Source organism: Lolium perenne, chromosome 6 (assembly GCF_019359855.2).
Source record: "Lolium perenne isolate Kyuss_39 chromosome 6, Kyuss_2.0, whole genome shotgun sequence".
Taxonomy (NCBI): domain Eukaryota; kingdom Viridiplantae; phylum Streptophyta; class Magnoliopsida; order Poales; family Poaceae; genus Lolium; species Lolium perenne.
Window position 1 is genome coordinate 240,512,288 of NC_067249.2, and position 72,089 is coordinate 240,584,376.

Here is a 72,089-nt window from a genome sequence, read left to right on the forward strand (position 1 = left end):
TCACGAGATGCTTCGAAACGACGAGTTTTAGTAACGGTGCATATTAAGGATGGTCACTTCATGGATATGCGAATATCGTTAGTGCCCCAATAGTTGGAGGATTGTGACGCCTTGCGTCTTCAACCTTCGTACATTCCCATAAAACTTATGAGTTCATGTAGTCTCACCAAATTATATTCTATCATCTTGTAATAAGGTCTTAGATATCACATATATCTCATACCTTGATTATTTCTGAAAACTAAATTTCCAGCTCCTTACTTTTCAAACAGATTTGAACTTCAAGTTTCACGGAGACAAGATAACTTTAGGTACTAATTGAAACCATAGCTCTTTGAATCAACAATGTGAGGTTTACTAAAAGTTTGCAATAGGACTTAATCAATTCTTGATTCTTTAACAATACGGTACCAATCCGTAAAGTTTCTTGTCAGATTTTAACAGTATTTCTATCTCAATAACAAGACTAGCGCATAGTAGAAAACGGATGCCAATTCTACAAATCAATTCAAAATACTACTCAGACTATGTTTATGATAATTAGTTCATGTTTTAATCTAATTACTAATGAACTCCCACTTAATACAACATCCCTCATAGTTGTTAAGTGGTACACGATCCAAATCCACTACACCAAAACCGATCATCACGTGAGATGATGTAGCTTCAATGGTGAACATCAACATGTTGATCATATCATCCATATGACTCGTGTTCAACCTTTCGGTTTCCGTTGTCCCGAGGCCATGTCTGTACATGCTAGGCTCGTCAAGCAAACCCAAGTATTCCGCGTGTGCAACATGGCTTACACCCGTTGTATGTGAATCGTTGAATCTATCACATCCGATCATCACGAGATGCTTCGAAATGACGAACTATTACAACGGTGCATACGAGGGGAGAACACTTTATTATCTTGATATTAATGTGAGGGATCATCTTATAATGCTACCGTCGCGTTCTAAGCAAAATAAGATGCATAAAGGATTAACATCACATGCAATTCATATGTGATATGATATGGCCCTTTTGTCTTTGCGCCTTCGATCTACATCTCCAAAGCACGTACATGATCTCCATCATCAACGGGCATGATCTCCATCATCGTCGGCGTAGCGTCAAGGTTCATGGCGCCGTCTTCATGGTTGTTCACCTCATGTAGCAACTATTACAACTACTTTGAAATACTACTCAACATGAAAATTAAAGACAACCATAAGGCTCCTGCCGGTTGCCACAATACAATAATGATCATCTCATACATATTCATCATCACATCATGGCCATATCACATCACCAAACCCTGCAAAAACAAGTTAGACGTCTCTAATTTGGTTTGCATATTTTACGTGGTTTAGGGTTTTCGAGAGAGATCTAATCTACCTACGAACATGAACCACAACGTTGATACTAATGTTTTCAATAGAAGAGTAAATTGAATCTTCACTATAGTAGGAGAGACAGACACCCGCAAAGCCTCTTATGCAATACAAGTTGCATGTCGAACGAGGAACAAGTCTCATGAACGCGGTCATGTAAAGTTAGTCCGAGCCGCTTCATCCCACTATGCCACAAAGATGCAAAGTACTCAAACTAAAGATAACAAGAGCATCAACGCCCACAAAACCATTGTGTTCTACTCGTGCAACCATCTATGCATAGACACGGCTCTGATACCACTGTAGGATAACGTTGCATAGAAAACAAAAATTTTCCTATCGCGAACACGCAATCCAAGCCAAGATGCAATCTAGAAGACGGTAGCAACGAGGGGATGATCAAGACTAACCCTTGAAGAGATTCCAAAGCCTATAAGAGTAGGCTCTTATTGCTGCGGTAGACGATCACTTGCCGCTTGCAAAAGCGCGTAGAAGATCTTGATCACGATCGCTTAGGCGCCACGAACGGGCAGCACCTCCGTACTCGGTCACACGTTCGGTAGATGATGAAGACGACGTCCACCTCCCCGTTCCCGCGGGCAGCGGAAGTAGTAGCTCCTCTTGAATCCGACAGCACGACGGCGTGGTGTCGGTGGTGGTGGAGAAATCCGGCGGAGCTTCGCTTAAGCGTGCGGGATGTGGTGGAGGAGAGAGACCGCTAGGGTTTGGGGAGAGAGGGGGTTGGGCGCCGGCCCTCTAAGGGAGTGCGGCCAAGGCTGAGGCTTGAAGTGTTCAGCCCCCTCTCTATGCCCCTCATTATATAGGTGGAAGCCCCAAGAGTTCTAGTCCAAGTCTTCGAATAAGACCCCAACACTAAAACCTCCCATATGTGGGAAACCTACTCAAGGAGGGAGTCCCACCCAAGGTGGGATTCCCACCTTTCCTTGAGGTGGGTTGGCCGGCCACCCTAGGGGAGTCCACCTTGGACTCCTCCCCTTTAGGGTTGGCTGGTCATGCAAGTGGAGTCTCTTTGGGACTCCACTTTCCAAAATGCCATTCTTCCGGACTTTTCTAGAACCTTCTAGAACCTGCCATAAATGCACCGGATCATTTCCAAACTTGGAATATGACTTCCTATATATGAATCTTATTCTCCGGACCATTCCGGAACTCCTCGTGATGTTCGGGATCTCATCCGGACTCCGAACAAATATTCGAACTCCATTCCATATTCAAGTTCTACCATTTCAACATCCAACTTTAAGTGTGTCACCCTACGGTTCGTGAACTATGCGGACATGGTTGAGTACTCACTCTGGCCAATAACCAATAGCGGGATCTGGAGATCCATAATGGCTCCCACATATTCAACGATGACTTCAGTGATCGAATGAACCATTCACATACGATACCAATTCCCTTTGTCACGCGATATTTTACTTGTCCGAGGTTTGATCATCGGTATCACTCTATACCTTGTTCAACCTCGTCTCCTGACAAGTACTCTTTACTCGTACCGTGGTATGTGGTCTCTTATGAACTTATTCATATGCTTGCAAGACATTAGACGACATTCCACCGAGAGGGCCCAGAGTATATCTATCCGTCATCGGGATGGACAAATCCCACTGTTGATCCATATGCCTCAACTCATACTTTCCGGATACTTAATCCCACCTTTATAGCCACCCATTTACGCAGTAGTGTTTGGTGTAATCAAAGTACCTTTCCGGTATAAGTGATTTACATGATCTCATGGTCATAAGGACTAGGTAACTATGTATCGAAAGCTTATAGCAAATAACTTAATGACGAGATCTTATGCTACGCTTAATTGGGTGTGTCCATTACATCATTCATATAATGATATAACCTTGTTATTAATAACATCCAATGTTCATGATTATGAAACTAATCATCCATTAATCAACAAGCTAGTTTAAGAGGCATACTAGGGACTTCTTGTTTGTCTACATATCACACATGTACTAATGTTTCGGTTAATACAATTATAGCATGATATATAAACATTTATCATAAACATAAAGATATAAATAATAACCACTTTATTATTGCCTCTAGGGCATATCTCCTTCATTTAACCCCTAAACCACCTTTCTTTTTCGACCGACAAACTCTGGTCCATTTGACCATATAGTATCCTCTTTTCTGTTTCTTTCCATGCCAGAAAAAGCGACGTCTATGTTTGTCCAATTTTTCTACGAAAGTTTTATTCAAAAGGAACATGGCCATGATATAAGAAGGAAGGTTCGATAAACAAGAATCAACTAGAGTTAGTCTACCTCCAGAAGAGGAAGATCCACCAATCCAAGCATCAAGATTTTTAGTAAACTTGCCATCAATGAAATTAAGATCCGAATTTTTTAGACATCGGAAAGAAACCGGGACACCTAGATATTTCATAGGTAAATTTCCTATCTGGCACCCAAACATGTCGGCATAGAAGTTGGCAATATCATTATCACCACCAACAAGGAAAATTTTGCTTTTTTGATAGTTTATTTTGAGCCCCGACATTAGTTCAAACAAATAGAGCAAAATCTTCAAATTGATGACCTTATCAGGTTCATGAGAAAGACAAAGGACCGTGTCGTCAGCATATTGCATAATGGCCACTCCTTTATCGACAAGATCAGGGGCCAAACCAGTAAGGAGATTATTGTTTTGAGCCTCAAGCACCATTTTAGTAAGGCATTGTGCCGCGGAGTTAAAAAGAAAAGGAGAAAGGGGGTCACCTTGGCGAACCCCTTTCGAGCTTTGTAAATATGGTCCAATCACATTGTTGATTTTTACCGAAACCGTGTCATTTTGGAGGATTTTCTCAACTTTGTTACACCAGAAATATCCAAAGCCCATGGCTTGTTGGCTGTCTAGGAGAAAATCCCAATTGACTTTGTCACAAGCTTTTTCAAAATCAAGTTTTAGGACAACACCAATATGTTTTTTCACATTGGCATGATGCAAAAGCTCATGAAGTGACATAATCCCATCAACTATGGTTCTATTTTTCATAAAAGTAATTTGATGCCGGCTAACAATTTTAGGGAGGAAAGGTTCCACCCTAATAGTGAGGACTTTGGTAAGAAGCTTGTATATGCATCTAAGGAGACATATTGGTCTATATTGACTAATTTTATTAGCCTCAGAAATTTTGGGTAGAAGGGTGATGATGCCATAGTTTAGGCGCTGCACATCAAGAGAACCATCATGAAAAGCATAGAAAAGGCGGAAATTCAATTCGGCTCCCGGGTGCGTATGCTCCCTCTACCAAAAAATCATATTTCAAAGTGTCGAAAAAATTAGACAAAAATTCTACATGTACATCTCCATAATATATGTGCGTTCCTCAAGATTCACAAAAAACCAACATTTTTTGTGGTCTATGTAAAAAAGAGAAAATTTATCTTGTGAAAAGCATTATTTTTGCACTGAAATTTGTCTTTTTTACACATATCACATAATAAGTCGATTTTTTTATGAAACGACTTTGTGAGCGTGTAGCGCGTGAAGATGTACGTACAAATTTTCGTTTCAATTTTTCTGAAGTTCAAAATCCGTGTAAGATGCATTTCAAAATAGTCGGAGCATATGCACCCATGTTCCAAAACACCACTCATTTTTTACGACATCCCAACAATGTTGATAAAACTCTATGGGAATATTATCTGGCCCAGGAACTTTGTTTCTTTTCATCGAGAACAACGATCCTTCACTTCTTCAACCGTGAAGGGGCTGCTAATAATCTCATTATCATTATCAACCAATTTCTCATGTGGCAACCACATAGAATGATTAATAGGAAAAAGATTTCCAGGAGCAGGTCCGAACAAGTTTTTATAATAGGAAGTGACATGATCAATGAGTTTTTCAGCCCCTTCTATGACTATTCCATTGTCATCGAGGGAATTCATCGAATTTTTTCTTTTGCGACCATTGGCCACTCGATGGAAGTAACTTGTATTTAAGTCTCCCTCAAGCAACCATTTTTCATGAGATTTTTGATACCACAACAACACTTCTTCCTTATAAATTTCCATAAGCTCAACCATGATCAAAGTTTTTCTAATATTTAAATCACTTGGCAATTCCAAGGTTTCTTCTAGTTCTTCAATATAGGCTAATTCCACTTTTAAATCATTTTTCCTTTTCTTAGTGTGGCCATATTGATTTGAACCCCAACCTTTAAAGAATTTTTTTAAAACGTTTCAGCTTGATGTTAACAACATCAATGGGATCATCACTATAAACCCTTTAATTTGTTCCAAATCTCAGTAACCAGGGGTAGGAATTCAGCATGTTTGAACCAGGAAATGTCAAACCTGAATTCTCTCGACTTATTGGCAACATGAGATTGAGTGCCAGTATCAAGGAGTAAGGCATTGTGGTCCGAAATATCTCTGACCAACTTTCTAACCGAAACTAGAGGAAACATGTCCTCCCAATCAGGCGACATAAAAATATGATCTAATTTTTCTAAGGTTGGAGAAGCTTGCTTATTAGACCATGTGTATTGACCTCCATATATGCATAAAAATCTCATGAAGCCCTAGAGTGTGAATGACAGAATTGAAAATATCAATGGAATGTGAATGCACAAAATTCTTATTTTTCTCCCCACTATGTCTCACAATGTTAAAATCACCTCCAACGATATAGGGCATAAGAATATTATGATAGAAAGCGGAGAGTTCAGTAAGGAACTCCAATTTATACTCTTCATGAGGAGCTCCATAGACAACAACAAGAGCCCAATTGCACTTATGAATTTTGTCCCAAAGAACAAATTGAAGCATGTACTTGCCCAGCTTGACAGCATTAACTTCTAGAGCTTCATTTTTAACACCACATAGGATGCCACCAGATTTTCCGATGGAAGGGACCCACTTCCAAAAGAAATTGCTATTCGGGTCTAGCTTGCGAAAGAAGCTAAGGTCTACATATATTTGGATACGTGTTAGCAGTTAAAAAAAAGTAGCGAACATTGCCTTGAGCCCATGACAACAAACATGTTTTGTGTCATACATCACTGTACTTTCCAAGGTACACAATTATGCCTGGCAGCCATATACTATAGACACAACCAAGATGGTCAGAACACACGCAAAATGAGTTTTCGCAAGTACAAAATGATTATCAGTCCAACTCTTTTTAAACAGTAGGCTCAGAGGAGCCCGACTTTGAATTAACAAAGACATCAACCGACCAGAGATTACACAAGGCCACCCACCCACAACACAACACCACACACCACAACGGCCGAACGATACAAGGGAGCACCCCGAACAGCTTACAACTCAACACTACACGCAAGCACTGAAGAAACTTGCAAGATGAGGACTACCACGCTCTGGCACCAAGACATCAAGAACGGAAGACACGACGAGGCACTGCCATGAAGCAGGATGGAGATTGTGCTCGAGGAAGACACCCTGGTCTGCAAGCATCAGACACCCTCCTGCTCTCACGCCGAAGAGGGTCCCTACCCTCTCGCCTTGGCTCGAAGGTGTCGAACCATCGGACATGATATCAGCTCACCCGAGAGTTGGAGAGGAGTTGGACTCGAGCCCCGGGACAGCCCCAAACCACGACCCCCGAAGGAAGGGAGCACACCACATCCGCCAAACCATTGCCGGCCTTGGAGAACCTGAGAGAGGCAGGAAAGCCACCGGAAGCAGCTGCACAGGTCAAAGCTCCCGCCTTCAACTCTTCTCACCGAGCACCACACTCCCCAGGCGACGCCTCCAACAAGGACACGGCGTGCAGCACGTCGACGTCGCCCAATCCGCAAGATTTGGGGCATTTGCCTGGAAGGTAGGTTGGGGTGTAAACAGGGGACCTCAGCCACGCCTCCAAGGAGGAAGAACGGCGCCCAAAGGCGTCGCCGCCACTGGGCCGAGCCAGCCGACCTAGGGTTTCCCCTGGTCCCAAGCAAACCACCAACAGCCACCATGTTCGAGGACAGGGAGCAACCGCCGCCCTGAACCAAACCGGTGGAGGAGAGAGATCCGGACGGGGAGACACGCACCAGATTTGACGAGGAGGAGGACCTCCAAGCCGCAGCCGCCGCCCACCGCGGTTGCACCTCCCGAGAGGACAAGGCCGATGGCCAGAGCCACCCGCGACGTCGCCTGCCGCGAGCACGTTGTCGCCACGCTAGAAGGGCCGCCGCCCATATCCATGGCCCCAGCCAAAGCCACGACGGCAACACCCTAGCCGTCGACCACCAATGTCCAGCACCGGCGAGGCCGAGTCGAAGAGGAGGACGGGGGGAAGGAGGGCTGCCGAGCAGCCAGCGGCGGAGGCCATGCCCATCTCACACGGTACCTAGCCTCCGTGCCACCACGCCAGGGGAGCCCGCGCACAGATCCCCGCCGCCCCCTTCACCGGCTCTACGGGGCTTCGCCAGCAGCAGCCTGAACAGACGGCGAGGGGAGGGAGGGGAAGAGGCGGCGGGGGTTACGGTTCGCCCCCGCCCCCAGGTCGCCCAAAGGAGACGAAGCGAGGGGGTCATCAGTCCAACTCTCTAGTGGCACACACAAAGGCTTGCTACGTCGTTGGCTTCAAAGGAAACAAGACGGTAAACAAAATGAAAAAAAAAAGGGTTACAAAAAAGCATAATGATATACGCGAGGAATCATCTCCACAACTGTTGAGACAGGTGGTGAATCTCTTAAACTGAAGACTTATTTCTCAGATACATCCACGGAAGCTTTAATACTACCAAAGCGTAAAACGAAGGTTTTCACTCAAGCAAACAAACAAACTGATATTAGTAAGAAGGTAAACGTCATACTCCGTATATGCTACCAGCACAGCTTTCGTTCTGGTTGAGGCACCCCTCAATCCACTTTGGCCTAGTCCAACCAATTTGTTTATCTCAGCCACCAGAACTCCTAGAATCCACCTGTAGAGCAAGCAATATTTTTAGTCAAAGAAGCTTGTAGTATCAATTCTAGGGGAAAAACTGTGCAGTTGTTCTCAGAATTTCAGCTTGACTCAAAACAGTTAACACTAGCTACACCGTTGTGGAAAATACGAAAATTGCTCCAAAGTGAACCATCTCATCAAAATTACACAAAACAAACATTTGAAACAGAGAACGGCAATAGGTAATTTGTAGTGTAGTAGCATAGCTCCAACTTCTAATATATCAGTTTTTGGCTACATCTGATCTGCATAGAGGCTAGAAGATCAGGGGGCAGATGAGGGGCCCATTGAGTAGGATAGAATAAAAGTCTGGTTTCTACCTCATGAGCATGATTTATAGAAATGTACGAGCTACCTAGTCACTGATAAATCAAAATATTAAATTCTATCAAATTTGTATTACAAGGCTCAAGCAAGGGATCATACATCATCATTAACTAATACTTCCATTGGTCCGTAAATAAAGTTACCCTAGTAAAAGTTAAAAACATATTACTAGTGATGAAAGCAGTTTTATAATACATGTAGTAGCCAAGATAACTACATAAAGAAGATAATCAAATGCAAAGCATAGATGCACACACACTAAAACACAAGCAGGATGAGCTCACAGGCAAGCTTGCCAAACATGTTTGAGAAACTGAGCGCTAGCTCAGTGGCTGGAGTTCAAGTTGCTAAACAACCCAGGCACGTTCGAATCTGGTGCGCAGATTCCACTGGGGTTATATCAGCGTTAATTCGTTGAGAGGTCTCATCGAGGAGGGACTCTTCCCCCTTTGGTCAACGTTTTTGAACATGCTTCCTTGAAACACGGCAAATCAAAGAAACCCCAAGTTGAGTATGAATTAACGGAAGCAAGTCAATGTGCCTTCAACAGTTCAACCTTCATGACAGTCGACATATGCCTAGGGAAATTAGATAATGGACGGAAGTTGTGAAACTAAGCGATTAGTTTCTACAAGCAGACCGGTGCACATAGAATCAATCTCTGCGTCGAAATACAGAATGGAAAAAACTGCTCAACAACCCAGTTCTGCATCTCAATCACCACAATGTAACTCTGTAGACCCGTGGGTCAAGAAATATCAGCAGTCAACAAACTTGTACTATTCAGTTGGGAAAAGCCATTGAACTTATTCTCATGAATTTTGTATAGGACTCAAGAGTAAACATTATCTTTACACATTATTGTGCAAATTGTACCAAAAGCTCCATAGCTAAATAATCTGAGCATTATTAGGCAAACCCAACATTAGAAACAGAGAACAGCAAATAATTCGTAGTTCAGTGCCACACCTTTAACCTCTATTTTTAGCATTTTGTTTGTTACATCAGGCCTTAGTAGAAGCTATAAGAAAAATGGGTAAAAGACTAAAAGAGGGACTGGTGTCATGGAGTAGAAAAGAAGAGACATCTGGTTTCTAACTCATAGGCATACTTTTTGGAAATGTACGAGCTACTTTGTTACTAGAGAGGCCTAGGCAAGGATTATGAGTGGTGCGCGACTAGTCGATGACTGGTCAACCGATGACTGGTCAACGAGTCGTTACTTGAAGGTTGACTCGAAGTGTCAAGTCAACTCATGGGCCAAGTCGAGCAACCCAGTCAACTAGTCAAGCCTCATGAGTCGAGCGACCACAAAAATGACCCCACATGTCATAATTTTTTCAATATTAGTCTGCCTAGTTTTGTAAACCTATATCAAGCTGCCCAGTTTTCTCCCGTGAAACCAAATCAAGTCCTGACCCAGTCCTCTCCCTTAGCTGCCACCGCTGCCGTGAGCCTGCCGGTCGGCGGTACAAGCCCATGGCACCGCCACCTGTTCCTCCTGATCTTCTCCTCTGCTGTCTTCTGCTGCTCCAAGGCTCCTCCCCAGGATGCGGGTCTGCTCCTCTGCCGACGGCTGCTGCTCTTGCTGGTCTGTCTCTCCGCCGTCTACTGCTGCCCCCAGACTCCTTCACCAGCTTCTGCTGCTTGTATGCTTCACCGTTGCTGCTGGTTTTTACCTTTTGTAGGATGCTGGTTTACGGGGAAGAGTAAGGCCATGCCATTGTAGGAAATTGCACAGGTTTTCCCCACTCCTCAGTCCCCAGCCTTATATTGTATTACATATTAACATACTAGTTTTAGACTATCAGTAGTTATAAACAATGGTACTTTATACTATTGCTGGACTCAAGTCGACTGGTCAACATGAGTTGTGGCCAGTATCAGCTAAACAAAAAACAGGAGATTAGGCTCCAAATCCTGAACACGTGACAGAACGACATTCCAGCGAAAGACAAACAAAAACGACGAACTCGGTATTTAGATACATCCATAGATGTAGTTCGAGAAAAACAACTGAGTCTTGATACAAATTAGTAGTAAGTAGTAACAGCTGTCAAATTTACTGAATATTCCCAGAACAGTAATATTAGTTGTCAATTACTTGCGTATGCAGGACAGGATGCAAATAACACTAGAACTTGATAGCCCAAGTACCGCTTTTAATAAGTTAAATGACATGTAGCTACGAGTAAAAATAAAATAGAAATATATCCCTGAAACACAGTAAAGGGGAATGACCTACTAGCATGAAAACATTCTCATCTCTGAGCAGGCATCAACATATGCACACAAGGGGAATGACGAAGGGTCCTAAGTCATCAGTCATCGCAGAGACTAGAGAGAGAAGATCCCACAGTACCAGAAGTAACTTGGGAAGTATTAATGAGGAGGTAACCACAAGCAAGGAAGCTAGATGCAAGCGAGGGAAAATGAAGAGCACATCCAGTAAAGAGGGAGGGGTTAGAATAAAAAATCAGTAGATAGAAGAGACAGGCGATGACTGAAGGCATAAGAGGTTGTTGAGGAAAGGATGAGGAAGCAGGTTCTCGAGAAAAGATCCAAGACAAAGCCTACAGTGTCTTCTCTTGCAATTTGGTACTCGAGACATGGTAGTAAAGATAAGGAATTAATATATTTTTAAAGAGTATTTCAGATACCTCAATATACATGATACATGCAGAAGATAAGCATACCTGCTCAACCAGTAGATCAAATAGCATATCCCACCGGACAGTCATCTTAAGTACTGCGCACAAGGTCAGCTCCGTGGTGGCGCATATTTCTACAAGCATAAGAAGTGAAATAAACAATGTGTCATGCGGGGCAGAGTAGATGGCAGCCGCATGAAGGATAAGGAGAAGGAGCTCAAGGCTTGATCCTCAAGTTAGGCCCTGATTTCCATAGAAAATATAATATTTTTTCCGTTCCAAATTTATTGACGCAACTTTGTCTACATATGGATGTACTCCCTCCGTTCACAATTACTTAGCGTTCTGGGTTTAATCAAAGTCAAACTTTGTAAAATTTGACTAAATATTTACGAAAAATATCAACATTTACAATATAAAATCTATTCCATTAGAATCTTCACTTAGGTGTTTGTTTGGGCTTTTTTGGGTTTTTGGCTTTAGCCCAAACAAACACCCCCTAAATCTATTCCACAATGACTCATAGCTGCAATTTGTGAAAGACAACTCAGTTTTGATACAATAGTGATTAGGTAAGCAAAAGACAACTAGTGTCAAATTTTTTGTTATTATTTTTAGCCTACATAGAAGAACGCAAACTCCAGTATTTAAGTTTTCTTGGTACAAATGGACTTGTCACATGCAGGGAAGTCATACAAGTGGTAAATGAATAAATATTCATTTCCTTTTTTCCCAAGAGATTATTCAAAAAATTAAAACCAAGTTCTTATTATGGTTATGGATTTAAGATTATTAGTGATATCAACAGGCATAACAAATAATTAATGAAGGAAATATAACTAGGCTTAATTAAGCTTGCAGACATAGCTATTGAGCTACATATTTGAAATCTTAACTATTTCAAGCTAATTTTTCATGTAGTCAACTTCCAACTCTTGGGCCTCTCATCTTGAGAAACAATGAGACTGCAGCTATGCACAAACCCTACCATTAGACAGCTAGGCATTGTATTGTTCTATGTATATTCATATAATAAACTGATGCTGACAGTTTGCTAGTTCTGACTTAAATCAAAAAAATTACATAGACGAAGGTAACCGATTTTAGACCACTGTCTGTCTACGCCTGTCTACAGAATACAAAGTAAATCAGGATGAAAATCATTACATAGGCTTAACCCACACAAGTATCAGAGCAGTAAAAAGAACCCTGCAGATATCATCTCTATATGGTGAAGCGGTAATCAAGCAGCAAGAGAAACAAATTGTATGACACTACTTAATATTTTCGGCTTAACACGAAATGATGTGAATGTGATTTCATCAGCCAATTACCAGAAAAGTATAAATTTTGTATCTTCAGCGTAAGACATATTCTTACCTGCATCATAGACACTTTCGAATGGATGACACTGAGAAAAGGTCAAGGGTTTGGTTTCGAAAACCTTATTGAACTTCAGTGACTCAAGATGAATCATGACGAGACCGACAAACGTCCACATGAACACCGCGCTATTTTCCTCAGCAAACCCTAGCACGTACATGGCCCCTTTCTCCTGTGATTTCAGGGAAAGTAGCTTGTCCAGTTCAATAGTTCTTGCGAGCAACCATGAAGCAACACCACCACAATCAGTCTTCCTTTCCCATAACTGGGCAGTGCAGCTGGAGTCTGAGCCTGACAGGAAGAAGACACCCAGCCCGCCACCCTCAGCCCGCATAACCGTGAAGCAGTTGTCCTGCCCATGCATATCCACTGGCACCTGTATCACAGCTAGGCTCTGTTTCACCAAATCAAATTCGAGAATCCTATCCGAATTGCCCGCAAGCACCCAGTAGAGAGAATCTCCAGCCAGCACAGCATCATTCGTATTGACGAAGGTGGGGAAAATGCACCCAGTAGCCTTGTATGGCAGCGGCGTGGAGATAAGATCCCCCCACAAGCCGGTCTGCGACGAGTAAACGCAGGCGAGCGCACGTCTATGCTGGTTGTCACCATCTGCGACTACCACGACCACCTGGAACTGGAAGTGTCCGGCAGCACGAAGCACCGCCCCGTTGATCAGGGTACTATCTCCATATGTGGCAACTCCCGGGGGAATGGTGAAGCGGTGCTGGTCGCCGGTGACGGGGTCCCACACCAGGGCCTGGAGGCGGTTCCCAAGGGAGATGAGCACGAGACCGTGGCGGCACCCAAGGCACTTGAAGCACTCGCCCACGCCGGACGGCAGCGAGAAGCGTCCGGGGTGGACATGGTTGGGGGCCTCCAGTGTGGGCACGAAGGTCAGACCTTTAGATCCTTCGAAGAAACCGAGCAGTGGCGGGTTGCGGCAGTGGTGGAGGCGGAAGCGGCGGAAGAAGCCGGCGTCGGAGACAAGGCGTCGCCAGCGCTTGCAGACGGCGGAGGCGCGGGGGAGGGACGACGGCTGCGGGGAGAGGCGGACGAGGATCTCGCAGAGGAGGTCGTCGTCGTCCAGCGGACTGGCCACTAGCGAACGGGTGCCGCGGCGGCGGCTGGCCGGCGGCATCTTGCCCTCTTCACGGTTCATTGGGGGATTGCGGTTGCGTTGGTGGACCGTGAAGTCCACGTGAGGGGGAAAATTAGTTTCGTACCATTAAAAGATCCTGACTTTAGAAAACTACCACCCAAACATTGGGCTTTAGAAAAATACCACTGAAACCTTGCTCCGTTATTGATCTCTACCATCACCGTGAAGTCCACGTGAGTTGGGCCAAATTGACTGAACCAGATCCACACATCCAACTCAGGCAGCATCATCTGAAGAAAAAAGAAAAACAACTCAGGCAACAGAGCTAGGAGGGGATTTCGAAGACCACCTGCAATTGCGGCGTACCTCCCGGCGGCGCGCTTCCCCGGAGGCGGTATAGGCGGCTCGTACGGCAGTCCGGACTCTCCTCCATGGTGCGCCCTCCCTCCACCCTCTCTTCTCTCGTTCCCTCTTGTTTTTCTTGTTGTTCCATCTTCCATAGTGTAAATTTAGTCTTGGAGATTCTGTATTCATACGGGCAGAGATTCCATGAGCAGAGATTTGAAAGGGGATGAATGATGTTGAAGTTTCATACGGGCAATCTCCACTAATTCTCTTGTATTCTTCCGGTTTGTATGAATTTTTCTTCCCTTTATGCGTGGATAGAACTCTTATATTTTCCCTTAACTAGTTGAATGCCCGTGCGTTGCTACGGCTCTTAAGTTTATTAATCGTCACGTATGTAAATATTGCCTACAAATGTAGACATGTGAATATCGACACATTGGATGAAGACCGAACCACTTATGGGTCGTCCACGAAAAGACCTGCGGTGAACCCCAACCCTCCCAAACTCCTCCTCTTGCTTCCATCGCTGCCTTGCCGCCATTCTGCGTGCGCCGCTGGGCAAAGCACGAGCGGTGCTGGTAATGTCATCGCTTTTCCATGGCAACGATGCACTTTGGTGGAGGTCGGCGGGGCTTGGCGTGGAGATGGACGGCGTGCTGCAATAGGGGCGGCTTCTCATGGTAGAGGTGGCGATGGGAGGGGTTCGCGTCAGCTTTGGCCGGCGCTCTCCCGTGGCGGTAATGGTTGTCCGAGCTCGACCAGCATATATTGACGACGGCACTTGGCCTGAAGCGGCGGTTGTGTCCCTCTCCAGATTTGGTTGTGGAAGAACGGGGCAGCATGGTCAAGGATGACAGCAGGCTGAGCTGGCCAGCGATAGCGGGGCTCTTTCCCTCGGCTCAGGTCTAGGCCCACTTGGGCTTGAGTCAGGCTAGGCGGGGCTTGCTGTTCGCTGGTTTTAAGGGCTCTCAACAGGCTTGGGAGCCCATCCCTCCACCATGGCATGGTTGAGGTGATAGATCCGAGCCAGATGGGCATAGATCCGGTGACCTCCTAACAGCCCCATTCCGGTGTTGCGGATTTGACTTGCGGGTTCTTGCTCATTGTTGTTCCGTGATGTCCGGGGACCGGTGGTTGGCCCTGCCTTCCCCAGTTCACATGGACTTGCCGTAGTGGTGCCTACCTCATCGTGGGTGTGAGATCTTGATTGTCAGGGCGGCAACCCTTGAAGGTGAAATTGTGTATTACTTCTGATATTTAGTTAAAGAATGTGTTATTAAAAAATAGATAGAAAATCATCCTAGTGGCTTCCTTAGCCGAGGATGTTCACTGCAGAAATTGCCATCTCAGTTTAGACAACAATAATCATGATAGGATGTTCACTTGCAAAGCTAAGCTCGGGATATTGTTCTGTCTAATAGAGCCAGGTAATGGCGATGGTTCTCCCACATGCTATCAGTTTTACCGAGCAAGCAAATCATGAAGAAACCGAAAGATAAGGTTGCAAATTTAGTAAAAAACTCACAAAAACAAAGAAAACTGTCCAAACTGCTCTCTTCGGAAAATCAAACAATAACCCAAGTAGATAAATACTTTTGCTAAAACTTGCACACAAACACATTTATACATACCCAAATTCATTCCTTATTTAGAAATTGTTAAAAGGTTGACTTAAGTACGATATTTATGTCCAAGCACTATACTTTATACTAAAATATCTCTAAATTAACAGAACTTATAATTTTCAATAAAGTTTTATCATCCAGTTTACCGTTGTATGCCTTTTCCTGAACTCATGCCCCAATCTTAGATTCAGTAACATATATATTCATGAGATCAAAAAAGCAAGCCATAAGAAAACATATATCCCGCTCATTTTAATCACTTGCAGCCTACGTTTTGTTCTCAATGGGGGTCCGCTGATAGTGTAAGGATAATAACAAAATCTGAAATCCTTGCTTGAGAAACTGCTAGGCTTAATTACCTGATGCTCACCCGTATACTCACATTGGGTGCTACACGAATTCTATAGAATAACCACAAGGAAGAGAAATTACAATCAGAAACCACCGGTCAATTCTCCAGTTGTTTGCCAAAACTTTCAATAAAGCTATCATCGTATGATTGACAGTACATGCCTGGTTTACTGATTTCAAACTCTAACAGCTTCTGTGTACCTCGTGTGGAAGTAGCAATGCATGCCCTTTTGCCGCTCGTCGGTGATACGCACTGGTACAAAATATCGCAGCACATATGTACCTGACCACATGCAAACAATTCTCTGACCAAAACAAAATATTGTACTCCGTATGAAGGCGTTGATTTTGTTCAAATGCAGAGCATTGCGTACAGCCAACGTAATATCCCTAATTCAATAATTTGATTCTGAAGTGGTCAAACCTGAAAAAAGTGCGCTAAACCGTGGTCGAACTGCAGGGAAGAAGTGCAGCTGCGTGCGTCCGGCTAGAGACTGTCACCACACCGGCGTGAGCCTATCCCCGTGTTCCACAGGGGACGCGTAGGGCGGGCGGGGCGGGCGCGGGTGCCGGCGGTGCAGGGCGGCCTCCCTTGCAGGCTACGATGGCGATCTTGTAAGGGGGCGGGCGGCACCTGGATTTCTGCGGCAGCGAGCGGATGGTTCAATTCTACGCCCCGATTAGTACTGGTGATTACTTGCCATATTATGCCTAATTGAATATAGAGGAAGGAAATGTCATTATGGTTAATTAAATGAGAATAATTTGATTGATCCTGTCATATGCTGGAAGGAGTGGGAAAGATCGAACGAAGCAGAGACCTCAGATTGGATCGAACGGTTCAGATGCTCTGAATCTCCTTCACCAAACGTGTTGTATGACGTACGACCAACTCCAATATAATAGTAAAGATCCCCTAATACTCTCCCTGATTCATTTGTTTTTAGCTCCAATTCACGTGGAGTTCACGGTGATGGTACAAATCAATAACGGAGTAAGCTTTTAGTGGTACTAGTTGAATGCCCGTGCGTTGCTACGGAATAACAACCTTAAATATAGAAATATTTATCATAATATGTTACATGCTACTTGTAATTATGATGCGTCAAATATTGTATTAAATTGATCAATGGTTGTTCGAGACTCATAGACCGCTCCGTGTATACCTCATTTTCCCTTATCAGATATGTGTCATGTTTCTATGTTTTTTTAAGGTATAATAAAATGTTTTAATCTTAATGATAAGGTTCCTAAAACAAACAAGGTAGTTATTACTACCATTTCATCCATTTTTTTAAAGAGATAAATATATGAACCTGTAGAGTGCCTGCCGGGGAAAAAAAATATACCTTATATGAACCTGTAGAGTGCCCACCGGGGGAAAAAAATATACATGAGTGAACAACCTATCCTTCATGAAAACAAACGCAGCGGGACACGAGAAAATGGCACTCCCACTATGATCCATAATAAGTGTCATGGTTTTAGTTCAAATTTGAACTAAAACAAGTAAGACCACGATAGTTATCATGGAACAAAGAGAGTAGCATATTTGGGTTGCAATTGAATTTTACATGGATATGTTTATACCACATTAGTTGTGGTAAGAAAATAACCAACCCAATAGAAAAAGAGTAAATATGTAATCTGTTTTGGCATTCAAGAAAAAAATGCAAAAGGGTCTAGTTACCTCGATCAACACAAAGATACCAATATATAATTCTTGCAGTAAAAGTGGCGGAACAAAACATAATATAAATGGTTGGATCATTCATCATCACAATGGATACCTAAATACCAATTGATCTATATGAAAATGGGGACGAAGAATCATACTGCCACAGTGAAAGTGTTGTCAAGGAGCTTATACTGACAGAAACTGCTAACACGAACTACATGACAAGAAAACTATCAGTCCATAGTGATTTTGGATTTCGACTCCCACCGGCAGTGTGACAAGAATCACAAAATTTAGGCAATGAAACATGTTGTCTTTATGAAAACATACCGGGGAAAACTGGTAACTCGAGTTAGACAACAACAAACTATCAGTCCACACTTCGCAAAAAAGTGTGTCTGATTCCCACGAGACATCAAGCCACGAATTGTCTGCGGAGTCTGCAATGTGATACAACAAACTCATGACGCAGATAACAAGCATGCTTCATAGTTCACATCCCAAAAGCTTGCACTACTCCACAAGCATTAAGCTTGGTCGAGGAACTCCGCAGGCATCAGTTCCTTCCTCAAAGATCCATGGTACGCCTCCTTCAGTACCTTCACTCCAAGGTACTTAGCAGTTGTTACTGTCTATCTATTTAGAATCTTGCTAAACTTGAATTGCACCTCCTCCACTAAAAATGGTGTGAAGCATGGGCTAGTCATTAATATAGAAGCACTCTTGAGGACTCTCATACTTCGGAAGAAAACCTTGAGGAAGGCAACCACCTTGAGCTCTCCTCGGTATTCTCTAATAGAGAATACAATGATGCACGAATTGATACATTCAGTGGGCCTGGCCGACTTCCACGTCTTGAGATTATGCCTGGAACTTCTGGCTTGATAATCACATTTCCAGACTGCAAATAAAAGAATCATTTAACAGTTTAGCGAGGTTGAATCATGTTAATTTCTAGTAAACACAATGAAAATTAATAGCATGTGCAGTGTTTGAATGCTAAATTAATTTCTGGGCGGTATGACATGCAAATACTTCCATGCATAAATCTATCCCAAAGTAAGTAACCTAGTAATACAAAGAAACGTGTGAGGTGGCATCAGGATTATCACTCATACAAGACAAACTTTCATACGTCAGTAATAGCATCCACTTTGTACTTAGTTAATCATACATAACAATGATATGATGCAGTACCCTATAAAGTAATCGTTGCTTACGCATGTAATGTTGCAAACTCCTGATCCCTGCTGCATAAACCAGGCTATATGATATAAATTAGAGACAGCTAGGTGTACAGACATAGCATCACATATTGTACTAAGAAAAAAGATTGCTGAATAGTGGATACAATTGTAATCACTCTACTAAGATTCAATGCTTACAAAAACATGTCCAATAAAAAGAACTGGTAAGCTCTACCGTCTAGGGACCAGCAACCAAGGATCTTAGGTGCCCCGCTAGGTAGGGCATCGAGGTGGTTCCCTGGTTGCCTCGCATCATTTAGAACTAAAAGTATAACATGATCTTATAATGATATCAATATTATATAAAAAAACCAATCTACTCTCCTCGAGTCTCTTTCCTCCTCCATCCCACGCATCACAACTTTGGTCATATTGGGTCTACATGATTTATTATTTCTAAATGATGGGGAATAGTTTTTTATATGCCTCTATTTTAGCATCTCCCACAAAAAAAAAGATGTTCGGATTTAGTTTTCCAATCAGTATGCTTCATCAGTATGTATAATGTAATCTATAAAATCAAGAATACCCCAGGAGTACCAGAAATGTGCATCCAAAAAAATACTCATCACGACATTGATTGTGATATATACTCATCACAAAAATACAAGTTTGCCACGTCCTCCACTATAAACTGAAATGGAAATGAACATGTACTGAAACAGTTTGACAAAAATATCAGAGCATTTCATTATCTTTCTAGTTTCTACAATAAATATTTATCTTTCTAGGTTTATAGAAGTACTGACCAGTTGTATCGTGTAACTCTATGAAGCCTCTGCAAACAAGGAAAGATCTTTGGCAACATATTCAGTGCCCAGTCTTAGAGCAAATGTGTTAAATTTGGGAAAGTCACATCCTGAAAAATCACCCCCATTAGACATAAAGGGTAGTCATGTAGTCAGGTAGTGCACAACACATAAGCCACACAGAAGAAGAGAAAATTCATATATTAAAGCTGCAAAATTGGACCGTGACTTTAGCGTATCCATTTTGGAATTCACAAGGAATACCTAGGAAGATATCTTGGGAGGAAGTAGCCGCACCCAATATCCTTTAAGAACAAATTTGTAAAAATGTTAAAATCCACCGATACACTATAAGAATCCGCAACAGAAAGTAGCAAGCAATCAGGACTAAATACTTGTTAAGATTCTCTATATAAAAATACTCATATCCGATAAATTTTCTAAGCAAAGCTATTTGGTTCCCTCATAGAAAGAATATATCAATGAGGAAATAAACTATGTGAAAAATATGCACAATAATACTTACTTTGATCTCATCAACAAAATAGAATCATGACAACAAAGTGCGACAGTATAAATGCCCTGCTATGCTCTAGAGTCTGGTGTGTCCGCCTCCTGCGTGCCGCCAATAAATATGTTGCACGCAAATAGACTGCAATACTGCACAATATAAAACCCACTTTGCAATGTATGTACTCATTCCTCAACCTTGTTGCTTTCAAGCCACTCATGATTAATTATCCCCCACCCCGTTTGACACTATGGAAGTAAAATAAGGACCATACTTACCAAAAGCTTGGAAGCTCAGTTATACAAATTCTTCTTTGGATCATCACCAATCAGGAAAAACAAGCATTACCTACACTGAAATCAATTGAATCCAGGGCCGTACTTGACAAAATGAAGGCCCTGTGCAAAGTGTAATAGCGGGCCCTGCTCATAACCATTTTTAGTTAACCAGAGAGTTTAATGCAGAAAAGGAGTAAAATATTCTTTTGTCAATGAACTCATCTTGCTAAATGCAAATATTAGAGCTTATAACCTAAGAAGTATCTCCTAACTGGAATGCTACATTATTTTGATATTGTATATTTAAATTTAGATAAAGTTGACATGTTTTTGGTGGGATGGAGGGAGTGTATAAATCTCAGGCAGAAACCTGTGATTCTTTGGCCAAAGTCATTCTTTCTCCAGCGTTTCTAATAGAAGATATTGTAGAAAATAAAACACTGCTTCCTTAATTATTTGTCTCTGCACGCACGCTGTAATTGAGAAGATGAAAAGTGAGGAAGAAAGAGAGGTTCGGGTGGATTTCTAGACGTGTGGTGTATTTGGGTTGGGCAAGTCTCCACTCTCCACGATGATAAATGGGCCCTTTATTGCTGCTAATATCGATTAGTCTGCTAATTTATTGCTGCCAATCTACTGCTCCAATACTTGAGATGAATTTGGGGGCCCTGATTTTTTGGAGGCCCTGTGCATATGCACACTCTGCACATGCATCCCGTACGGGCCTGATTGAATCTGTCATGAGCAGCAAGGAACAAACACATAGTTACGATCCTCTCAATTCACAATTTCACATAGACCTTATCGAGCCCAGAAATTGAGTATCCATCCGGAAACAGGTTCAGGGCAAAGGAATGAAAGGATGGCTCGAGTTCTGCATCATGAGAGTTTTTTTGCATCACAAACCTTCCGTTGAGAGACATTCAACCAAGGAATAAAGCTGGCAGGTAACTTGGGGACTTACCTAAATCAGCAGGTTCGATCTGGATGCCGGCTTGCCGCCTCGAGTACACGACGACGGTGAGTCTCACCACATCCGCGGCCGAGAACGTGCTCACCACCACACCCGTCTTCGACCTGTTGTTCATCTCATCGGGCATGTCCGCGCTGTCCACCACCTGTTGCGGCTTCTCCTCTTTACCGGACGACGAAGAAGCAAGGGCTTCAGATGGAGAGGGTTGTGTAGGTCCTTGTCACGGGAGGACGCTGTCGTCATTTATCCGTCCTCCTCGTCGCCATCATCGGGCGCGACGGCATCAGGGGAGTGAGCAGTTGGGGCTATGGAAGCGGATTATAGTTCGGGAGCAGCCGAGAGGACAGAGGAGGAGCGTCCGCCTGCTGCTGCGGAGGAAGTGCGTGGTGAGGAGAAGATTGGATTAATTTGGAAGGAGGTGTGGGTCGTTGATGGGTCATGAGATTTTCGGAGTGTCATAAACGGCAAGAAATAATTTACATTGATTACAATTTATATCGTGATTAGTGGTAACAAAGGAAAAGATGACCATTTATAGTGGAAAGTAGATCAGACGGGTGGATTTTAAGCGGATGCGTTGATTTATCTTGGACGGACAGGATGCTTTCAATGACGACCATCAAAGTGCGTTGAGTGTCAAACGACCAACTCCCATTTAATAGTAAAGATTTTTCTGCAGCCCAATCTTTCGGTGGTACTTTTCTAAAGTCAGGATCTTTTAATGGTACAAAACTAATTTTCCCTTCATTGGGGGATTGCGGTTGCGTTGGTGGACCGTGGACGCACTCGAACCAGCAGCTGAAGCGATAGTGAAAAGGCAAAAATCACGAGAGCAGCCCAGCCCATGGCAAATATTCAGGCCCACGATTTGTTCTTTTGATACTCCACACGAAAGACCTGCGTTACCTCAAAAAAAAAAAAAAAAAAAACAGCACGGATTGTGGTTGGATGGTTAGGAGGGTATTGGCACCTCAGTTCACCCGAGTTTAAATTCCAGATTTAACACTTTCGTGTCTTATAAAGGCGGAATATTCTTCGGTGGAAGGCGACGTTTCAGATCAGTTCTTCAACGCAGTCTCTTAGAGGTGCTCATAGGAGTAGGGTGTGCGTGTGTACGCGTATGTATGAGCGTCTTTGAGTTCACAAAAAAAACTGCGGGGATTCCATCGAGGAATCTCTGTGGCGGCCGGCGAACCCGACATGAACTTCTATTATTAGAGTTGGACGTCAATGAGGATCAAATTGTTTGAATCCCCCCATCGCCTAGTGCCCTGTTAATCGAAGAATGTGCACACCGTAGTTCTAAGAGCATCTCCAGTCGCGCTCCCAAACCGTCCCCCAAAGGGATTTGGGGCGCGCCGGACAAAAAAACGTTCTCAGCCGCATCCTCTAAAGCCTTTTTTTGTCCGGCGCGGCCCGATACGGTGTCCGGCGCCCCGAGCCCATCCCCGCCCATAGGGGGCGCTCCGGGGACGCCGAACACACCGAAAAGCGAGGCGAAGCGGCGCGGGGACAGCGAGGATGACGATGATCTCGTGGAGGTTGACGCGGACGGCGTGAGGAGGAGGAGGAGGAGGAGGAGGAGGAGGAGGAGGGGGAGGTGGTGGTGGTGGTAGTGGAGGAGGAGGAGGGTATTGGGCGAGAGCATGAGTCGGCAGACGCATCCGCTACTGCACCTGCGTTGGCCTCTGCCTCGACGTCGCCGACGGAGCATGTACACCGGGCAGATCACGACGAGTTCATCATGAACGATGGGCCTACGTCGACTCAGGATGCGCCGTCGGCGTCGCCCAACCCCTTTACCTTCTTCTAATTCTTGCGTCGCCCTGTAATATAATCGCGCGCCCAGTACTTTGATCGCCGCTACTCTGATCGCGACGATTTCGGCGGGAACGATCTCTTTTGAATGCAAACTATTTGAATTCCTCATTGGGGGGGACGCAACTGGGGAGCGACATCCCCCAAACGCGGTACGAACAAAACTAGTCCCCCGAACGCTCGATTTGGCGCAGTTTGAGAGACGGTTTGGGAGACGCGACTGGAGATCCTCTAAATTCTTACTCAAGTTAGAAGTTGAGAGCTTCCTTGGGTCTGGCACAAGGTCCATCAGGGCATGTACAACGCGGCCGCCAACACAGGCGCTAGGGATTAGAATCCTGGCCGTTTTGCTTAGGCACGCTCCAAATCCTGGCGTCTGGGCTAGCATCGACGTTCAAACTTGCGTCGACGCTTCAGCGATGTCCTGTGCGAAATAAGCGCGGAGGACAGTGGGCGGACGGCAGTTTGGCGCCCATAATTAGCGCCTCGCGGTTGCAAGGTAGGAGGCTTATAGATAAATCTCACTTTTTGGTATTTGTTTTTTACAACTAAGCGCCCATGTTAGCATCCAGGGTTGTACATGCCCTCAGAGGACCGTGAAAACCCACAACATCCCATCGCTCAAGAAGAATCGACTTATGTTTTACGTCGAAACTGCAGGGAGAAATCGATTAATAGAGTAGTTGTGTCTGTTTCAACACGCCCCGTTTCAACAAGACACGCCAGCATTTCTTTTTTTGACCGGGGCGCGCCAGTATTTCTCAAACTTGAGGCTAAGACACACCGAAACAAACACTGCACAGCATTTCTCACTCCATCATGAACGCATATGCAAACATCATTGAACATACATTTGGTAACGACGATGACACTGACCAGAAATTTGCAAGGACCTGCTTAATCTTACGGATGGAACACACACTACGTATACATAGTCCGCAGCATATAGTACACAGCCAGACAGTGAATTCAGCAACTCACAGAGGTGGATGGCATCATGACATGCAGTTCTTGTGCTTCTTTCACAAGGGACACGAGAGTACGCCTATCAAGATTCGTGGATGTGGTAGCAGAGCTGCTGTCGGTGGAGCTGAAAACCATGTAGTAGTCGAGATCCAGCATGTCCTTAGAAGCACTGTTGAGTCTCCCTATCAAGATCTTAAACTCCTCTTAGCTTGTCAGACCCCCAGCCGCTGTGTTTTGTCACTGATATGGCCATGTTAGCGCTAGCTTAGAGCAGTGACAAGTTTTCGACGGTGGGTTTCCTTTGATCCGCTACAATCTCCTTGACCTTGTTTAGAAAGCTAGATGTATCGAACTGAGAAGCCAAATCTGAAGCTAAGAGCATCTCTAGCAGAATCCCCCCCTACCCCAAACCCTAAAAGCAGATATCCAGGCAACCCCAAAGCATATATCCGGATTGAAAATTGAAGGCTTAGATCAGAAGCGGCAAATCAAACTGCATAATTTAAACAAATATTTGCGCCAGATTTGTTCGCTACATTTGACAGAGAAAGAAGATGAAACATCGGAGCCTAGTGCTCCGCGCTCTACGATGGCGTCGCCGCGGCCGCTGAGACTACCAAAATATAGCTCACCGGGAAGCTCCGTGCCGCGGCGGCGGACCTGGCTCGAGCTCAATCGCTGTCATCGATCTAGATGTAGCAGGCGTCAGGCCCGTGAAACCATTCCTCCTTCTTCACGGCGTTGCGGTGGCTCTGCTCCTTCACCAGCTTCGTCACCGTGCCCAGGCCGAGTCGGGGACGAAGTCACCGGCCATCAATGCGGGGTCGGCAAGCTCGAGCTTGGCGGCGAGGGTGGGGATGTCGCCGTCCTCCGCGTAGTCACTCGTGTCGAACCGCAGCTCCTGGGCCTAGGCGCTCGAGCTCGACCCCTCGTTGAAGGTGAGGCGACGCGACGCGCTGGAGCTCGATGCCTCGATGCAGCTCGAGCGGCGTGGCAGCGGACCTGGGGACCTCGACGACTGCAGGTCGCGGTAAAACTGCGACTCGCGCCACGTGAATGTGCGCGACGGCTTCAGGACGTGGTGGAGGTAGTGGTATGAACCCCGGATGTGGGCGGCGTCGCAGGCCCGACGGTCTCGCTCGAGCTGCTCGGCTGCTGTTGTGGGTATACTTTATGAGTATGCCAATGATATGGTCTAGATCCGTCAAGCCCGGGTGGCCCACAGATGATGGTGGTGGTGGCTTATGGCCCACCGGGCGACCCATTTGTTGTTGATAGAAGATGGAAGAAGTCCCAGGAACAGGAGCCGGATCCTTACCGACCTATGCCAGGAGTCGGATCCATGAAGACCCATGAAGTGACCGGATCCATGATGGCAAAATAGATCTAGGTGGAGTCTTGACGTGCACAGCAATGCATATTCCGTAGTTATGCATCTTGTATTCCGGCTAGGACTCTCCGTAGAAACCCTAGATCCTGGCGTCTTTATAAGTCGGATCCTGGGAGCCCTAGAGACACAACCACAACTTATTGTAACAACGTGAAAGCGCACAGATAATTTCAGACAAGCAGCAGTAGGCTCTATCCTCGAGAAGGTGTTCCGAAGTTGGGTAAATAGCGTACCATCGTCCCGAGTGTTCTCCATCCAATGGCCCCTACTTCTTCCCCCCTCCGTGAGAATCCCTCCTCCGGGGTATCGTCGAATAGGCAACGACAGTTGGCGCCCACCGTGGGGCCAGTGGCGTCAGGAGGCCGGAACCGGGAGGGTTCCGCCATGGGAAGTTTCGACGACACCATCGCTGTGGGGTGTGTCTTGTATGCCGGCAACTTTCCGTTCGTCCCTCAGGACAAGTGCTGGATTCTGGCCAGGACCTACCCCGTCAAGCTCTCCATCGTCCCGATCGGCGGGATACACATCTTCATTGGAGAAATTTAGAAAGGATAAATTCCGATAAAAAAAATTAAAAGCGTAGATCTTTTCGAAGTAGGGATTTCTATTTTCGTGCCCTCGGTTCCTTAGTTGTGCTCAGTTTTCCCCAGCTCCTTAGTTTTTCCTCAGTTTTTCCCAAGCCTTTGTATGAAACCCGCAGAAGGAGCTCAGACAGAAGGAATCCGTTTATTTGAACGTTCCGTGCTGATGTGTGGGGCCGCGTCATCTGTGGGGCCACGTCGTGTGGGGTTGGTAGGAAGGGACCGCGTGGGATAGCACGAGACCGTGTTTGGTTGTACGTGAGAGCTAGGTTTTGTCTCTCTCGGGCCAAATTGGCATTTTTATGAGCACCTTTTTCCCTCTTTCTCTCTCTGTCTTTTTCACCAAATTAGTATCAAATCTAGAGAAGCTTCTATTTCTATCTTTCTTCAATTATTTATGCCTTTTGGCCTCGTTTTTTGCCCAATATGGTAGCAAATCTAGTAGCAAATCTAGAAGCTAGTATATGATAAAGTCGCAGCAGCATAATCAGAAAACTAAGTATAATACATAAACTGCATACAACAGCCAAAAGCAGCCAATAACATTGTTAATGTTCACGACAAACTAAGCTGGAAAAAATACAAGACGCACGCAATGTATGGCCAACAAGAAGATTAGGATACCCCAGGATGAATGAATTTGTTATTCATTCCTCATATATTTCTTCGTCGCTCCATTCGTGCATTATCCCAAGGAAATATTCATTGAACTCCCGCCGTCTGCAGTGTGCGGCCAATACATCCTCCAAACGGTATGGCCTGTGTTCATTTCTCAGACTGTAGCTTCCTAATCTATCCACATATTGTGGCCACTCATCCCAGGACTTTGTATCATGAAAGTACTCTCTGGTATAACCCAAATCCGCGTAGTAGATGCATCCAGGTCGAAGTGTCGGGTGCACTCTGGTGTCGACGGAGATACACCAGATATAATGCACGAAGAAGGCATGAATGCCAATGTTACTGACCGGATGGAGAAAGCGACTCTGAGTGTCCACACGGTACACCAATGGCATGTTGTGCATCAACACAAGCAGCAGATCACCATCCGACTTCACAAGGTAGAACTTGTCACTTCCAAGTTCTGGAAATGAAATTAGTGTCTCCATCTTGATAAAGGTTTCATGTGTGCTACCGCTGTACATTGGTGCACACTATTCTTCCGGACTCAAAATTGTCCACAGCTATTGCATACAGTTCACCATTGAACGGGGTAATGCAACGTAGACTATGGTTCTCGATCAAAAATCTTCCTTCTCCCCAATCTTCAGATATATCCTTAGTTGGAGTGCTCTCATCGACCCAACCAAGTTCCTCCGGGTCATGTCCGCAAACGAAGACCATAGTCGGGAGTTGATTACAACGACTGAATCCAGAAAAATAGATGGCATCTGCGCCTCAAACATAGTGTTCGATGTCTTTGTGAGTGGGTTCAAAAGCCGTATCTTGTGCGGCGGGTTCTTCTGGGCAAGCACGATGACGCCACGGCAAAAGCCGATGAAGTAGTATCTAAAATATATTGATAAAGATAACATTCAGCACTAAGATTGAAAATAAGAATAGATTAACCCTATAGATATGGAGGAATTTGAACCTTGCACGAACTTCAGATAGATCTATGGTGACGTAGCGGGATGTGCCGAATTAGAGGAAGGTGAACTCAGCGGCACGTGGAAGGGCGTGGTCTACCATGATCCATTCGTGCAGGTGCACGTCGGGCTCAGGTAAACCTGAGCGCCAATTTCTACAGACTTGCCTCATAGCAGAGTAGGTGTCCACGTACTCCTCATTCGCTAGTAAGCATTCGCCGATCTTGTGAAGTGGTCCATCAGCCGTGAGAGAGGCCCAGTTCACAGAGGCGCCGCGCTTGGATGCGCCGCCCTCGGAGGCGACGGGCTCGGCGGCGATGGGCTCGGCGGCGACGGGCTCGGAGGCGACGGGCTCGGGGGCGATGGCCGCTGGCGCATTCTTCTTCTCCCTCGCCGGCAGGGGAGCGCTCGTACGGCGGTTGTTTTTTTTTTGGAGAAGTTGATGGGACGTGAGAGGGTTGGTTTCGTGCGTGAGCGAGAATGAGACGTACTGTGTGCAGAGGGAGGGAGAGAGGGGCTTACGCGTCCTAAATGCGACCCGCGTCCTACGCGTCCACTATTGCACGTCTGCACCGCGACACGCGTCAACAATGGCACGTCTTCCACTTCTGCACCGCAACACGCGTCCTCGGGTCTAACCCTGGAAATTTAGATATACTCAGGTATACCCTCGAGTCATATACTAGCATTTTTTGTGTGCCCAGTTTTCGCCTTGAGTGCTAATACTGGCTAGTGCAATATACTCAGTTTTACCCTCAAGTGGCTGGTCAACAGAGAGTCAACAAATGGGATTAACTAGTTAAATGAGTTATTTAATGTGCAAAAAATTCCGAAAAAGAGTGGCACTTACTCATGGAGTCTTTAACACAAATTGCCACTTCTCAAATCATAGATAAATCAAGTTTTACCACAAATTGCCACTTCTCAAATCACCTAGTAGCTATGAAGGTGCATGGTTTTCCACAATAAGCCCTACCCAAAACAGCTTTCCCCAAAACATACTTTGTCTGAATAAGGCCATAATTTTCACACTCATGTATATTTGTATTGCAAATAGTTTGAGGTAGGCCAAGATGGGTTTCATTGTACCAAACACGCATTTTCCATTTTTTAAATCTCATATTTGAATCCCTTAGTCTGTTTACTACTCACTTACCCTTGGTTTCTTGATACTACTCAGTTTTGCCCTCTCCCTTCACAAATTCTCACAGACGCCCAACATTGCCCTGATTGGTCTAGCCGTTGTCACGCGGATCGTTCCCGCCGACCGTTGATCGTAGGATTTAACGGGCAGGATAACCCCTATCTCTCTCTCTCTGGTCGGGGCCACCACCCTCTCTCTCTCTCTGTCGGCGGTTAGCTTCCACCCTCTATGTATGCTTAAGGGTGGTTACCCAGTACGCTAAAGTTTGGTTTTCTGCATTATTTTTCACGAGCTAAATTATAAATTCTTTTAGGCATTATTTTTCACGCAAAAAATGATACACCATCACCATTTCTTGTAGCCATTACTTTGCACGCAAAAAATCCCAAAATGATAAACCATCACCAATTTGTTGTAGCCATTACTTTTCACACAAAAAATGATACACCATCACCAATTTGTTGTAGCCATTACTTTTCACGCAAAAAATGATACACAATCACCCATTTCTTGTAGCCATTATTTTCACGCAAAAAATGATACACAATCACCCATTTCTTGTAGCCATTATTTTTCACGCAAAAAATGATACACCATCACCCTTTCTTGTAGCCATTACTTTCCACGCAAAAAATGATAAACCATCACCGATTTGTTGTAGCCATTACTTTTCACGCAAAAAATGATGAATAATCACCGATTTCTTGTAGCCATTACGGTAAAATGATAAACTATCACAAATTACCATTTCTTTTAGGCATTACTTTTTACGGTAAAATGATAAACTAAATCACGAAGTTCCATTTTCGTCAAGATAGTCCGTGTTGACGCGTAAAGCACACGCCCGTTGGGAACCCCAAGAGGAAGGTGTGATGCGTACAGAAGCAAGTTTTCCCTCAGTAAGAAACCAAGGTTATCGAACCAGTAGGAGTCAAGGAGCACGTGAAGGTTGTTGGTGACGGAGTGTAGTACGGCGCAACACCAGGGATTCCGGCGCCAACATGGAACCTGCACAACACAATCCAAATACTTTGCCCCAACTTAACAGTGAGGTTGTCAATCTCGCCGGCTTGCTGTAACAAAGGATTAAATGTATGGTGTGGAAAATGATGTTTGTATGCGAAGAACAGTAAAGAACAATGTGTGCAGTTGATTGTATTCAGATGTAAAGAATGGACCGGGGTCCACAGTTCACTAGTGGTGTCTCTCCAATAAGATAAAGCATGTTGGGTGAAGAAATTACAGTTGGGCAATTGACAAATAAAGAGGGCATAACAATGCACATACATATCATGATGAGTAGTGTGAAATTCAATTGGGCATTACGACAAAGTACATAGACCGCTATCCAGCATGCATCTATGCCTAAAAATCCCACCTTCGGGTTAGCATCCGCACCCCTTCCAGTATTAAGTTGCAAACAACAGACAATGGCATTAAGTATGGTGCGTAATGTAATCAACACAAATATCCTTAGACAAAGCATTGATGTTTTATCCCTAGTGGCAACAGCACATCCACAACCTTAAAACTTTCTCACACGTCCTGCATTTAATGGAGGCATGAACCCACTATCGAGCATAAATACTTCCTCTTGGAGTTACAAGTATCAACTTGGCCAGAGCCTCTACTAGCAACGGAGAGCATGCAAGATCATAAACAACACATATATGATAGATTGATAATCAACATAACATAGTATTCCATATTCATCGGATCCCAACAAACACAACATGTAGTATTACAAATAGATGATCTTGATCATGATAGGCAGCTCACAAGATCGAACAATGATAGCACATGAGGAGAAGACAACCATCTAGCTACTGCTATGGACCCATAGTCCAGGGGTGAACTACTCACACATCAATCCGGAGGCGATCATGGTGATGAAGAGTCCTTCGGGAGATGATTCCCCTCTCCGGCAGGGTGCCGGAGGCGATCTCCTGAATCCCCCGAGATGGGATTGGCGGCGGCGGCGTCTCTGGAAGGTCTTCCATATCGTGGCTCTCGGTACTGGGGTTTTCGCGACGAAGGCTTTAAGTAGGCGGAAGGGTCGAGTTGGAGGCATCACGAGGGGCCCACACACTAGGGCGGCGCGGGCCCCTCCTTGGCCGCGCCGCCTTAGCGTGTCGCCACCTCGTGGCCCCACTTCGTATCCTCTTCGGTCTTCTGGAAGCTTCGTGGAAAAATAAGACCCTGGGCGTTGATTTCGTCCAATTCCGAGAATATTTCCTTTGTAGGATTTCTGAAACAAAAAACAGCAGAAAACAGCAACTGGCTCTTCGACATCTTGTCAGTAGGGTAGTGCCGAAAAATGCATAATAATGACATAAAGTGTGTATAAAACATGTGAGTATCATCATAAAAGTAGCATGAAACATAAGAAATTATAGATACGTTTGAGACGTATCAAGCATCCCCAAGCTTAGTTCCTACTCGCCCTCGAGTAGGTAAACGATAACAAGGATAATTTCTGAAGTGACATGCTATCATAATCTTGATCAATACTATTGTAAAGCATATGTAATGAATGAAGTGATTCGAAGCAATGGTAAAGACAATGAATAAACAACTGAATCATATAGCAAAGACTTTTCATGAATAGTACTTTCAAGACAAGCATCAATAAGACTTGCATAGGAGTTAACTCATAAAGCAATAGATTCTTAGTAGAAAGTTTTGAAGAAACACAAAGGAAGATATAAGTTTCAGCGGTTGCTTCAACTTCAACATGTTTATCTCATGGATAATTGTCAACACAAAGTAATATGATGAATGCAAATAAGCAAGTATGTAGGAATCAATGCACACAGTTGACACAAGTGTTTGCGTCTAAGACAGAAAGAAGTAGGTAAACTGACTCAACATAAAGGTAAAAGAAAGGCCCTTCGCAGAGGGAAGCAGGGATAAAATCATGTGCTAGAGCTTTTCAAGTTTTGAAATCATATAGAGAATCATAAAAGTAAAGTTTTGAGAGGTGTTTGTTGTTGTCAACGAATGGTAGTGGGCACTCTAACCCCCTCATCAAACAGAATTTCAAAGAGCGGCTCCCATGAAGGACGTTATCTCTACCAGCAAGGTAGATCATCCCTCTTCTCTTTTGTTTACACATGTACTTTAGTTTAGTTTATTTTTGTTTTTGGGTGACACTCCTTCCAACCTTTGCTTTCACAAGCCATGGCTAACCGAATCCTCGGGTGCCTTCCAATCATTCACATACCATGAAGGAGTGTCTATTTATTTTAGTTTTATTTAGAGATGACACTCCTCCCAACATTTGCTTTCTCAAGCCATGGCTAACCGAATCCTCGGGTGCCTTCCAACATTTCACATACCATGGAGGAGTGTCTATTGCAAAATTAAGTTGCTTACTGATGAATCAGAGCAAAACATGTGAAGAGAATTATTAATGAAAGTTAATTAATTGGGGCTGGGAACCCCATTGCCAGCTCTTTTTGCAAAATTATTGGATAAGCGGATGAAGCCACTAGTCCATTGGTGAAAGCTGCCCAACAAGATTGAAAGATAAAACACCACATACTTCCTCATGAGCTATAAAACATTGACACAAATAAGAGATAGTAACTTTTGAATTATTTAAAGGTAGCACATGAAGTATTTACTTGGAATGACAGAAAAATACCATGTAGTAGGTAGGTATGGTGGACAAACATGGCATAGTTTTTGGCTCAAGGATTTTGGATGCATGATACGTCTCCAACGTATCGATAATTTCTTGTGTTCCATGCCACATTATTGATGTTATCTACATGTTTTATGCACACTTTATGTCATATTCGTGCATTTTCTGGAACTAACCTATTAACAAGATGCCGAAGTGCCAGTTCCTGTTTTCTGCTGTTTTTGGTTTCAGAAATCCTAGTAACGAAATATTCTCGGAATCGGACGAAATCAACGCCCAGGTTCCTATTTTACCCGGAAGCATCCAGAACACACGAGAACCGCCAGAGAAGAGAGGCAGGGCCACCACACCACACCCCGGCGCGGCCTAGGGGGGGGGGCGCGCCCCCCTAGGGTGTGGGCCCCCCTTCGACCTTCCTGCGCCGCCTCTCCGCCTATAAAAAGCCCCTGGATCAGAAAACCCTATCACGATTGACGAAAACCACAGAAACCTTCCAGAGCCGCCGCCATCGCGACGCCAAGATCTGGGGGACAGGAGTCTCTGTTCCGGCACGCTGCCGGAGCGGGGAAGTGCCCCCGGAAGGCTTCTCCATCGACACCGCTGCCATCTCCATCACCATCTTCACCGCCATCGATGCCTCCATGATGAGGAGGGAGTAATCCACCCCCGAGGCTGAGGGCTCCGCTGTAGCTATGTGGTTCATTTCTCTCCCATGTACCTCAATACAATAATCTCATGAGCTGCTTTACATGATTGAGATTCATATGAGTTTGTATCACAATTTATCTATGTGCTACTCTAGCAAAGTTATTAAAGTAGTTCTATTCCTCCTGCACGTGTGTAAAGGTGACAGTGTGTGCACCGTGTTAGTACTTGGTTTATGCTATGATCATGATCTCTTGTAGATTGCGAAGTTAACTATTGCTATGATAATATTGATGTGATCTATGCCTCCTACATATGCATGAAGGTGACAGTGTGCATGCTATGTTAGTACTTGGTTTAATCTGTTGATCTATCTTACACTACAAGGTTACTAAAATATGAACAGTAATTGTGGAGCTTGTTAACTCCGGCATTGAGGGTTCGTGTAATCCTACGCAATGTGTTCATCATCCAACAAAAGTGTAGAGTATGCATTTATCTGTTCTGTTATGTGATCAATGTTGAGAGTGTCCACTAGTGAAAGTGTAATCCCTAGGCCTTGTTCTTAAATACTGCTATCGCTACTTGTTTACTACTGCTGCGTTACTACTGTTTGTTTACTGTTTTACTGTGTTACTACTGCTGCAATACCACCACCATCAACTACACACCATCAAGCTATTTTCTGGCACCGTTGCTACTGCTCATATATATTCATACCACCTGTATTTCACTATCTCTTCGCCGAACTAGTGCACCTATTAGGTGTGTTGGGGACACAAGAGACTTCTTGCTTTGTGGTTGCAGGGTTGCATGAGAGGGATATCTTTGACCTCTTCCTCCCTGAGTTCGATAAACCTTGGGTATCCACTTAAGGGAAAACTTGCTGCTGTTCTACAAACCTCTGCTCTTGGAGGCCCAACACTGTCTACAGGAAAGGAGGGGGAACGTAGACATCAAGCACTTTTCTGGCGCCGTTGCCGGGGAGGAAAGGTAAAAGGCACTCATACTTCGGTTCCAGGTAAAGTACTTTTCTGGCGCCATTGTGTTTGCGCTCGAAGCTATTTCCTTTAGATCCTGCAATTGCATCTTTTTGTTTCTTGTTTACACTAGTAAGGCATAATGGAAAACATCTGTGAGCTCTTTGTACTATTTCCTGAGTCAAGACATGAATGGTTTAATGCAAAAATTAAAAAACCCATGGAACATGTTAGCATGAATACTTTGAATACCATTGTTGCTAATGATATGGAAAATTCTAAGCTTGGGGAAGCTGGTTTTGATGAGCATGATCTTTTTAGTCCACCAAGCATTGAGGAGAAAATTTTCTTTGATGATACTTTGCCTCCTATATATGATGATTATAATGATAGTGGTCTTTTGGTGCCACCTACTATGGAGAGTAAATTTTGTTGTGATTATACTATGCCTCCTACACTTGATGAGAATAATAATGATAGCTACTTTGTTGAATTTGCTCCCACTACAACTAATAAAATTGATTATGCTTATGTGGAGAGTAATAATTTTATGCATGAGACTCATGATAAGAATGCTTTATGTGATAGTTATATTGTTGAGTTTGCTCATGATGCTACTGAAAGTTATTATGAGAGAGGAAAATATGGTTGTAGAAATTTTCATGTTACTAAAACACCTCTCTATGTGCTGAAATTTTTGAAACTACACTTGTTTTATCTTCCTATGCTTGTTACTTTGCTATTCATGAACTTGTTTATTTACAAGATTCCTTTGCATAGGAAGCATGTTAGACTTAAATGTGTTTTGAATTTGCCTCTTGATGCTCTCTTTTGCTTCAAATACTATTTCTTGCGAGTGCATCATTAAAACTGCTGAGCCCATCTTAATGGCTATAAAGAAAGAACTTCTTGGGAGATAACCCATGTGTTATTTTGCTACAGTACTTTGTTTTATATTTGTGTCTTGGAAGTTGTTTACTACTGTAGCAACCTCTCCTTATCTTAGTTTTGTGTTTTGTTGTGCCAAGTAAAGCCGTTGATAGAAAAGTAAGTACTAGATTTGGATTACTGCACAGTTCCAGATTTCTTTGCTGTCACGAATCTGGGTCTACCTCCCTGTAGGTAGCTCAGAAAATTAAGCCAATTTACGTGCATGATCCTCAGATATGTACACAACTTTCATTCAATTTGAGCATTTTCATTTGAACAAGTCTGGTGCCATTTTAAAATTCGTCAATACGAACTGTTCTGTTTTGACAGATTCTGCCTTTTATTTCGCATTGCCTCTTTTGCTATGTTGGATGAATTTCTTTGATCCATTAATGTCCAGTAGCATTATGCAATGTCCAGAAGTGTTAAGAATGATTGTGTCACCTCTGAATATGTCAATTTATAATGTGCACTAACCCTCTAATGAGTTGTTTCGAGTTTGGTGTGGAGGAAGTTTTCAAGGATCAAGAGAGGAGTATGATGCAACATGATCAAGGAGAGTGAAAGCTCTAAGCTTGGGGATGCACCCGGTGGTTCACCCCTGCATATATCAAGAAGACTCAAGCGTCTAAGCTTGGGGATGCCCAAGGCATCCCCTTCTTCATCGACAACATTATCAGGTTCCTCCCCTGAAACTATATTTTTATTCCATCACATCTTATGTGCTTTTTCTTGGAGCGTCGGTTTGTTTTTGTTTTTTGTTTTGTTTGAATAAAATGGATCCTAGCATTCATTGTGTGGGAGAGAGACACGCTCCGCTGTAGCATATGGACAAGTATGTCCTTAGGCTTTACTCATAATATTCATGGCAAAGTTTCTTCTTCGTTAAATTGTTGTATGGTTGGAAACGGGAAATGTTGCATGTGGTAGTGTATAATAAAATACTTGTAGAACATTGAGCTTTGATAACTTGATTCTTTGCAAATGTTTTGAGATATTTAGATGGTAAGGCTTGCTGGATAAATGAGTTAAAATTAGTAGTGGATTGTTGTCTTTAAGCTTGTGCCGTACTACAAACTCTATTTAAATAGTTGAAGGCGTAGTTGGACTTGATAGCTTTCCATGTCCGAGAGTTCATCGTAATAACTAAGTTGTGCTGAAGGTCGAGGGAGCTAGCGGGGTACTTGTGCCACCGTGAACGGCCCTCCTTGGAGTAAATTTTAATCATGCTCTTAATGATGAACCTGCTAGTTGTTTGCAATAAGCTTGTGAGTTCTTTTTGACTAATGTTAAGCTACGGTTTTTGGCACTTCCACCATCCAAATTTGCTAGCCTCTTCGGTACTGTGCATTGCCTTTTGCTCACATTGAGAATTGTGCATACTTCGCCGGTACATCCAAACCCGTGGGAGAACTTTCTCTTGTTCTCCTACACATAAGCCCATACATCTCCTCAAAACAACCACCATACCTACCTACCACAGCATTTCCATAGCTGTTCCGAGATATATTGCCATGCAACATCCATTTTTACATTACATGCCATGTTGTCATTTATTATTTATATATTGCTTTGCATGATCATATACAGCTGATGTGTGGTTTACCCATGTTACGCTAGATCATTGCACATCCTGCTACACTGGCAGAGGCATACAGTTTCATACATCATGTTTCATTCATTATGAGTTATTTGTACCAAAAAGTGTGTTGTCATATTAGGATGTTGCCCCTAAAAATGGAAAGAGCCGTGGAGGCCATCAAAAAGAAAAGAAAAAGAGAAGAAAGAAAAAAATGAAAAGAAAGAAAAAAAAAGAAAAAAAAAAGAGAATAAAGAAAAAGGGGGCAGCATTACTATCTTTTATCCACACTTGTGCTCATGTTTTAGCACCAGCATTATTCATAGTCATCATTTGTGCTCATGTTCAGAACCTACATTCATATGAGAGAGTTTTCATGTTTTACTAGTATAACTATGTGGGGAATTTACACTATAGAACTTGGGTTGTATATTCCAATGATGAGCCTCCTCAAAAGTGCTCTAGGTCTTCGTGAGCAACCAAGTTGGATGCACCCCCACTAGTTCCATTGGAGAGCTTTCATACACATATAGCTCTATGTGCATCCGTTGCATGGCAATCACTACTCCTTGCATAGCTTCGATCATAAGGTTTCCTCTTGTCTAATGGTCATTTACAGCTTTGCAAGCCTTTCTTCCATTTGGCCTTCCAAACCCCCATTAACGTTCTTTATGCCATAACATCCTGGTGCTAATACCAAATGCTTGCGCTCACCGGTTGAGTAGACTTCGAAACAGTTGATTCATGATGTTCATGTTTATGTTTACTTGACTGAATCCTTCTTATGTTGTGAAAATTTACTTGATGCTTGGAATGAAGGATAGAACTTCTATGCTGAATACTTAATGCGTCTTTAATGAACTTTGTACGGTTGCATGTCTTTAAAGCAATAGTTCATGAAAACTTTTAGCTTGTCTAACTCTTGCATTATCATCTCTTATGTCAATATAGATACTTGCTTTGAATGATTTGATCTCAGCTCATATGCTTTACAAATAGTATGATCAAGATTATGATGGCATGTCACTCCAGAAATTATCTGTGTTATCGTTTTACCTGCTCGGGACGAGCAGAACTAAGCTTGGGGATGCTGATACGTCTCCAACGTATCGATAATTTCTTGTGTTCCATGCCACATTATTGATGTTATCTACATGTTTTATGCACACTTTATGTCATATTCGTGCATTTTCTGGAACTAACCTATTAACAAGATGCCGAAGTGCCAGTTCCTGTTTTCTGCTGTTTTTGGTTTCAGAAATCCTAGTAACGAAATATTCTCGGAATCGGACGAAATCAACGCCCAGGTTCCTATTTTACCCGGAAGCATCCAGAACACACGAGAACCGCCAGAGAAGAGAGGCAGGGCCACCACACCACACCCCGGCGCGGCCTAGGGGGGGGGCGCCCCCCTAGGGTGTGGGCCCCCCTTCGACCTTCCTGCGCCGCCTCTCCGCCTATAAAAAGCCCCTGGATCAGAAAACCCTATCACGATTGACGAAAACCACAGAAACCTTCCAGAGCCGCCGCCATCGCGACGCCAAGATCTGGGGGACAGGAGTCTCTGTTCCGGCACGCTGCCGGAGCGGGGAAGTGCCCCCGGAAGGCTTCTCCATCGACACCGCTGCCATCTCCATCGCCATCTTCACCGCCATCGCTGCCTCCATGATGAGGAGGGAGTAATCCACCCCCGAGGCTGAGGGCTCCGCTGTAGCTATGTGGTTCATTTCTCTCCCATGTACCTCAATACAATAATCTCATGAGCTGCTTTACATGATTGAGATTCATATGAGTTTGTATCACAATTTATCTATGTGCTACTCTAGCAAAGTTATTAAAGTAGTTCTATTCCTCCTGCACGTGTGTAAAGGTGACAGTGTGTGCACCGTGTTAGTACTTGGTTTATGCTATGATCATGATCTCTTGTAGATTGCGAAGTTAACTATTGCTATGATAATATTGATGTGATCTATGCCTCCTACATATGCATGAAGGTGACAGTGTGCATGCTATGTTAGTACTTGGTTTAATCTGTTGATCTATCTTACACTACAAGGTTACTAAAATATGAACAGTAATTGTGGAGCTTGTTAACTCCGGCATTGAGGGTTCGTGTAATCCTACGCAATGTGTTCATCATCCAACAAAAGTGTAGAGTATGCATTTATCTGTTCTGTTATGTGATCAATGTTGAGAGTGTCCACTAGTGAAAGTGTAATCCCTAGGCCTTGTTCTTAAATACTGCTATCGCTACTTGTTTACTACTGCTGCGTTACTACTGCTTGTTTACTGTTTTACTGTGTTACTACTGCTGCAATACCACCACCATCAACTACACACCATCAAGCTATTTTCTGGCACCGTTGCTACTGCTCATATATATTCATACCACCTGTATTTCACTATCTCTTCGCCGAACTAGTGCACCTATTAGGTGTGTTGGGGACACAAGAGACTTCTTGCTTTGTGGTTGCAGGGTTGCATGAGAGGGATATCTTTGACCTCTTCCTCCCTGAGTTCGATAAACCTTGGGTATCCACTTAAGGGAAAACTTGCTGCTGTTCTACAAACCTCTGCTCTTGGAGGCCCAACACTGTCTACAGGAAAGGAGGGGGAACGTAGACATCAATGCACGAGAAGTATTCCCTCTCAATACAAGGCTTAGGCTAGCAAGGTTGTTTGAAGCAAACTCAAGTATGAACCGGTACAGCAAAACTTACATAAAAACATATTGCAAGTATTATAAGACTCTACACTGTCTTCCTTGTTGTTCAAACCCTCACCAGAAAATATCTAGACTTTAGAGAGACCAATCATGCAAACCAAATTTCAACAAGCTCTACGGTATTTCTTCATTAATAGGTACAAAGTACATGATGCAAGAGATTAAACATGATCTATTTGAGCACAACAGTTGCCAAGTATCAAATTATTCAAGACATTATACCAATTACCACATGTAGCATTTTCTGTTTCCAACCATATAACAATTAACGAAGCAGTTTCAACCTTCGCCATGAACATTAAGAGTAAAGCTAAGAACACATGTGTTCATATGCAACAGCGGAGCATGTCTCTCTCTCACATAAAGAATGCTAGGATCTGATTTTATTCAAACAAAAACAAAAATAAAAACATAAAGACGCTCCAAGTAAAGCACATAAGATGTGACAGAATAAAAATATAGTTTCACTAGAGGTGACCTGATAAGTTGTCGATGAAGAAGGGGATGCCTTGGGCATCCCCAAGCTTAGATGCTTGAGTCTTCTTAAAATATGCAGGGATGAACCACGGGGGCATCCCCAAGCTTAGAGTTTTCACTCTCCTTGATCCTATTGTAGCATCCTCCTCTTTTGATCCTTGAAAACTTCCTCCACACCAAACTCAAAACAAACTCATTAGAGGGTTAGTGCATAATCAAAAATTCACATATTCAGAGGTGACATAATCATTCTTAACACTTCTGGACATTGCAAAAAGTTACTGAAAGTTAATGGAACAAAGAAATCCATCAAATATAGCAAAACAGGCAATGCGAAATAAAAGGCAGAATCTGTAAAAACAGAACAGTCCGTAAAGACGAATTTTTCTGGGGAACTTAACTTGCTCAGATGAAAATGCTCAAATTGAATGAAAGTTGCGTACATATCTGAGGATCACGCACGTAAATTGACAGATTTTTTTGAGTTACCTACAGAAGGGACGGCTCAATTTCGTGACAGTAAGAAATCTGTTTCTGTGCAGTAATCCAAATCTAGTATCATCTTTACTATCAAAGACTTTACTTGGCACAACAATGCAATAAAATAAAGATAAGGAGAGGTTGCTACAGTAGTAACAACTTCCAAGACTCAAATATAAAACAAAAGTGCAGAAGTAAAATAATGGGTTGTCTCCCATAAGCGCTTTTCTTTAACGTCTTTCAGCTAGGCGCAGAAAGTGTGAATCAAGTATTATCAAGAGATGAAGCATCAACAGAGGGGATTGGAGTTTTCTCAACTATGCATTGTATCTTATCTATGTAAGATTCAGAGGCTCCTTTTTCATTACTCTTAGGCTTGCTATTCTCATCAAACAAATTTTCAGGAACAATCCAATCAAAATTCTTTTCTAGTGCCTCGCACATTCCTAAGAGCTTGCAAGGTATTGATGTTTTAATCTCCCCCGCAGAATTAACTTTATTAGTGTACTTTAATCTATCTTTTTCCATCTTTTCAAGGGTATTAGAAAAATTGGTATAAAAGCCAAGCATCTTATGTTTAATAAATACTTTTCTAGCTTCTCTAGCTACATCACCAAATTCTTTAAGAAGGGTTTCTAAAACAAAATCTTTCTTTTCTCCTTCTTCCATATCACCGAGTGTAAGAAACATATGTTGCATTATAGGGTTGAGATTAACAAATCTAGCTTCCAACATGTGTACTAAAGAAGCAGTAGCAATTTCATAAGTAGGAGCAAGTTCTACCAAGTGTCTATCTTCAAAATCTTCAACGGTACTAACATGAGTAAAGAATTCTTCTATATTATCTCTTCCAATGATAGACCCTTGTCCTACCGGTATGTCTTTCAGAGTAAACTTAGGAGCAAACATGATGAAATAAACAAAAGGTGAATAAAGTAAATGCAAGTAACTAATTTTTTTGTGTTTTTGATATAGAGAACGCAAACACGACAGTAAATAAAATAAAGCAAGTAACTAATTTTTTTGTATTTTGATATAAGAAATCAAACAAAGCAGTAAATAAAGTAAAGTAAAGCAAGACAAAAACAAAGTAAAGAGATTGGAAGTGGGAGACTCCCCTTGCAGCGTGTCTTGATCTCCCCGGCAACGGCGCCAGAAAAAGAGCTTGTTGACGCGTAAAGCACACGCCTGTTGGGAACCCCAAGAGGAAGGTGTGATGCGTACAGCAGCAAGTTTTCCCTTAGTAAGAAACCAAGGTTATCGAACCAGTAGGAGTCAAGGAGCACATGAAGGTTGTTGGTGACGGAGTGTAGTGCGGCGCAACACCTGGGATTCCGGCGCCAACGTGGAACCTGCACAACACAATCCAAATACTTTGCCCCAACTTAACAGTGAGGTTGTCAATCTCACCGGCTTGCTGTAACAAAGGATTAATGTATGGTGTGGAAAATGATGTTTGTATGCGAAGAACAGTAAAGAACAATGTTTGCAGTTAATTGTATTCAGATGTAAAGAATGGACCGGGGTCCACAGTTCACTAGTGGTGTCTCTCCAATAAGATAAAGCATGTTGGGTGAACAAATTACAGTTGGGCAATTGACAAATAAAGAGGGCATAACAATGCACATACATATCATGATGAGTAGTGTGAAATTCAATCGGGCATTACGACAAAGTACATAGACCGCTATCCAGCATGCATCTATGCCTAAAAAGTCCACCTTCGGGTTAGCATCCGCACCCCTTCCAGTATTAAGTTGCAAACAACAGACAATTGCATTAAGTATGGTGCGTAATGTAATCAACACAAATATCCTTAGACAAAGCATTGATGTTTTATCCCTAGTGGCAACAGCACATCCACAACCTTAGAACTTTCTGTCACTGTTCCAGATTTAATGGAGGCATGAACCCACTATCGAGCATAAATACTCCCTCTTGGAGTTACAAGTATCAACTTGGCCAGAGCCTCTACTAGAAACGGAGAGCATGCAAGATCATAAACAACACATATATGATAGATTGATAATCAACATAACATAGTATTCCATATTCATCGGATCCCAACAAACACAACATGTAGCATTACAAATAGATGATCTTGATGATGATAGGCAGCTCACAAGATCGAACAATGATAGCACATGAGGAGAAGACAACCATCTAGCTACTGCTATGGACCCATAGTCCAGGGGTGAACTACTCGCACATCAATCCGGTGGCGATCATGGTGATGAAGAGTCCTCCGGGAGATGATTCCCCTCTCCGGCAGGGTGCCGGAGGCGATCTACTGAATCCCCCGAGATGGGATTGGCGGCGGCGGCGTCTCTGGAAGGTTTTCCGTATCGTGGCTCTCGGTACTGGGGTTTTCGCGACGAAGGCTTTAAGTAGGCGGAAGGGTAGGGTTGGAGGCGTCACGAGGGGCCCACACACTAGGGCGGCGCGGGCCCCTCCTTGGCCGTGCCGCCTTAGCGTGTCGCCACCTCGTGGCCCCACTTCGTATCCTCTTCGGTCTTCTGGAAACTTCGTGGAAAAATAAGACCCTGGGCGTTGATTTCGTCCAATTCCGAGAATATTTCCTTTGTAGGATTTCTGAAACCAAGAACAGCAGAAAACAGCAACTGGCTCTTCGGCATCTTGTCAATAGGTTAGTGCCAGAAAATGCATAATAATGACATAAAGTGTGTATAAAACATGTGAGTATCATCATAAAAGTAGCATGGAACATAAGAAATTATAGATACGTTTGAGACGTATCAGTCTGCATTACTTTTTTATTGAGATATATACCCCCACAACGGTCATCTCCTCCTTAAATTATTGTGTAAACCCCCACAACGGTCACCTCCTCCTTAATTTATTGTGTAAACCCCTATAATGGTCATCTCTCCCTTATAAACACCCACAACAGCCATCCCTTGTGTCAATAGGTTCTGCCTCTCTCTTCTTCGTTCACATACACTTGATCATCCATTGTCATGGCTTCCACGTCTCGGACGCGGACCGGAAGGGGAAGGGGAAGGGGCGGCCGGGGTGGTGGATCATCATCATTGCCCCCACCACCGTCAACACTGCCATTGATCATAGAGGAGTTCTTTATCGTCATCTATGAAGACCCTTTGGTCAAGAAGGTACATACGCGTTCCCACATATATGATGCATGTGATTAATTATGGGCATGTTCTAAAAAACCTTTAATTTTAAACGGTCGGCGCTCGATCTCTTTGCAGGCACTCCCAAAAAAGTTTGCGGACTATCTTGACGGCCAGGAGCCAGCTAAGGTGTATCTGCGAGCAGCTGACTGCGGTCCTCGTCTCTGGACCGTGGAGGTCCTATTTGACGGACAAGGCCGGATGTATCTCGACAAGGGCTCGCGCACGATGTGGATTTCGGCTGCTACGTACATGATGACCCACAAGTATAGGGGATCGCATCAGTCTTCACGGGTAGTATAACCCAATTTATTGATTCGACACAAGGGGAGACAAAGATTACTTGAAAGCCTTAACAGCGGAGTTGTCAATTCAGCTGCACCTGGAAACAGATTTGCTCGCAAGAGTTTATCAGTAGTAACAGTTTTATAGCAGTAGCAGTAGTGAAATAACAGCAGCAGAGTAACAGAGACAGCAGTAGTGATTATAGTAAACAGCAGGATTAAAATACTGTAGGCACGGGGACGGATGACGGGCGTTGCATGGATGAGAGAAACTCATGTAACAATCATAGCAGGGCGTTTGCAGATAATAATAAAACGGTGTCCAAGTACAAAGCAATCAATAGGCATGTGTTCCAATTATAGTCGTACGTGCTCGCAATGAGAAACTTGCACAACATCTTTTGTCCTACCAGCCGGTGGCAGCCGGGCCTCAAGGGAATCTACTGGATATTAAGGTACTCCTTTTAATAGAGTACCGGAGCAAAGCATTAACACTCCGTGAACACATGTGATCCTCACATCACTACCATCCCCTCCGGTTGTGCCGATTCTTGTCACTTCGGGGCCATTGGTTCCGGACAGCGACATGTGTATACAACTTACAGGTAAGACCATAAACAATGAATATCATGATGAAATAATAACATGTTCAGATCTGAGATCATGGCACTCGGGCCCTAGTGACAAGCATTAAGCATAGCAAGTTGCAACAATATCATCAAAGTACCAATTACGGACACTAGACACTATGCCCTAACAATCTTATGCTATTACATGACCAATCTCATCCAATCCCTACCATCCCCTTCGGCCTACAGCGGGGGAATTACTCACTCATGGATGGGGGAAATATGGCTGGTTGATGGAGATGCGTCGGTGATGATGATGGCGATGATCTCCTCCAATTCCCTGTCCCGGCGGAGTGCCAGAACGGAGACTTCTGGCTCCCGAGACGGAGTTTCGAGATGTGGCGGCGTTCTGGAGGGTTTCTGGCGACTTCCACTTCTCCCCGTGCGTTTTTAGGTCGAAGGCAATAAATAGTCCGAAGGAGAGCGTCGGAGGCTGACCGAGGCCGCCACACGGTAGGGCCGCGCGGGCCCCTCCTGGGCCGCGCCGCCCTATGGTGTGGGGCCCTCGGGCCTCCACCCGGCTTGCCCTTCTGGCTCCGCCAATATTCTGGGAAAATAGGACCTTCTGCATAAATTCCGAGGATTTTCCTAAAAGTTGGATTTCTGCACAAAAACGAGACACCAGAGCAGTTCTGCTGAAAACAGCGTTAGTCCGTGTTAGTTGCATCCAAAATACACAAATTATAGGCAAAACAATAGCAAAAGTGTTCGGGAAAGTAGATACGTTTTGGACGTATCAACTCCCCCCAAGCTTAGCTTATTGCTTGTCCTCAAGCAATTCAGTTAACAACTGAGCGATAAAAGAACTTTCACGAACACATTTGCTCATATGATGTATATATTCTCATGCTATGGCTAACACTTAGGCAGTTCATAATGAGATGCATACAAATAAGATCATCTAACAGCTATGTCAATCATGGAGAGGTACCAACAATTAATAATAAGCATCATGAATTATGTATATAAGCAGGATTGCAATGTTCATAAGAGAGTATGATAAAGTGGTATCTCGCTTGCCCATATTTGATCAGCAAAACATAAATGCTCAGGCACCTCTGAAGTTCATAGAAAGACTAGAAGTAGTGATTGTCAAAGATAAAAGCATCAAAGTTATACCACAATCAATCATATTTTGAGACAAGCATATTATACTAAGAATGACAGTTGTGCTCTCAAGGTAGTGCTCAAAGAAAGAATGGAGACACAACATAAAAGTAAAAGATTGACCCTTCGCAGAGGGAAGCAGGGATTAACATGCGCTAGAGCTTTTCATTTCTAAAACAAGAGTAAAATTATTTTGAGAGGTGTTTGTTGTTGTCAACGAATGGTAATGGGTACACCAACTACCTCGCCAACCGGACTTCCAAGAGCGGCTCCCATGAATTATTTTTATGTTTATGTGGCACTCCTTCCAACCTTTCTTTCACAAACCATGGCTAACCGAATCCTCGGGTGCCTGCCAACAATCTCATACCATGAAGGAGTGCCTTTTTATTTTAGTTTTATTATGATGACACTCCCCCCAACCTTTGCTTACACAAGCCATGGCTAACCGAATCCTTCGGGTGCCGTCCAACAATCACATACCATGGAGGACTGTCTATTTAGGTTAATTAATTTGGGATTGGGAATCCCATTACCAGCTCTTTCTGCAAAATTATCGGATAAGCGGATGTGCCACTAGTCCATAATGAAAGTCCGTCAAGAGTAAATGACAAGGTTGAAAGTTAAACACCACATACTTCCTCATGAGCTATGAAACATTAACACAAATTGAGAAGCATTTTGAAGGTTTTAAAGGTAGCGCATGAGAATTTACTTAGAATGGTTTGAAATGCCATGCATAGGTATTTATGGTGGACACTTTGGAATAACTTGGTTTTCAGGTGTTTGGAAGCACGAGCAGCGTTCCCGCTCAGTACAAGTGAAGGCTAGCAATAGACTGGGGAGCGACAAATCAAGAGAGCAGTAACTGTCATAATCATGCTTGCGGCAAAATAAATTAATGGAGGCATAAAAATGATACAAGAACTCTGAAGCAATATAAATCATCGAGGCTTAATTGACTTTTGTTCAGTCATATGCATGCGTGAGCATGTGCCAAGTCGATATAAATGAATTTATTCAGAGGAGGATACCACAATGCCATACCTACTTATGAATAAAACAATGCAGGCAAACATCCATGACATGCTACTCATATTAATAAATTGGAGCTAAACATGAGAGATCATGAACTACTAGACTTTCTCAAATGACATATACCTCACATGAACCAACTAAGCATGCTCACATGGATGAGTATATGTACAAAAATGAAAACAAATAGAGTTCATACCAGCCTCTCACCACAATCCAATTGTCGTAGATCGTCATCATTGCCTTTCACTTGTGTAGCTTGGATAATATGAAATGAAAACCACGCTCCAGCCACCGAAAACCATTGAACTCAAGATGAACTTTACAAACCAAAGAAGAATAGCAAATATTTTTGGTGTTTTCGGATTGGAAACAAGAACAAAAGGAAACAAGCAAACAAAGCAAAATCTTTTTGGATTTTCTTATAGCAAACCAACGATAGCAAATAAAGCGAAACAAATGCAAGAAACCAAAGTAAACAAATGATGAAGAGAAACAACGGAAATATTTTTTGGTCTTTTGTGTTTTGGGAAAGAAACAAAGCAAAAACAAGAAATGGCAAACTAGAAAAGTCACATAAACACAAAGCAGCAGAAATTCGTCAAACTTGACAGCAGTACAGTACTCGATTTTTAAGAAATTCTTCCACTGCTCAAATCGAAAAGTGTTCAACTAATGAAAGTTAGATAACAACCTGGGGAACATGCACAAAAATTGGCTTCGCAAAATACTGTTCTGGTTATTTTTGAGAATTTTTTCGGTAACAGTTCAGAATCTGTTTTCGGGCAGCACTTCCCCAAATATCATCTTCCTCTCATTAGAAAACCACTCAAAGCAACTAAACAAGTATGTACAAGTATCCAGCAACCATAATATGCAAAGAATGAGTGATGCCGGTATACCTCCCCCCACGCTTAGGCTTTTGGCCTAAGTGGAGTTCAATCCCAGCGAGGGTCGCTGTTCCTCGCCGGTGGATAATGCATGGCGTAGTCATAGTAAGGTTCCTGTGCAGAAGAAAAGCGTGGAGGCTCCACATGCTCAAAATGTTGATGCGAGGAATTTGCTGCATCGGATGATGAGTCGAGGTGTTCCTCGACCTCCTCTGTGTTGCCTCTTGCATGATGGCCTCCTCCCTCTATGTGTGCATTCAGTGCACCTTCTGTGACTGACCAATCCTCCCTGGAATCAAGGTTAAATAGAACAGGTGCAGGCAATCTCACTAGTTTTTCAGTTTTCTTAGTTGTTCTCCAAGACTTCTTGTAAAATGTTATCTTGTAAGACAGGTTACCCAAATTAGATGAATCAGAAACAAATTCATGTCTGATCATAGAGACTACGTCAAGTTTTTCTATGGAAAGTTGAATATCAAGATGATGAGGTTCTACATCATGCAAGGCTAGTAAACGAGAGGCGATGAGACCCCCACAAATTCCACCTTTCTCACGGTTAGTAGCAAGTCTATAAGCTATCAATGCCCCCAAATTATAAGTCTTACTACCTTGCAGTGCAGCAGCTAGAAAAGCTAAATCCTGGATAGATAGTTTACCACCATTCCTTCTAGCAAGAACGCATTTAGTAATGAAATAAGCAAAGTAGCGGATAGCTGGGAGTTGAATGCTAGTGATTTTACCACCATCGTCTGAGAAACTCCTTCCATGACAAATCATCTCGAAGAGGCTTAAGAGCTCTCGCGGCGATCCCCTTATCTTCTCGCATGACCCCCATTGCGGTACTCTAATTGCTGTACAAAAATCATTGAATGGCAAGTTGACAGTTTTATTATAAATCTTATACTGAACCATGGGGTTAGATTGTGACCAATTGAACTTAAAATCATGCACAACAGACATAGTCAATTTCGCATATTGGCATGGTTCTCCATCAACAAAATCATTCAACCCTGCACGAGAAATTAGATTCTGAACATCTTCTAATATTCCTACACTTCTCATGAAATCTGTGCACGGGTAGTAAGAGGGGTATACTCCCTCTTCGCGGTTCACTCTCATGACTTGTTGCACCTCCAATTCTTGTTGGTTTAGTTGATATCTATTCCACTCCATTTTCTGATATTTTTCAACAAACAATATAAAATTTGATTTGGTGACATATAATCAAGGGGAACTACTATAGGAACTTGCTAGAGTACTAATCATGCATCAAAACTAGTTTATACAACTTAGAACAAGCATGCAAGCTCACTAAACATGTTACCTACAGCAGCAAAATATTCAAGATATACTCAACCAAACAAAATTCTACTTGGATAATCGGAGGAGTTACATACCGGAGAGCAAATGTGCCAAATTTCAGACAGAAATCTGGGCTGAGCAAAGAGATCGAAAAATCCTGAGCTCTTGAGCAAAAACGCGAGTGAGAGGAAGCTGGTGTCGATTTTTTCGGGAGAGAGAAGAGTCTGGGAGGAAGAGATGCTGAAGTGGGGTAAAGGGGGGCCCACACGCCAGGGTGGCGCGCCCCCTTGCTGGCCGCGCCAGCCTGTGGGGTGCCACCCTGGGGTGCCCCATTGGTCATCTCCAGGTGCTCCCAGGTGCATTTTCGAAAAATAGGACCAACGGTATAATTTTTGTGAATTTTTGAAAACTTTGAAAAATGCACATTTCTGGGTATCAAGTTTATTATTACTGGCCAGGAAATTTTTTGAAATCTCTAATTAACTAAGGAACTTTGCAAATCAAAAGTGCTACAGCAAGTAAGACAAATGGAGGGAGAAAGAAATGTTGTTTACCTCCTCTATGCATATAAAAGGTATTTGTTAACAAGGTTGATCAAGTCTTGCCACCAAATAAATTTTACATAGCATATGAAGAAATAAACCTCAAATCAATCATGTTACCTTAAATTGTATTGATATGGATCCAATCATAAGATTTTGATATCCTTCTTTAGGCTCATATATAGGACAATCAATAGTTCAAACTTTGATAGTTCTCACATTAGAAATAGTATTAACTCCACATACTTTATCAATCCTCTTGGGGAAATAAACGGTATGCTCCTTATCATCAACATTGAAAGTAACCTTTCCTTTATTGCAATCAATAACAGCCCCTGCGGTGTTAAGAAAAGGTCTCCCAAGAATAATAGACATATTATCATCTTCAGGCATTTCCAACACAACAAAATCAGTTAATATCAAGCAGTTATTAGTAACTTGAACAGGAACATCCTCACATATACCAACAGGAATAGCAGTAGATTTATCAGCCATTTGCAAAGATATATCAGTAGGTATCAACTTATCTAAATAAAGTCTCTTATAAAGAGAAAAAGGCATAACACTAACACCGCCTCCCAAGTCACATAGAGCAGTTTTAACATAATTATTCTTAATAGAACAAGGAATAGTAGGTATACCTGGGTCGCCCAACTTCTTTGGCACTTTTCCATTGAAAGAGTAATTAGCAAGCATAGTGGAAATTTCCTCATTGGGGATTTTCCTTTTGTTAGTAACAATATCTTTCATATACTTTGAATACGGAGGCAATTTAATAGCATCAGTCAAAGGGATTTGCAAGAATAAAGGTTTCATCCAATCACAAAATTTATTATAATGTTCTTCTTCCTTTGATTTTAGTTTCTTAGCAGGAAAAGGCATTTGCTTTTGCACCCAAGGTTCTCTTTCATTACCATGTTTCTTAGCAATAAAATCTTCTTTAGTATACTTTTTATTTTTAGCATGCTTGTCAGGTTCATCTTCAACCTCTTCTTTATCAGAAGCATCATTCTTATCATTATCATTATCATTATTATGTTCATTACCACTTTCAGTTTCAGCATCGGAAATAGAAATACTATTAGGATCATTAGCAGGTTCAGAGGATTCTACAACATTTTTATGTTTCTTCTTCTTCTTTTTCTTAGAAGGAGCACTAGGTTCAATTTGTTGAGAATTTTGTTCAATTCTTTTGGGATGCCCTTCAGGATATAGGGGATCCTGGGTAGAGACACCACCTCTAGTTGTTACTTCATAAGCATGTTTCTCTTTAGAATTATTATTTTTTAACAAGTCATTTTGCACTTTAGTGAGTTGATCAATTTGAGTTATGAATCATTTGAAAATGTTTAACAAGCACCTTAACATCATTGGAGGTTCTCTCCATAATATCATGTAAATTGCTAATAGCTTGAGAATTTTCCATTAGATGATTCTCTACTCTCATATTAAAATTTTCTTGCTTAACAATATAATTATCAAACTCATCTAAGCATTGCGCAGGAGGTTTTGAATACGGAATATCTTCCCTAGTAAAGCGTTGAAGAGAGTTTACCTCAATCATAGGTGAAGGGGGAATTATCTCACATATATCTTCTATGGGAGGTAGATTCTTCACATCTTCGGATTTAATACCTTTCTCCTTGAGAGACTTCTTAGCTTCCCTCATATCTTCATCATTCAATTCAATTAAACCCCTCTTCTTCAATATTGGCGTTGGAGCTGGTTCAGGTGTAGTCCAATCATCATGATTCTGGCTTATTCTAGCCAATAATTCTTCACTTAAATGCAGAGTTCTTTTCCTGAAAATACAACCAGCACAACTATCCAAATATGCTCTAGATTCAATGGTTAGTCCACTATAAAATATATCAAGTAGATCATTCTTCTCTAAATCATGTCCAGGTCGAGCTCTGATAAGAGAACAAAATCTTGCCCATGCCTCAGGCAATTTCTCCTCATCTCCCTGATCAAACCTATAAATTTTTTGTAAAGCAATATGTTGAGCACTAGCAGGAAAGTACTTTCGAAAGAAAACATCACGCAGCTCAGTTGGACTTTTAATAGAACCAGGAGGCAAATTATTATACCAAGTTTTAGCATCATCCTTTAATGAGAAAGGAAAAATTTTAGCGACAAAATAAGTACGCATCTTGACATCATCAGAAAACAAGCTACTCATAGAAGAAAGCTCAATCATGTGTTCTACAGCACTTTCTTTTTCAGTACCACAAAAGGGTGCTTTCTCTACAATAGCTATATGAGATAGATCAAGAGAAAAATCATAATCTTTATCCTTAATGCATATAGGAGATGTGGCAAATTTAGGATCAGGAGATAGCTTATGTCTAACAGTATATTGTGTGAGAAACTTTTTAATTTTTCTTGCATCAGCAGTAGCATTGCATCTATTAATAAAATCATCATTAAGCTCCACATAATCTTCATCAGGATCATCACTAGAATAATCAAGTTCAGGTGAATTAACAGGTGTAGTGGCATTTTCATTAGGAGTTTCAGCATTTTCAATTTGTCTAGACCTAGCAATTGTAGCATCTAGAAAGGATCCCAATGAACCACTATCATCAAGCACAGCAGAAACATTATCAATATTATGAGAATTTTCAGATTTAGCAGAAGTACCAGCAAGTGAAGCTTGTGGCGGTGAAACAAGTTGACTTATCACAGATGGTGAATCAAGAGTAGCAGAGGTACTCAGAGTTGTACCTTTTCTTGTAGTGGATGGTAATATGGCGACTTTAGGATCGCGAGTTTTACCCATGATGGAGAATTTGCAGCGAACAATATCAATCCAAGTGAACTTCCAAATAAAGCTATGCTCCCCGGCAACGGCGCCAGAAAACAGTCTTGATGACCCACAAGTATAGGGGATCGCAGCAGTCTTCGCGGGTAGTATAACCCAATTTATTGATTCGACACAAGGGGAGACAAAGATACTTGAAAGCCTTAACAGCGGAGTTGTCAATTCAGATGCACCTGGAAACAGACTTGCTCGCAAGAGTTTATCAGTAGTAATAGTTTTATAGCAGTAGCAGTAGTGAAATAACAGCAGCATAGTAACAGAGACAGCAGTAGTGATTATAGTAAACAGCAGGATTAAAATACTGTAGGCACGGGGACGGATGACGGGCGTTGCATGGATGAGAGAAACACATGTAACAATCATAGCAGGGCGTTTGCAGATAATAATAAAACGGTGTCCAAGTACAAAGCAATCAATAGGCATGTGTTCCAATTATAGTCATACGTGCTTGCAATGAGAAACTTGCACAACATCTTTTGTCCTACCAGCCGGTGGCAGCCGGGCCTCAAGGGAATCTACTGGATATTAAGGTACTCCTTTTAATAGAGTACCGGAGCAAAGCATTAACACTCCGTGAACACATGTGATCCTCACATCACTACCATCCCCTCCGGTTGTCCCGATTCTTGTCACTTCGGGGCCATTGGTTCCGGGCAACGACATGTGTATACAACTTACAGGTAAGACCATAAACAATGAATATCATGATGAAATAATAACATGTTCAGATCTGAGATCATGGCACTCGAGCCCTAGTGACAAGCATTAAGCATAGCAAGTTGCAACAATATCATCAAAGTACCAATTACGGACACTAGGCACTATGCCCTAACAATCTTATGCTATTACATGACCAATCTCATCCAATCCCTACCATCCCCTTCGGCCTACAGCGGGGGAATTACTCACTCATGGATGGGGGAAACATGGCTGGTTGATGGAGAGGCGTCGGTGATGATGATGGCGATGATCTCCTCCAATTCCCCGTCCCGGCGGAGTGCCAGAACGGAGACTTCTGGCTCCCGAGACGGAGTTTCGCGATGTGGCGGCGTTCTGGAGGGTTTCTGGCGACTTCCACTTCTCCCCGTGCGTTTTTAGGTCGAAGGCAATAAATAGTCCGAAGGAGAGCGTCGGAGGCTGACCGAGGCCGCCACACGGTAGGGCCGCGCGGGCCCCTCCTGGGCCGCGCCGCCCTATGGTGTGGGGCCCTCGGGCCTCCACCTGGCTTGCCCTTCTGGCTCCGCCAATATTCTGGGAAAATAGGACCTTCTGCATAAATTCCGAGGATTTTCCTAAAAGTTGGATTTCTGCACAAAAACGAGACACCAGAGCAATTCTGCTGAAAACAGCGTTAGTCCGTGTTAGTTGCATCCAAAATACACAAATTAGAGGTAAAACAATATCAAAAGTGTTCGGGAAAGTAGATACGTTTTGGACGTATCAGTACACTTCAAATATGAAGGCGATGATGTGCTCACAGTGAAGGTGTTCGACGGAACAATGTGCAGGAAGTACTACTACTCAGACGACGAAGATACTGACGATGAAAGCGAAGACGATGTGAAGCCATGCATCCATCCCCTTTAGATAAGGGGATTATGACCAAGAATATATATGTAGCTTCATATGCATCGATTTAGAGATCTACTAGCTATTTTCTATATATTTAGAGATCTAGCTATTTTTTATATATTATGCACAATGTTTAGCATAAGAGTCACTTTAAATTAAGCTACGAAAATAGTCACCTGCCATGGGCTGAGGCGGCCCCACAGAGCGGATCTATATTATATTCTCTAAATAAATAGACAACCCCAGCGGTCATTGGCTGCGGAGGCCCCACAGAGCGGCAATATATGATTTTCTATAAATAAATAGACGACCCCACTGGTCATTGGCTGCAGCAGCCCCACAGAGCGGCAAATATATGTATTTTCCTGAAAAAATAGACGACCCCACTGGTCATTGGCTGCGGCAGCCCCTCAGAGCGGCAATATATGACTTTTCCTGAAAAATAGATGACCCCACTGGTTATTGGCTGCGGCAACCCTATAGAGCGGCCCCATTTGTCATTGGCAGCACCGCGTATACAATCAGGAAATAAAACGGCCCACACGTCATCGATACATGGATGGCTACCCATCAGCACGAGACGGGTCAGAGAGGAACTGCCCTCTGTGCAGCCCCACCCGTCAGATTAACGGTAACGGTAAGGCCTATGACCTGACGGCAACCCTTCCGTCCGAGCGTCTGCGAGGGGTTTCAAACTAGAGGGAGGGGAAAACTGAGGAAAAACTAACGAGCTGGGGAAAACTGAGCACAACTAAGAACCTGAGGGCACAGAAATAGAAATCCCTTCGAAGTATCATCGCCGGAAACATTTCCGACATGACGCTTGGGGGCTACTGCGACACTTTACATAAAATTCCTCAGGTTAGTTCACTCAAAGTATCAAGGTGCACATCAGATTTGATTTCCGCCAAGATACTTGGGGGGCTACTGGGAGAATTGTTTACCTTGCGCTTGCAGAGAAGGTTGTCGAGAAACTCGTAGGTCTTTTTCTTGTATTGCTCAATGTGGTAAGATTGAGCATCGGATTTGTTCCATGCATTCTCTAGCATGGAATTTAGCAGGTCCTGCTCGAGTTCCCACTTCTCCGCCACGGTGAGCTTGTGGAAAAACTTGGTGGCATATGCCTTTGGCGTGGCATGGATGTCAGAGGGTTCTCCAAAATCTGCAGGAAATACGATGGCATCATCAGCCAGAGCTTCAGCCTTGTCTGCATAGGTCACCTCCGCCTCCTCTTGCTCCTTGGCTTCCTCAGCGACAGTTCGTTTTTTTCCAGAGCAGCTCCCGTCTTTTTGCCCGCTGCTGATAGGAATTATTTCCTTATGAGCTTGCTCTCCGGCGGCAGGGCTGGCGGATGGCTGAGGTTCGGTCGGAATCTTTTCAGGAGCTGCGGTAGAGGTACTAGGCGCATCGACAGGGGTGTTGGGGCCAATGGCCGGAGAAGTCTTCAGAAAATTAGTGATTGTCTTCTAGGTTGTAGCCCGAGAAGTGACGGCCTTCTGGCTCTTGATCCAAGTAACAAAGAAAAATAAATAACTGTTTAGCCTTAAAATATGAAGAGATTCATATGTCGGAACTTACCTAGCTTCGGGAAGTGCAGGTCGGGTTCCTCTTCCGGTGGTCGCGAGCATCTTTATGGATCGCGTTCCGCACGCTTGGAGTCAAAGCGACGCGCGCCGGAGGTCGGAGCGGTCTTGGCCTTTTTGGCAGAGCTCTCGGCACTGGTTCCGGCGTCGGGTCCCGAGGATTTGCCTCGGGGACGTTTGGAGGGACGAGGAGCATATTTATCCGTTTGCTCTTCTTCTTCCTCCTCCTCTTCCTCTGGAGCTTCTTCCGTCTTCCCAGAGTCAACGACGGGAGTGTAGAATATCAGTCTGAAATCTTCCTCAACCAAATTGTTGAGCTGGAAAAGAAGTATCGAAAAGTTAGATATATGAAGTTAAGAAATGCAAGACCAAATAGCAAAATGACTAAGTGTAAACTTACCGGAGGGCAAGTGTTGTTGATGTAGATGTCCTTGACGATATCCGGAACAACTTGGCCGCGGGTGACCTTCACTAGCGTCTGGATCCTCTTATTCAGAGAATCCGTGGGAAGGTTGTCCCTGGTCACCCGCAGCAGATCATCTGCGCCGGAGTACTCGCAGATGAGCCGCCGGTTGAACTTGAGCGACTGGATCCGGCGGGTAATCCAGCTCAAGGTAAGATCCATTCCGGTTAGACCGCCGTGGACCAATTCTGAAATCCTCCGGGCCATCTTATCCATCTTCGGATGCTAGGCAAGGTTGGGAATGTAGCTCCAGGAGTCAAGATCTTCCGGACGGTTGTTGGCGAAGGTGGGGAGTCCCTCGTGGCGACCTGGAACGGTCTCGTTCTTAATGTAGAACCATTCGGCGTTCCAGTACCAGACGGATTCGTGGGAAGAAAGGGGTGGATACACCCTCTTCGGGTGGAGCACGAAAGTCATGCTACCACAATTGACCATGACCTTCTCCTTTGTCTCCTTCTTCACGCGATAGAATAATTGGAGAAGCCGGATATCCGGGCGGACTTCGAGGTGACCTTCGCACGGCGTGACGAAGTTTGAGAGGAGGAGATAGGCGTTGGGGTATATGTTATGGGGCTGCAGCCCATAAGTATTAAGCACCTCCAAGAAGAATTCTGAGGGCGGAAGCGAGAGGCCTCGCTCCACCCAGACCTTTGTGAGGACCCGCTCATTAGTCTCCGGAACCGGAGTTGAGGAGTCCTTGGTAAACCTGTACGAGCCCGGAGCAACGAATCCTTCTTGTTGGAAGGCCTTGAACTTGAAGTCGGTGATGTCACAGGGCCACCACTGGCTTTTCTCTCCTTCTCGGTTCCAGGCCATGGAAGCCTTTTTCATCTCCTTCTCATTTACTTTTTCCGACATTCGAGCTTTCCCTTCTAACTCCTCGGGCATTCCGCTTCAGTCGGAATTCTTCCAAAAAGATTGCTGGAAGATGCGGAGTAAGGTTGAGCTAATCGTGTGTCGAAAATATTAGGTGGTAGAAATGCTAAAGGCTCGATGAATATGGGCTCCGACGGATTGGGTGGAGGACTACTCGGAGAGCTATCAGTGTTTTTGGGGAGATTTCTGACATACTTCCGGCAGCAAGTGTGATACGTCATCGACGTATCGATAATTTCTTATGTTCCATGCCACATTATTGATGATATCTACATGTTTTATGCATACTTTATGTCATATTTATGCATTTTCCGGCACTAACCTATTAACGAGATGCCGAAGAGCCAGTTGTTATTTTCTGCTGTTTTTGGTTTTAGAAATCCTAGTAAGGAAATATTCTCGGAATTGGACGAAATCAACGCCCAGGGGCCTATTTTTCCACGAAGCTTCCAGAAGACCGAAGATGATACGAAGTGGGGCCACGAGGTGGCCAGACGCTAGGGCGGCGCGGCCCAAGCCCTGGCCGCGCCGGCCTAGTGTGTGGGCCCCTCGCGTCGCCCCTTGACCTACCTCTCCGCCTACTTATAGCCTTCGTCGCGAAACCCCCAGTACCGAGAGCCACGATACGGAAAACCTTCCAGAGACGCCGCCGCCGCCAATCTCATCTCGGGGGATTCAGGAGATCGCCTCCGGCACCCTGCCGGAGAGGGGAATCATCTCCCGGAGGACTCTTCACCGCCATGGTCGCCTCCGGAGTGATGAGTGAGTAGTTCACCCCTAGACTATGGGTCCATAGCAGTAGCTAGATGGTCGTTGATACGTCTGCAACGTATCTATAATTTCCGATATTCCATGCTTGTTTTATGACAATACCAACATGTTTTGTTCACACTTTATATCATTTTTATGCGTTTTCCGGAACTAACCTATTGACGAGATGCCGAGAGGCCAGTTGCTGTTTTCTGCTGTTTTTGGTTTCAGAAATCCTAGTAACGAAATATTCTCGGAATCGGACGAAATCAACGCCCAAGTTCCTATTTTCATCGGAAGCATCCAGAACACCCGGGAAGGACCAGAGGGGAGCCCTGGGGGCCCCACACCACACCCCGGCGCGGCCAGGGGGGGGCCGCGCCCCCCTATAGTGTGGGCCCCCCAGAGACCTTCCGACTCCGATTCTTCGCCTATTTAAGCCGTCGTGACCTAAAACTTCGATACCAATTGACGAAACTCCAGAAAGACTCCAGGGGCGCCGCCACCGTCGCGAAACTCCAATTCGGGGGACAGAACTCTGTTCCGGCACCCTGCCGGGACGGGGAAGTGCCCCCGGAAGGCTTCTCCATCGACACCGCTGCCATCTCCACCGCCATCTTCATCACCGCTGCTGCTCCCATGAGGAGGGAGTAGTTCTCCATCGAGGCTCGGGGCTGTACCGGTAGCTATGTGGTTAATCTCTCTCCATGTACTTCAATACAATGATCTCATGAGCTGCTTTACATGATTGAGATTCATATGAGTTTTGTATCACAATTCATCTATGTGCTACTCTAGCAAAGTTATTAAAGTAGTTTTATTCCTCCTGCACGTGTGTAAAGGTGACAGTGTGTGCACCGTGTTAGTACTTGGTTTATGCTATGATCATGATCTCTTGTAGATTGCGAAGTTAACTATTGCTATGATAATATTGATGTGATCTATTCCTCCTACATATGCATGAAGGTGACAATGTGCATGCTATGCTAGTACTTGGTTTAGTCTTTTGATCTATCTTACACTAAAGGTTACTAAAATATGAACAAATTGTGGAGCTTCTTAACTCCGGCATTGAGGGTTCGTGTAATCCTACGCAATGCGTTCATCATCCAACAAGAGTGTAGAGTATGCATTTATCTATTCTGTTATGTGATCAATGTTGAGAGTGTCCACTAGTGAAAGTGTAATCCCTAGGCCTTGTTCCTAAATACTGCTGAGTTACTACTGCTTGTTTTCTTGTTTCTTTGCGTTACTCTCTGCTGCAATACTACCACCATCAACTACACGCCAGCAAGCTATTTTCTGGCACCGTTGCTACTGCTCATATATATTCATACCACCTGTATTTCACTATCTCTTCGCCGAACTAGTGCACCTATTTGGTGTGTTGGGGACACAAGAGACTTCTTGCTTTGTGGTTGCAGGGTTGCATGAGAGGGATATCTTTGACCTCTTCCTCCCTGAGTTCGATAAACCTTGGGTGATCCACTTAAGGGAAAACTTGCTGCTGTTCTACAAACCTCTGCTCTTGGAGGCCCAACACTGTCTACAGGAAAGGAGGGGGAACGTAGACATCAAGCACTTTTCTGGCGCCGTTGCCGGGGAGGAAAGGTAAAAGGTACTCACACTCCGGATCTCGGCTACTAAGCTATTTCCCGGCGCTGTAAGTACTCAAAGCTATTTCCTTTAGATCCTGCAATTGCAACTTTTTGTTTCTTGTTTACACTAGTTTGGCATAATGGACAACAATGAGCTTTTTATTCTATTTCCTGAGTTAAGACATGGATGGTTTGATCCAAAAATTAAAAAACCCATGGAACATGTTAGTATGAACACTTTGAACACCATTGTTGCTAATGATATAGAAAATTCTAAGCTTGGGGAAGCTGGTTTTGATGAGCATGATCTTTTTAGTCCACCAAGCATTGAGGAGAAAATTTTCTTTGATGATACTTTGCCTCCTATTTATGATGATTATAATGATATTAGTCTTTTGGTACCACCTACTATGGAGAGTAAATTTTGTTGTGATTATACTATGCCTCCTACACTTGATGAGAATAATAATGATAGCTACTTTGTTGAATTTGCTCCCGCTATTACTAATAAAATTGATTATGCCTATATGGAGAATAATAATTTTATGCATGAGACTCATGATAAGAATGCTTTATGTGATAGTTATATTGTTGAGTTTGCTCATGTTGCTACTGAAAGTTATTATGAGAGAGGAAAATATGGTTGTAGAAATTTTCATGTTACTAAAACACCTCTCTATGTGCTGAAATTTTTGAAACTACACTTGTTTTATCTTCCTATGCTTGTTACTTTGCTCTCCATGAACTTGTTTATTTACAAGATCCCCTTTCATAGGAAGCATGTTAGACTTAAATGTGTTTTGAATTTGCCTCTTGATGCTCTCTTTTGCTTCAAATATAATTTCTTGCGAGTGCATCATTAAAACTGCTGAGCCCATCTTAATGGCTATAAAGAAAAGAACTTCTTGGGAGATAACCCATGTGTTATTTTGCTACAGTACTTTGTTTTATATTTGTGTCTTGGAAGTTGTTTACTACTGTAGCAACCTCTCCTTATCTTAGTTTTGTGTTTTGTTGTGCCAAGTAAAGCCGTTGATAGAAAAGTAAGTACTAGATTTGGATTACTGCGCAGTTCCAGATTTCTTTGCTGTCACGAATCTGGGTCCACCTCCCTGTAGGTAGCTCAGAAAATTAAGCCAATTTACGTGCATGATCCTCAGATATGTACGCAATTTTCATTCAATTTGAGCATTTTCATTTGAGCAAGTCTGGTGCCATTTTAAAATTCGTCAATACGAACTGTTCTGTTTTGACAGATTCTGCCTTTTATTTCGCATTGCCTCTTTTGCTATGTTGGATGAATTTCTTTGATCCACTAATGTCCAGTAGCATTATGCAATGTCCAGAAGTGTTAAGAATGATTGTGTCACCTCTGAATATGTTAATTTTTATTGTGCACTAACCCTCTAATGAGTTGTTTCGAGTTTGGTGTGGAGGAAGTTTTCAAGTATCAAGAGAGGAGGATGATATACTATGATCAAGAAGAGTGAAAGCTCTAAGCTTGGGGATGCCCCGGTGGTTCACCCCTGCATATTCTAAGAAGACTCAAGCGTCTAAGCTTGGGGATGCCCAAGGCATCCCCTTCTTCATCGAAAAATTATCAGGTTCCTTCTCTTGAAACTATATTTTTATTCAATCACATCTTATGTGCTTTGCTTGGAGCGTCGGTTTGCTTTTATTTTTGTTTGTGTTTGAATAAATTGGATTACATCATGCTTGTGTGGGAGAGAGACACGCTCCGCTGTAGCATATGGACAAGTATGTCCTTGGTTTCTACTCATAGTATTCATGGCGAAGTTTCTTCTTCGTTAAATTGTTGTATGGTTGGAATTGGAAAATGATACATGTAGTAATTGCTATTAATGTCTTGGGTAATGTGATACTTGGCAATTGTTGTGCTCATGATTAAGCTCTTGCATCATATGCTTTGCACCCATTAATGAAGAAATACATAGAGCATGCTAAAATTTGGTTTGCATATTTGGTCTCTCTAAGGTCTAGATAATTTCTAGTATTGAGTTTGAACAACAAGGAAGACGGTGTAGAGTCTTATAATGTTTACAATATGTCATTTATGTGAGTTTTGCTGCACCGGTTCATCCTTGTGTTTGCTTCAAACAACCTTGCTAGCCTAAACCTTGTACCGAGAGGGAATACTTCTCATGCATCCAAAATACTTGAGCCAACCACTATGCCATTTGTGTCCACCATACCTACCTACTACATGGTATTTTCCGCCATTCCAAAGTAAATTGCTTGAGTGCTACCTTTAAAATTCCATCATTCACCTTTGCAATATATAGCTCATGGGACAAATAGCTTAAAAACTATTGTGGTATTGAATATGTACTTATGCACTTTATCTCTTATTAAGTTGCTTGTTGTGCGATAACCATGTTCACTGGGGACGCCATCAACTACTCTTTGTTGAATTTCATGTGAGTTGCTATGCATGTTCGTCTTGTCTGAAGTAAGAGCGACCTACCACCTTATGGTTAAGCATGCATATTGTTAGAGAAGAACATTGGGCCGCTAACTAAAGCCATGATCCATGGTGGAAGTTTCAGTTTTGGACATATGTCCTCAATCTCAAATGAGAAAATTATTAATTGTTGTTACATGCTTATGCATAAAAGAGGAGTCCATTATCTGTTGTCTATGTTGTCCCGGTATGGATGTCTAAGTTGAAGAATAATCAATAGCGAGAAATCCAATGCGAGCTTTCTCCTTAGACCTTTGTACAAAGTGCATAGAGGTACCCCTTTGTGACACTTGGTTAAAACATGTGCATTGTGATGATCCGGTAGTCCAAGCTAATTAGGACAAGGTGCGGGCACTATTAGTATACTATGCATGAGGCTTGCAACTTGTAAGATATAATTTACATGATACATATGCTTTATTACTACCGTTGACAAAATTGTTTCATGTCTTCAAAATAAAAGCTCTAGCACAAATATAGCAATCGATGCTTTCCTCTTTGAAGGACCATTCTTTTACTTTTATTGTTGAGTCAGTTCACCTATCTCTCTCTACCTCAAGAAGCAAACGCTTGTGTTAACTGTGCATTGATTCTTACATACTTGCTTATTGCATTTGTTATATTGCTTTGCATTGACAACTATCCATAAGATATACATGTTACAAGTTGAAAACAACCGCTGAAACTTAATCTTCCATAGTGTTGCTTCAATGTCTCTACTATGAATTTATTGCTTTATGAGTAACTCTTATGCAAGACTTATTGATGCTTGTCTCGAAAGTACTATTCATGAAAAGTCTTTGCTATATGATTCAATTGTTTACTCATTGCATTTACATTGTTTCGAATCGCTGCATTCATCTCATATGCTTTACAATGGTATGATTAAGATTATGTTGGTAGCATGTCACCTCAGAAATTATCTTTTATCGTTTACCTACTCGAGGACGAGTAGGAACTAAGCTTGGGGATGCTGATACGTCTGCAACGTATCTATAATTTCCGATGTTCCATGCTTGTTTTATGACAATACCAACATGTTTTGTTCACACTTTATATCATTTTTATGCGTTTTCCGGAACTAACCTATTGACGAGATGCCGAGAGGCCGATTGTCGTTTTCGCTGTTTTTGGTTTCAGTAAATCCTAGTAACGAAATATTCTCGGAATCGGACGAAATCAACGCCCAAGTTCCTATTTTCATCGGAAGCATCCGTAACACCCGGGAAGGACCAGAGGGAGCCACAGGGCCCCACACCACACCCCGGCGCGGCCAGGGGGGGCGCCCCCCTATAGTGTGGGCCCCCCAGAGACCTTCCGACTCCGATTCTTCGCCTATTTAAGCCGTCGTGACCTAAAACTTCGATACCAATTGACGAAACTCCAGAAAGACTCCAGGGGCGCCGCCACCGTCGCGAAACTCCAATTCGGGGGACAGAACTCTGTTCCGGCACCCTGCCGGACGGGAAGTGCCCCGGAAGGCTTCTCCATCGACACCGCTGCCATCTCCACCGCCATCTTCATCACCGCTGCTGCTCCCATGAGGAGGGAGTAGTTCTCCATCGAGGCTCGGGGCTGTACCGGTAGCTATGTGGTTAATCTCTCTCCATGTACTTCAATACAATGATCTCATGAGCTGCTTTACATGATTGAGATTCATATGAGTTTTGTATCACAATTCATCTATGTGCTACTCTAGCAAAGTTATTAAAGTAGTTTTATTCCTCCTGCACGTGTGTAAAGGTGACAGTGTGTGCACCGTGTTAGTACTTGGTTTATGCTATGATCATGATCTCTTGTAGATTGCGAAGTTAACTATTGCTATGATAATATTGATGTGATCTATTCCTCCTACATATGCATGAAGGTGACAGTGTGCATGCTATGCTAGTACTTGGTTTAGTCTTTTGATCTATCTTACACTAAAGGTTACTAAAATATGAACAAATTGTGGAGCTTGTTAACTCCGGCATTGAGGGTTCGTGTAATCCTACGCAATGCGTTCATCATCCAACAAGAGTGTAGAATATGCATTTATCTATTCTGTTATGTGATCAATGTTGAGAGTGTCCACTAGTGAAAGTGTAATCCCTAGGCCTTGTTCCTAAATACTGCTGAGTTACTACTGCTTGTTTACTGTTTTACTGCGTTACTACTGCTGCAATACTACCACCATCAACTACACGCCCAAATAGCTATTTTCTGGCACCGTTGCTACTGCTCATATATATTCATACCACCTGTATTTCACTATCTCTTCGCCGAACTAGTGCACCTATTTGGTGTGTTGGGGACACAAGAGACTTCTTGCTTTGTGGTTGCAGGGTTGCATGAGAGGGATATCTTTGACCTCTTCCTCCCTGAGTTCGATAAACCTTGGGTGATCCACTTAAGGGAAAACTTGCTGCTGCTACAGGAAAGGAGGGGGAACGTAGACATCAGTCGTCTTCTCCTAATTGTGCTTCATTGTCGGATCTTGTGAGCTGCCTAACATGATCAAGATCATCTATCTGTAATGCTATATGTTGTGTTTGTTGGGATCCGATGGATAGAGAATACTATGTTATGTTGATTATCAATCTATTACCTATGTTTTGTTTATGATCTTGCATGCTCTCCGTTATTAGTAGAGGCTCTGGCCAAGTTTTTACTCTTAACTCCAAGAGGGAGTATTTATGCTCGATAGTGGGTTCATGCCTCCATTAAATCTGGGACAGTGACAGAAAGTTCTAAGGTTGTGGATGTGCTGTTACCACTAGGGATAAAACATTGATGCTATGTCCGAGGATGTAGTTATTGATTACATTATGCACCATACTTAATGCAATTGTCTGTTGTTTTCAACTTAATACTGGAAGGGGTTCGGATGATAACCTGAAGGTGGACTTTTTAGGCATAGATGCATGCTGGATAGCGGTCTATGTACTTTGTCGTAATGCCCAATCTCACAATACTCATCATATCATGTATGTGCATTGTCATGCCCTCTTTATTTGTCAATTGCCCAACTATAATTTGTTCACCCAACATGCTATTTATCTTATGGGAGAGACACCTCTAGTGAACTGTGGACCCCGATCCATTCTTTTAATCGAATACAATCTACTGCAATACTTGTTCTACTGTTTTCTGCAAACAATCATCATCCACACTATACATTTAATCCTTTGTTACAGCAAGCCGGTGAGATTGACAACCTCACTGTTTCATTGGGGCAAAGTACTTTGGTTGTGTTGTGCAGGTTCCACGTTGGTGATACGTCTCCGACGTATCGATAATTTCTTGTGTTCCATGCCACATTATTGATGTTATCTACATGTTTTATGCACACTTTATGTCATATTCGTGCATTTTCTGGAACTAACCTATTAACAAGATGCCGAAGTGCCAGTTCCTGTTTTCTGCTGTTTTTGGTTTCAGAAATCCTAGTAACGAAATATTCTCGGAATCGGACGAAATCAACGCCCAAGTTCCTATTTTCACCGGAAGCATCCAGAACACCCGGGAAGGACCAGAGGGGGCAGCACTTGGGCCCCCAGACCATAGGCCGGCGCGGCCCAGGCCCTGGCCGCGCCGCCCTATGGTGTCGTCGCCCCTTCGACCCTCCTGCGCCGCCTCTTCGCCTATTTAAAGCCCCTGGATCAAAAACCCTGATACGTTCGACGAAAACCACAGAAACCTTCCAGAGCCGCCGCCATCGCGAGGCCAAGATCTGGGGGACAGGAGTCTCTGTTCCGGCACGCTGCCGGAGCGGGGAAGTGCCCCCGGAAGGCTTCTCCATCGACACCGCTGCCATCTCCACCGCCATCTTCATCACCGCTGCTGCTCCCATGAGGAGGGAGTAGTTCTCCATCGAGGCTCGGGGCTGTACCGGTAGCTATGTGGTTCATCTCTCCCATGTACCTCAATACAATAATCTCATGAGCTGCTTTACATGATTGAGATTCATATGAGTTTTGTATCACTATTTATCTATGTGCTACTCTAGCAATGTTATTAAAGTAGTTCTATGCCTCCTACATATGCATGAAGGTGACAGTGTGCATGCTATGTTAGTACTTGGTTTAGTATGTTGATCTATCTTACACTATAAGGTTACTTAAATATGAACAAATTGTGGAGCTTGTTAACTCCGGCATTGAGGGTTCGTGTAATCCTACGCAATGCGTTCATCATCCAACGAGAGTGTAGAGTATGCATTTATTTGTTCTGTTATGTGATCAATGTTGAGAGTGTCCACTAGTGAAAGTGTAATCCCTAGGCCTTGTTCCTAAATACTGCTATCGCTGCTTGTTTACTGTTTCACTGTGTTACTACTGCTGCAATACCACCACCATCAACTACACGCCCGCAAGCTATTTTCTGGCACCGTTGCTACTGCTCATATATATTCATACCACCTGTATTTCACTATCTCTTCGCCGAACTAGTGCACCTATTAGGTGTGTTGGGGACACAAGAGACTTCTTGCTTTGTGGTTGCAGGGTTGCATGAGAGGGATATCTTTGACCTCTTCCTCCCTGAGTTCGATAAACCTTGGGTGATCCACTTAAGGGAAAACTTGCTGCTGTTCTACAAACCTCTGCTCTTGGAGGCCCAACACTGTCTACAGGAAAAGGAGGGGGAAGTAGACATCAAGCTATTTTCTGGCGCCGTTGCCGGGGAGGAAAGGTAAAAGGTACTCACACTCCGGATCTCGGCTACTAAGCTATTTTCGCCGTTGTAAGTACTCGAAGCTATTTCCTTTAGATCCTGCAATTGCATCTTTTTGTTTCTTGTTTACACTAGTAAGGCATAATGGACAACAATGAGCTTTTTACTCTATTTCCTGATTTAAGACATGGATGGTTTGATCCGAAAATTATAAAACCCATGGAACATATTAATATGAACACTTTGAACACCATTGTTGCTAATGATATGGAAAATTCTAAGCTTGGGGAAGCTGGTTTTGATGAGCATGATCTTTTTAGTCCCCCAAGCATTGAGGAGAAAATTTACTTTGATGATACTTTGCCTCCTATTTATGATGATTATAATGATAGTAGTCTTTTGTTACCACCTGTTATGGAGGAAAAATTTGATTATGATTACAATATACCTCCTATATATGATAGCTACTTTGTTGAATTTGCTCCCGCTATTACTAATAAAATTGATTATGCCTATGTGGAGAGTAATAATTTCATGCATGAGACTCATGATAAGAATGCTTTATGTGATAGTTATATTGTTGAGTTTGCTCATGATGCTACTGAAAGTTATTATGAGAGAGGAAAATATGGTTGTAGAAATTTTCATGTTACTAAAACACCTCTCTATATGCTAAAAATCTTGAAGTTTCGCTTGTCTAGTTTTCCTATGCTTGTTGCATTATGCCTACATAACTTGTTTGTGTACAAGATTCCTTTTCATAGGAAGCATGTTAGGCTTAAATTTGTTTTCAATTTGCCTCTTGATGCTCTCTTTCGCTTCAAATACTATTTCTTGCGAGTGCATCATTAAAACTGCTGAGCCCATCTTAATGGCTATAAAGAAAGAACTTCTTGGGAGATAACCCATGTGTTATTTTGCTACAGTACTTTGTTTTATATTTGTGTCTTGGAAGTTGTTTACTACTGTAGCAACCTCTCCTTATCTTAGTTTTGTGTTTTGTTGTGCCAAGTGAAGCCTCTAATCGAAGGTTGATACTAGATTTGGATTTCTGCGCAGAAACAGATTTCTATCTGTCACGAATCTGGGCTGTTTTCTCTGTAGAAAAATCAGAAAAATATGCCAATTTACGTGCGTGTTCCTCAGATATGTACGCAACTTTCATTAGTTTTGAGTTTTCTGATCTGAGCAACGGAATTATTTATTAAAAATTCGTCTTTACGGACTGTTCTGTTTTGACAGATTCTGCCTTTTATTTCGCATTGCTTCTTTCGCTGTGTTGAGTGGATTTCTTTGTTCCATTACCTTCCAGTAGCTTTGAGCAATGTCCAGAAGTGTTAAGAATGATTGTGTCACCTCTGAACATGTGAGTTTTTGATTATGTACTAACCCCTCTAATGAAGTTTATGAGAAGTTTGGTGTGAAGGAAGTTTTCAAGGGTCAAGAGAGGAGGATGATATACTATGATCAAGAAGAGTGAAAGCTCTAAGCTTGGGGATGCCCCGGTGGTTCACCCCTGCATATATCAAGAAGACTCAAGCGTCTAAGCTTGGGGATGCCCAAGGCATCCCCTTCTTCATCGACAACATTATCAGGTTCCTTCTCTTGAAACTATATTTTTATTCGGTCACATCTTATGTGCTTTACTTGGAGCGTCTGTGTGCTTTTATTTTTGTTTTTGTTTGAACAAATGCTTGTGTGGGAGAGAGACACGCTCCGCTGGTTCGTATGAACACATGTGTTCTTAGCTTTTAATTTTCATGGCGAAGTTCCTTCTTCGATAAATTGTTATATGGTTGGAATTGGAAAATAATACATGTAGTAATTGCTATAAATGTCTTGGGTAATGTGATACTTGGCAATTGTTGTGCTCATGTTTAAGCTCTTGCATCATATACTTTGCACCCATTAATGAAGAAATACATAGAGCTTGCTAAAATTTGGTTTGCATAATTGGTTTCTCTAAGGTCTAGATAATTTCTAGTATTGAGTTTGAACAACAAGGAAGACGGTGTAGAGTCTTATAATGTTTACAATATGTCTTTTATGTGAGTTTTGCTGCACCGGTTCATCCTTGTGTTTGTTTCAAATAACCTTGCTAGCCTAAACCTTGTATCGAGAGGGAATACTTCTCATGCATCCAAATCCTTGAGCCAAACAACACTATGCCATTTGTGTCCACCATACCTACCTACTACATGGTATTTCCTGCCATTCCAAAGTAAATTGCTTGAGTGCTACCTTTAAACAATTCAAAATTTATCACCTCTGATTTGTGTCAATGTTTTATAGCTCATGAGGAAGTATGTGGTGTTTATCTTTCAATCTTGTTGGGCAACTTTCACCAATGGACTAGTGGCTTCATCCGCTTATCCAATAATTTTGCAAAAAGAGCTGGCAATGGGATTCCCAGTCCCAAATTAATTAACAAAAATAGACACTCCTCCATGGTATGTGATTGTTGGACGGCACCCGAAGGATTCGGTTAGCCATGGCTTGTGTAAGCAAAGGTTGGGGGGAGTGTCATCATCATAATAAAAATAAAATAAAAAGGCACTCCTTCATGGTATGAGATTGTTGGCAGGCACCCGAGGATTCGGTTAGCCATGGTTTGTGAAAGAAAGGTTGGAAGGAGTGCCACCCAAAAATAACATAAAATGGGAGCCGCTCTTTGAAGGTTTGTCTGGCAAGGGGGTTAGAGTACCCGCTACCATTCGTTGACAACAACATACACCTCTCAAAACTTTATTTTTATGCTCTCTTTATGTTTTCAAAATCAAAGCTCTAGCACAAATATAGCAATCGATGCTTTTCCTCTATGGAGGACCATTCTTTTACTTTCCATGTTGAGTCAGTTCACCTATTTCTCTCCACCTCAAGAAGCAAACACTTGTGTGAACTGTGCATTGATTCCTACATACTTGCATATTGTACTTGTTATATTACGCTATGTTGACAATTATCCATGAGATATACATGTTACAAGTTGTAAGCAACCGCTGAAACTTAATCTTCCTTTGTGTTGCTTCAATGCCTTTACTTTGAATTATTGCTTTATGAGTTAACTCTTATGCAAGACTTATTTATGCTTGTCTTGAAGTACTATTCATGAAAAGTCTTTGCTTTATGATTCACTTGTTTACTCATGTCATATACATTGTTTTGATCGCTGCATTCACTACATATGCTTTACAAATAGTATGATCAAGGTTATGATGGCATGTCACTCCAGAAATTATCTGTGTTATCATTTTACCTGCTCGGGACGAGCAGAACTAAGCTTGGGGATGCTGATACGTCTCCGACGTATCGATAATTTCTTGTGTTCCATGCCACATTATTGATGTTATCTACATGTTTTATGCACACTTTATGTCATATTCGTGCATTTTCTGGAACTAACCTATTAACAAGATGCCGAAGTGCCAGTTCTGTTTCTGCTGTTTTGGTTTCAGAAATCCTAGTAACGAAATATTCTCGGAATCGACGAAATCAACGCCCAAGTTCCTATTTTCACCGGAAGCATCCGTAACACCGGGAAGGACCGGAGGGGGGCACTGGGCCCCGAGACCATAGGACTGCGCGGCCCAGGCCCAGGCCGCGCCGCCCTAAGGTGTCGGCGCCCCGTCGACCCTCCTGCGCCGGCTCGTCGCCTATTTAAAGCCCCTGGATCGAAAACCCTTATACGTTCGACGTAAACCACAGAAACCTTCCGGAGCCGCCGCCATCGCGAGGCCAAGATCTGAGGGGACAGAGTCTCTGTTCCGGCACGCTGCCGGAGCGGGGAAGTGCCCCCGGAAGGCTTCTCCATCGACACCGCTGCCATCTCCACCGCCATCTTCATCACCGCTGCTGCTCCCATGAGGAGGGAGTAGTTCTCCATCGAGGCTCGGGGCTGTACCGGTAGCTATGTGGTTCATCTCTCCCATGTACCTCAATACAATAATCTCATGAGCTGCTTTACATGATTGAGATTCATATGAGTTTTGTATCACTATTTATCTATGTGCTACTCTAGCAATGTTATTAAAGTAGTTCTATGCCTCCTACATATGCATGAAGGTGACAGTGTGCATGCTATGTTAGTACTTGGTTTAGTTTGTTGATCTATCTTACACTATAAGGTTACTTAAATATGAACAAATTGTGGAGCTTGTTAACTCCGGCATTGAGGGTTCGTGTAATCCTACGCAATGCGTTCATCATCCAACGAGAGTGTAGAGTATGCATTTATTTGTTCTGTTATGTGATCAATGTTGAGAGTGTCCACTAGTGAAAGTGTAATCCCTAGGCCTTGTTCCTAAATACTGCTATCGCTGCTTGTTTACTGTTTCACTGTGTTACTACTGCTGCAATACCACCACCATCAACTACACGCCCGCAAGCTATTTTCTGGCACCGTTGCTACTGCTCATATATATTCATACCACCTGTATTTCACTATCTCTTCGCCGAACTAGTGCACCTATTAGGTGTGTTGGGGACACAAGAGACTTCTTGCTTTGTGGTTGCAGGGTTGCATGAGAGGGATATCTTTGACCTCTTCCTCCCTGAGTTCGATAAACCTTGGGTGATCCACTTAAGGGAAAACTTGCTGCTGTTCTACAAACCTCTGCTCTTGGAGGCCCAACACTGTCTACAGGAAAAGGAGGGGGAAGTAGACATCAGTTGGCACCGGAATCCCTGGTGTTGCGCCGCACTACATCTCGCCGCCATCAACCTTCAACGTGCTTCTTGGCTCCTACTGGTTCGATAAACCTTGGTTTCTTACTGAGGGAAAACTTGCCGCTGTACGCATCACACCTTCCTCTTGGGGTTCCCAACGGACGCGTGATGTACGCGTATCAAGCTCTTTTTCTGGCGCCGTTGCCGGGGAGATCAAGACACGCTGCAAGGGGAGTCTCCACATTCCAATCTCTTTACTTTGTTTTTGTCTTGCTTTATTTTATTTACTACTTTGTTTGCTGCATTATATCAAAATACAAAAAAATTAGTTGCTAGTTCTACTTTATTTACTGTCTTGTTTGCACTCCATATTAAAAACAAAAAAAAATTAGTTACTTGCATTTACTTTATCTAGTTTGCTTTATTTATTGTTGCTAAAATGGGTACTCCTGAAAATACTAAGTTGTGTGACTTCACAACCACAAATAATAATGATTTCTTATGCACACCTATTGCTCCACCTGCTACTACAGCAGAATTCTTTGAAATTAAACCTGCTTTACTAAATCTTGTTATGAGAGAGCAATTTTCTGGTGTTAGTTCTGATGATGCTGCCGCCCATCTCAATAATTTTGTTGAATTATGTGAAATGCAAAAGTATAAGGATGTAGATGGTGACATTATAAAATTAAAATTATTTCCTTTCTCATTAAGAGGAAGAGCTAAAGATTGGTTGCTATCTCTGCCTAAGAATAGTATTGATTCATAGACTAAATGCAAGGATGCTTTTATTGGTAGATATTATCCCCCTGCTAAAATTATATCTTTGAGAAGTAGCATAATGAATTTTAAACAATTGGATAATGAGCATGTTGCACAAGCTTGTGAAAGAATGAAATATTTGGTTAAAAACTGCCCAACCCATGGACTGACTACTTGGATGATCATCCAAACCTTTTATGCAGGACTGAATTTTTCTTCGCGGAACCTATTGGATTCAGCTGCTGGAGGTACCTTTATGTCCATCACTCTTGGTGATGCAACAAAGCTTTTTGATAATATGATGATTAATTACTCTGAATGGCACACGGAAAGAGCTCCACAAGGTAAGAAGGTAAATTCTGTCGAAGAAACCTCTTCCTTGAGTGATAAGATTGATGCTATTATATCTATGCTTGTGAA

General features: G+C 43.0%; 1 protein-coding gene and 2 long non-coding RNA genes across 5 annotated transcripts; 1 reads left to right on the forward strand and 2 right to left on the reverse strand.

The window, feature by feature from the left end:
- Positions 1–8,002: 8,002 nt before the first annotated feature.
- LOC127305699 (putative F-box protein At3g16210) lies at positions 8,003–13,883 on the reverse strand. Of its 2 annotated transcripts, none has more exons than XR_007854089.1 (3): positions 12,750–13,883; positions 11,351–11,439; positions 8,003–8,304 (listed from the first exon to the last, which is right to left on the reverse strand). XR_007854089.1 is itself a non-coding variant. In XM_051336212.1 (3 exons), the coding sequence occupies exons 1-3, from the start codon at positions 13,848–13,850 to the stop codon at positions 8,278–8,280; spliced, it is 1,281 nt and encodes a 426-aa protein (XP_051192172.1). In that variant the 5' UTR covers positions 13,851–13,883; the 3' UTR covers positions 8,003–8,277. The 2 variants fall into 2 exon arrangements, 1 of the variants encoding a protein (XP_051192172.1); XM_051336212.1 differs by having other exon boundaries at positions 12,686–13,883.
- Positions 10,056–17,114, forward strand: LOC127305700 (uncharacterized). The gene is made up of 4 exons (XR_007854090.2): positions 10,056–10,245; positions 10,343–10,395; positions 14,071–14,224; positions 16,575–17,114. It is a non-coding gene; the product is annotated as an uncharacterized lncRNA (long non-coding RNA).
- A 953-nt stretch (positions 17,115–18,067) lies between these two features.
- LOC127305697 (uncharacterized) lies at positions 18,068–21,983 on the reverse strand. Of its 2 annotated transcripts, XR_007854085.2 has the most exons (4): positions 21,542–21,982; positions 20,053–21,451; positions 19,789–19,898; positions 18,068–18,693 (listed from the first exon to the last, which is right to left on the reverse strand). It is a non-coding gene; the product is annotated as an uncharacterized lncRNA (long non-coding RNA). The 2 variants fall into 2 exon arrangements; XR_007854084.2 differs by having other exon boundaries at positions 19,789–21,451; positions 21,542–21,983.
- Positions 21,984–72,089: the final 50,106 nt, after the last annotated feature.

Bases quoted from the DNA above. Each gene is read 5' to 3' on its own strand.
- LOC127305699 (XM_051336212.1), bottom strand. From the start codon at position 13,850: ATGAACCGTGAAGAGGGCAAGATGCCGCCGGCCAGCCGCCGCCGCGGC. The intron at 11,440-12,685 runs GTAAGAATATGT...TTATGCTTGTAG, and splicing joins CGAAAGTGTCTATGATGCAG to AAATATGCGCCACCACGGAG. The intron at 8,305-11,350 runs GTATGCTTATCT...CTTGCTCTACAG, and splicing joins TTGATCTACTGGTTGAGCAG to GTGGATTCTAGGAGTTCTGG.